At 60.0% G+C, this 69,549-nt stretch overlaps 1 protein-coding gene across 1 annotated transcript; it reads right to left on the reverse strand.

Moving 5' to 3' along the window:
- Positions 1–33,470: 33,470 nt before the first annotated feature.
- On the reverse strand, positions 33,471–37,127 carry Hmx1 (H6 family homeobox 1). Its single transcript, XM_026395353.2, has 2 exons — positions 36,737–37,127; positions 33,471–34,120 (listed from the first exon to the last, which is right to left on the reverse strand). Exons 1-2 carry the CDS (start codon positions 37,125–37,127, stop codon positions 33,471–33,473), a joined length of 1,041 nt encoding a protein of 346 aa, XP_026251138.2.
- Between the last annotated feature and the right edge of the window lie 32,422 nt (positions 37,128–69,549).

Here is a 69,549-nt window from a genome sequence, read left to right on the forward strand (position 1 = left end):
GCTGGAGTGGGAGGTGGGGGCTGGCGTGGGAGGTGGGGGCTGGCGTGGGAGGTGGGGGCTGGAGTGGGAGGTGGGGGCTGGAGTGGGAGGTGGGGGCTGGCGTGGGAGGTGGGGGCTGGCGTGGGAGGTGGGGGCTGGAGTGGGAGGTGGGGGCTGGAGTGGGAGGTGGGGGCTGGCGTGGGAGGTGGGGGCTGGAGTGGGAGGTGGGGGCTGGAGTGGGAGGTGGGGGCTGGAGTGGGAGGTGGAGGCTGGCGTGGGAGGTGAGGGCTGGCTGGGGGAGGTGGAGGCTGGCGTGAGAGGTGGAGGCTGCGTGGGAGGTGAGGGCTGGCGTGGAGGCAGAGGGGCCGCTCACCTGAGGATTGCAGGAAGGAAGAGAGGCTCTGGGCTGTGCAGAGTGAGGCTGAGAAGTCTCTGCAGGCAGGGCCCAGCCCCACGGAAGGACGGATGTCACCTGGGCCACTTGGCCAAACAGACTAAAGTCTGTGTGGGGGGATGCTGGCCAGTGACAGGTCACTGTGACCACCCGTCTGTGCTGCAGCTTCCAGGGGAGCAGAGCCCCCGTGCCAGCCACACAGCGTCATGGTCCTCCTGTCCTTCCACATGGCTCCTCTGGGTTCCTCTTGGCCGTCACCAGGGTGCCCCGCCCCAGGCAGCAGTGACATCCCTCCACAGCTCCCTCTCCCCAGGAGGCTGCGGGGGGCGGAGGCTGGCTTCCCACGCTCTCCTTCCCCCTGAGCCCCAGTCCTCTCTGCTACGAAGTGGGGCCCTAACCTCTGCCCTGCCTCCCCTCCAGGGCCACTGGACCCCGAGTCAGGGTGTGAAAGTGCCTGCTGCCCAGAGCAAAGCCCCCGGACTTCAAGGAGTGATTTCACATGGACCATGTCTGTGACCACCAGGTGACTGACTTAAAAGTCAGCATAAAGAGGTGGCCAGAGCCAGGCACAGGCAGGTTTGGGAGCAGGAGACCCCTACACAACAGAGGTGCTGGTCCACGGTGGGCTCTGGGGACCAGGAGGAGGGCGTCCAGAGCAGCTTCCTGAAAGGGGCTCGCAGGGTGCTCCTAAAAGACGCACGGGTACGAAAGGAGGACACGCACACCCACGTCGTTCGCCATGCCGTGAGTGACGACACGGGCAACGACCCCTCGGAAGGACACAGACGTGTGTTGAGCAGAAAAACAGAAAAACAGAGAAAAAGATGGAATTCCCAGGTGACACCGTGTGCACGCACACGGACGTCAGTGAACCCTGCTGCGGTGTGTGACGACAATACACCCATCAAAGTCTTTGGGAAAATAAAAATGATCAGCAAAAGCAAAATGTCATCCTCTGAGAAAGTAAAAGAAAAAAATTCCCATTAAGACCAAGCGAGAAAACCACTGTGACACAGCGTTAAGAGTGACGAGGGGACCGACAGACAGGAGAGACTTGAGAGTCCGTGAAGGGCACTGTGTCCACTTGGCATTGGTACAGTCCAGGTAGGAGTGTGAGGGACACATTGTGAAGGAGAAATGATCCCTGAATTCGACTCACCATGAAATAGGAGATGCGGACAGCCCACAGCTGACCACAGACCCATCAGAGGGACACACCTTCCCACCAGGCAGCAGAGCCACCACACCCAGGGAGCGCTGGGCACGACCCGCACCCCGTCAAGGAACAGGCAAGCCAGGTCACACGCTCAGCTTCCGGGACCAGGGAAAACCCAGCTCCTTTCTGAGACGAGTAGAACCCGTGTCTACAACTAAGACGGCTCGTGACAAGAAACTGCCATTGTCACTCCATCCCGGGGCTCCAACTCCGCAGTCTGGCAAAGCCACACACCTGGGCAGTGACATAGCTGTGACCCTGAGAGTTCAGTCCCCAGGCTCAGGAGAATCCTGGTCCTAAACAACGGCCGGCACATTGAACGAGGAGAGGAGGAGATACCTGGCTTGGTCATCCTGATAGATAAAGGTTTTTCAATAAAATTCAGCTTTTGATTTTTTAAATTCCTCACCAACTAGGAAAAGGATGAGATCTGCTACTCGGGATCCTTTTAGGTGAGGTCCTGGCGACACTGCTGAACAGAACCCAAGACAGGGTAGCTGGGGACAAGGTGACCCTGCCCCCTGAGCTCACCAGGGACACAGACACCCCGTGTCATGGAGTCCCACACGCCCTTGGATATCCTCCTCCTCCATGGGGCCAGCATGGCCCCACCAACACGGCCACAGAGAGGGAGAGAGGATGCAGGTGCCTGTTAAGACACCTTAGGAGCGTGGTCACCCTGGGCTGCAGGGAAGGCGGACGCGTAGCTCACAGGGGTGGGAAGTGCACAGTGGTTCTGACACTTAAAGGGAAAACTAACGGGGGCGGGGCAGAGTCCATCTGCTGGCTGTGCCGCACCTGATGGGCGTGTCTGTCCAAAACGCAGCCGTGCGTCAGGCTACTCGAAGAACTTACTCACCCACAGTTTCAAAGTATTCCTGCTAAAGTCGGGATGGAGACACAGATGCCCAGCTCACCTCTCGTTCAGCCTCGTCCTGACGGATTCGGACAAGAAAGAAAATTCAAGAGTCAAACGTTGGAGAATACAATGGCAGTTCACGAAGAAACATCCAAGGTGACCCTTGAACCTGGGTAGAGGAGTGTGTGCAGTGGGGTTTTATTGCTGTGACCAAAGACCTGACAGGAACAACTTAAGGAGGAAAATTTTATCTTGGCTCACGGCTTCAAACGTTAGGCCATGGTGGGTCAGTCTCCTTGCCCGGGCCCCAGGGAGGCAGACGGTCCTGGTGGAAGGGCCTGCTGGGGGACACTGCTCCCCTCACGGCCACAGGAGGCAGGGAGAGGGGAGCTGCACCCCGTGCCCCACTCCTGCGGCCAGCCACCTGCCCACGGTGCCCGCCCAGTCAGCCACTGCAGCTCACATGGGCGGCCGGGTGGCAGCTCTCCCAGCCCAGTCCTCCGACCTCTGAACACTCCTGTGTGAACACTGGCGCTCTGGGGGACCCTCGAATCCGACCCGTGACAGTGCAGACCGGCAGGTTCTGTGGAGACGAGGCAATCCAGGGGTCTGTTGAATCTCCTAACGAAACAGAGACAGAAAGATCCCTGGGCATAAACACCCAACCTGCAGTTCTTTAGAACTGTGTCAGGTGTTTACACAGATAGACAGACTCAGGGTCATAACGAGGCAGATTCTTCCTAAGACTGCGGAGTCGCTGGGTTTGATAAAAGACTCTAACACATTTCCCCCGTGGTACTTGAAAGGCTGGTATAAAAGGTTATGAAAACCCAGAAATAATTTCAGAAGAAACATCAAGGTCTACTTCTAGATTCTAGTAATTAGGACACAGTTCAGAGACAGGGAAGTTTTCGGGTATAAAGAGGGACATATGTACTGGTAAAGGGGCCCATTCTTCAAGCACACATCAATTTCTAATGTATCTAGCCACAGAGCACCAAACCAGAGAGGCCCGAACCCACCGAACCCACGGAACCCCCGGAGCGACCGACGGTTCTCCTATCCCAGACAAGACTTTAACACTCCTCTGATGAGTGAGGGAGACCGACAGGACACAGTCACACTCCCCATCACGTCATGGCCGTCTACAGACCGCTTTATCCAGAGGTTCACAGTGGAGCAGGCCTCTGGTCACGCTCAAAGGGACATTTGCCAACATAGGTCACATTCTGGGCCATGCAGTACAATCTGGCAAAGTTAAAGGAGTCGAAATCAGGCCATGACTGTCCTCAGAACACTGTGGAATGAAACCAGAGATCAACAGTACGAGGGAAACTGAGATAGAGCCAAGTACCTCCAAAGTAGATGATGCCTCCTGTCAAAGACGAGGTCTCAGGAGAAATTCAAGGGTGCTTTAAAGAAGATGAAAACAAAACAAAGCTTCTCAAAACGTGTTGGCTGCAGCAGAGGGGTGCTCAGAGGGAGACCCACGGCCGTGGAAGCACCGACAGAGAAGGAATTTAGACTTCCACCCGGGGAAACTGGGGGGAAGAGCAGATCAGTGTAAGCAGAACAGAAGGAACAGTGAGGAGTTAGAGGAGGCACCACTGAAATCGAAAGCAGGGAATCAACAGAGAAAATCAATGAGACCAAAAGCTTGTTCTTTGAAAAGATGACTAAGATTCCTAAGCCTCCATCCAAGCCCAGACGGAGAGGGGACACCGGTGGCCAATATCAGAAATGAAAGAGGGCGTCACTACAGATCTTAAAAGGACAATTAAGAAATGCTGTGGACGACTCTATACTAACTTGATAACCTGAAGTTTTATGAAATTAACCGATTCCTTGAAAGACGGAATCTGACCCAATTCACACAAGAATCGGCAGACAACCTGAGCAGCACCACACTTACCAAACAAGCTGAGTCGATAATTAACAACCTTCAAAACAGAAAGTCCAAATGGGTTTACTGACTGATCCTAGGAAGAAATCATGACAGTGCTCTACAACTTCTTTCAGAATATAGATGCCGAGGGAACATTCTCTTAATTCATTCTCTGAGGCCAAAATCAGACAAAGACATTACAATAAAAGAACATTACAGGGAAATGTCTCTTGTGAACACAGCTTCAAACATCCTCAACAAAATGTGCTCAAGTAGAACTGAAGACCTGTGACAAGGACCTAGAGAGCTATATTCCAGGAGTACAAGGATGGTTCGATATTCAACAACCAATCCACGTCCGCCCCCACACCAGCAGTCTCAAGAGGAAGATCATAACGTCAGATCAACAGGTGCAGAAAAAAAAGTTAAACAGAATTCAAAACCCACACATAATTTTTAAAAAATTCTCAGTAAATAGGAACAGAGGGGAACTTGTTCAACTCAGTAAAGAAAGTCTGCAGTGACCTGAAATCAATGTCATATGTAAAGGTGAGAATTCAGAGCTCTTCCTCTAAGATCAAGGATAGGACAAGACCATCCCCTCGTACCACAGCTAGTCAACTCCAAATTGGGAGTCTCGCTAAAGCAATGAGACCAGAAAAGGAAATAAAAGGTATACGGATTAGACAGAGTCTGTCTTTGTCCAAAAAGACATAATTGTGTATGAAAGAAAATTCAAAAGAATCGGAAAAAATCCTGGCATAAAAAGCAATTAAAGAAAAGTTGCTGGACACATCGTCCTCCTGTGTATCTGCCATCTAAAACCAATGCCATTTAATGAGCACACAGCATCCAGGGGCTGACTTTAACAAAACATGTGTAGAACATGAGGTGGGAAACCCCAAAAGTTCAATTTCAAAAATGACACCAAGGAAAAACTGGATCAGTAGAGTATCAACCAACGGATTCCAAGGTTCATACAGAGAGCGGGAGACGCAGAAGGGCCAGCGCAACACTGTTGGGGACCTGCCGGAGGCTGGACACCCCCGACCTCCAGGCTCACCCTGGAGCCAGGACAGTGGTGACGCACAGCCAGAACAGAGCCTGTAGACACCAGTGTATCCGTGGCCACGGAGGAGGCCCACGGCAAGGCAGCAGAGAGAGCCTCTGATGACCCCGGGACATCATGGGCAAAGTAGAGGGACCCTGGCGCAGACCTCACGCCCCCACAAAGATCATGCCAGGATGGACAACGGCAAAATCATGAAACTCCTAGAGGACAACAGCGGGAAACCTGGATGCCCTTGGCGTGGGCACCTTGGGGTGGGCACGGTCTTCAGACACGACCCAAGGCCACCGTCTGTGAAAGAAAGGCCTGATGAGCTGCAGCTCATTAAAACACGAAGCTTCTGCCCTGTGACCACCGTCCAAAGCATGAAGACGACCCGTGAACCAGGAAGCCGCCGGGCAGACGCGGCTGGTGAAGGCCGTTAGCCGTCCATGCCATACCACGCACCTGGGACTCCGCAGCCAGAGGGCCAGCAGCCCAGCGCCAGGGACCAGAGGGCTGGGCAGACGCACGGGGGGAGGGGCCGAGGAAAAGGGGGTCCCCTAAAAGGGGACCGAGTGACAGCGAGACCCCGCTGTGTGCCTTTAGAACAGCCGGAATCCACACACTGTGTTGTCAGGCGCTGGCCAGGGCGCAGAGCCACGGCCGTGGGGGAGCGCGGCGGGCAGGTGGGGAGAGCCCGGCGGGCAGGTGGGGAGAGCCCGGCGATTCCTACAACCTCAGTGCTTTTGACCATCAGGCCCAGCAAGGGCCCTGTGTTCACCTGGAGAGGGGAACCAAAGGCCACTCAAGGTCCCCGCGTGGACTACCAACGGTGGCTCCCCCGAGCTTGTCAAAAACCCTGAGACCCAGGTGCTCCAGGAGAAGGGACAGCCCCGCTGTGGCACATTCAGACCCAGGGCCACGGGAGACCCCGAGGCACCGCGAGCGGCATCACTGAGAGAGGCCAGCTGGGAAGGCCATGCAGTGTGGCCCAACCTGAGTGTCCGGCAAGGACGGAGAGAGACAGGGGCCTGCGGGAGGGGAGAAGGGGGGCCCAGGGGACACACTCTGGACACATGGCAATGGGGTCCCTGCCGTTCCACAGGGTCCACGCCAGGAGTGCACCACACCAAGCGTGAACCCTGACGTCAACTGGGAACAATGCTGTGTCCACGCGGGTCGGTCCACCGGAGCGACCGCCCTGCTCTGTGGATAAGGGGCAGGCAGTACAGGTGTCAATGTACCTTTCCCTGTGACAAAGGCCAGAGTGAGGCCGGGAGCAGACCCCCTCGTGGTTGGGAGCCACTGTCACCAGGCAGAAAGTGGCAGCTCCAGACAGGGAGGGGAGTGGGCTGCCCTGCCCCAGGCCCCAGACAGGGAGGGGAGTGGGCTGCCCTGCCCGGGGTCTCCAGGTCTCACAATGAGGGAAGTGCCGGAGGGGCCTCATGGGAGCACAACTGAGGGTGACAGAAAGAAGGGAGGTGGCCGGGACGAGGAAGTGAAAAGGCCCAGGTGTTCACAGAGAGCTTGGAGGCCGGGCCCACGGCCACCTGTCCCCTGAGGAGCCCGAGTCCACACCTGCTCAGGAGGGAGGCCATCCCGGGAAGTCCCCCTGTGGAGCTCACTTCAGGTCTCTGCCTCAGTCTTTCCAAAGTGATGGAACCCAGAACAGATGCAGCTGGGTGAAGGGGCCACCAAGGTGACCAGGGACACTTCCCAGGATTTTGTGTGTCGCAGGACGGCCATCGCCATGGGAGTCGGCGCCAGGTCGCACCCAGGCCGTCCGGAAGAAGACTCTAGGTGCTGGCCCGGAGCCCACGCTGGGCAGCCGGGGCCTGAGCGCCCATGGGGAGCCCCGCCTCCTGTCCCCACCGCTGGTTCTGCCGGGGCGAGCTTCCTGGAGTCAAACCAAGTCGCAGTCTGTCTCCGCGAGCTCTGAGGACTAGTGTCCATTAATCACTCTCTGCAGGGGGCTGCTGGGCCGGGCGCGTCTGGCCCAGATGTGGTTCTGCGCCAGGCAGAGCCCTCCCTGGCTGGGGCAGGGAAGCCGAGGCCTGCAGGCGGCACAGGGGACCCTGGGTGCGGGGTCTGAGCTGCGGATGTCTACAGGGCTCTAGGGGCCGGCGTGTCCCGTGGGGGCAGACCAGAGCAGGTGCTGTTCAGCCGGCTTCCCTGGACCCCACCACCAAGAGCATGGAGATCACCTGTGCTCCAGGCACAGCTCCTCCCAAGCCACCATGTCCCCCAGACCACCTTTCCCATGTGCCCTGACCACACCTGTGGCCTACCACCCCGTCCCCCAGGACCACTGAGGGCTCCTCCCTATCACCTGCCCCAGACCTCAGCCCTTCCCCACCCGGGGCAGAAAGCCGCCAGCTCCAGCCTTCATTCCCGCGGGACCATCCTCTGAGCCAGGGGAATCGAGGCCTCTCCAGATGACCACACCCCTGCCCACGGGCCTTGGCCAGGCTGGCCTCCAGGGTCCCTGAGCTGGGGCAGCTTGGCCAGCCTGCTCCACGCCTGGCTCTAGCCCCTGTGGATCTACAAACTTGGATTCGGTCCTTGAGAGGCTGAAGTGGCCCCCCTGGAGGCACTGGGCAGTCACTTTCCCGTCCTGGTGCCCCGTGAGTCACAGTGCGTCCCTCTGGTTGGCCACCGACAGTCCCTGTACCCTGGCTCCCAGGCAGGATGCCCCCCAGCCCAACTCGGCTCTTCCTGGAGAGCAGCCCAGAGGCAGCTGAAGGTGGAGGTCACCCAGAGCCTGGCTTGTCCCAAAGCCCTCCACGGACGCCAGGCCACCATCACCACCAGCAGCATTGGCTTCAACCAGGGAAGCAGCCCCTGCTGGGGGGAGAAGGCCAAGGGCAGTGATCGCCCCCTCCAAGGACACCCCCCCAGGCTGGAGTGGGGGGTCCTTGTGGGGAAGCACCCATCGGCTCCACCCACAACCCAGGTCCCTGGGCCACTGGCCTCCTGTGGGCCTGGCTCCTGTGGTCAGCTCAGCCAGGTGGACAGTGCTGGCACCAGGCTGCTGGCTTTGCAGGTGAGGCCCAGGGCCCTAGACCAGGACAGAGCCCCTTGTCCTGTCTCTGCTGCTCGGCTGTGAGGTGGCTCCACGGTCCCCCTGGCAGGGCTGAGGGGTGCTGGGCACCTCTGCCAGGGTCTTGGAGGCCAGGACGGCCTTGTACACAACAAGAGTGACCCTGAGGCCCACTGCCTGTCACCAGCAGAAGGCTTCCAGGGCCGCGTGTGAGCCTGTCCCCTAAGCCCCAACGGCCAGCCTGAGGCTGCAGCCACAGGTCCCCGGCACCCCGCGTGGGACGTGGCCTGCTCCTTACCCTGCCTCAGCGGCTCCATTAACTGAGCTCACGATTAAGGAAATAGGAGCGAGCGCAGAGGAGCGAGTGTGAAACCAGAGCCCGCAGTCGAGGACGGTCCCGCCCGATTAGCCGGCTCAGCCTGACACCAGCCTGAGCGGAAGAATGCCCGCATTAATCCAGATTGACAATGACCACCATCTTTTCTCCCGTCTGGAGGCTGCGGCAGAATCTCCCGGGGCTCCCTGCCAGGAAGGTATTGTGTTCCGACGAAAATGCTTTTCATTTTTCTACAATTTCCGTTTAAAAAGTTCCAAATGTTCAGCCGTATCATGTGGAACTTTGCTTCAAGAGGATCCTAGGGGGGCTTTGACGGTGGGGAAAAGGTGGGGGTCTGGTCCCTGACCCCCAACCAGCGGAGGATTCAATTTCAAGCCCTGCTTCTTCGAGGCCCTCGGCCGGCCCCACAGAGGCCGAGAGCTGGTCCCGAAGGCTGTTGGGGGTGGGGTCGGAGCCACCAGGACGCTCCCCTTAAAGACCTGTCCCAGCCTGTGGGCGCCCAGAGCCAGGCAGGGCAGGGTGGAAGCTGGAGACCCGTTCCCAGCTCCGTGCCTGGCCCCTGGTTTCCCCGCCCAGTGGCTGATCTTGCTGGTCACCGGAAGCCCCTGGGGGAAGCCCTTGTGCCCACTTGACAGGCAGCTAAACTGAGGCCCAGGGGCTCAGACTCGCCCAGGTCCCAGAGCAAGCAACTGAGGCCTCTGTGGTCTGAATCAGGGGCCTGCAATGTCACTTGGTGGGAGAGGCCACCTGACTCCTCTGCAGTCCCCAGCTGGGACATGAGTGCCCTAGATAAAGGTGCCGGGCACCTCCACCTGAGGAAGAGAAGGTGAGCCACGGGAGAGGGATGGGGGCATCCTGCTCCACCTGAGAGAGAGAAGGTGAGCCACGGGAGAGGGATGGGGGCATCCTGCTCCACCTGGGGAAGAGAAGGTGAGCCACAGGAGAGGGCCCCTCCAGGGCAGTGCAGTCACCTCTACGTGTCCACTTCCTTGGCCAGCACTGGGCACGAGGCATGATCCAGGCACCACAGTAAAATGAGCACTAGGCAGGACCAAGTGTGAGCTCCCCGCGGCAGACTGCAGGGAACAGAGGTGGCCCAGCAGGGAACAGAGGTGGCCCAGCTGCGAGGCTTTCTGAGGACTGAAGCCCAGCCACCCTCAAGGGTGTCACGCTGTCACTGAGTCCACAGAGGTGCCTGCAGGTGGTGGCGAGTTGAGAAGGGACGTCTACCCCGCCAGTGACTCCAAGCCACAGGCTCCACCCACCATGCTGCTGTCTTCCTGCCAGCCCCAGCACCCCGCACCCATGACACCCAGGCTCGGGTGAGCACGCAGGGTGGGTGCAAGGGTCTTATCTCTGTGGACATCTCCCCCCTGGCTTCCTTCTGAGTGCAGTGCAGGTGACGGAGTTGGTGATGACAATGGGCAATATGATGAGACCCTCCGCCTGTGTGGCCTCAGCTTTGGAGCCAGAGCAGCAGCAAGAACCCCCGCTGGGGGTTGGCAACCAAGCTCAGAGAGGTCAAGTGACCTGCCAAAGCCACACAGCCAGTGTGTGGCCCTGATGCTCCCTTGGAGAAGTGGCCTGTTTGAGCGTCTGGCATCCAGGGGGTCACCAACCTACCTCCCCAGGTCAAGTGGGTGAGGCTGAGGTGTCACCCTGACAGGGCAGGTGGCTCAGGGAGGTTTGGGATTGAATAAAGGTGGAGGCAAGACGGGCAGGGTGCCCAGCATGGCGCCCATGGCCCCCCTGGGCTTGCTGTGCTCCTCCTCCAGGGGCCTCCCCCTGCGGGACTCGTGCCTGGGCCCCACAGCATGGGCATCCGCTCGGCTACACTGTTCAGGAGCCCAGGCCCCCAAGAGGCTCCCTTCTCAGGCCAGTCTGTGGCGGCCACGCGGCTCTCCACCAGGGCTCAGCCACCGACATCAGGCAGCCTGGAGCCAGCGCCCCCCCACGGCGCTAATTCAGACCAGGCCCGAGCTGCCGGACTCTAGCGGGGAGCCTCGAGGGTCCTCCACGCAAAGCATCAAATGAGGAGCACATTTCCTCCACTTGGGCCTCACAAAGGGAATTCCAGGCGCTCTGGGGTGGGAGAGATCTCAAAAGGCCTCATCTGCCCCGTCCACCAGCCCATGGCCACACGGTGGGAAACCTGTGTGACACCCGTCGCTTGCACACTTCCAGGACGGGGAGCTCACTACCTCCACTCTGTCCCTCCTGGAATGCAGGTGAGACAGCTGCTTCTCCTTGCTGTCCCCATGCTGCTCAGGGCTCACGTGTCCCCTCTTCCTGAGACAGTGCTCCCAGGTTCTGATGACCCCTCTTCCAGCCCAACTCCTGCAGAGGCCCCACTGAGTGCCCCCAACCCAGCCAGGCACCATCTATTCACTCTCAATTTCTGAACAACTTCAAGTGTCAGTGAACTGCGGCCCAGTGGGGACAACAGGAGGGTCTGCCTCCACCTCGCAGCTGGTGCTGGACCCCAGGGCCTCATGATGAACCCAAGACGAGCACTTCTCCCTTCGGGCAGGTGAGGAAACCCAGCCCCCAGACTCAAGTGACTTGGCACCCAGACCGTGGTGACAGGCCAACCCCCTACACAGAAGAGCAAACAGGATGCGCTGCCACACCCAGCCACTGGACATTCCCAGTCCCCACTGCCACAGCTGCTTTGACACCGCACTGCCAGCAGGCAGGACGGGGGTCACTCTGCCTCGGGACTTTCTCTGGCCAGGTGCAGGGTGGGCAGCAGAAGGGCCAGGAACTCAGGCCCCTGCCTCCAGGAGCGGTCCTCGACCAGCACACAGCCCAGCTCCCACACCCCTGGTTGCCTGGGTCTCCTGCCTGCACAGTCCCCCCTGGCTCCAGGGACAAGCCATGGCTGCCTGTGGCTGGTGACGTGCTACTCACAGGCCTCACTCCCTCCCCGCCTCCTGGTCAGCTCCCTCCGCGTCCCTGGAGCGTCCTCCCAAGTTGGCACCCACCCTTGTCTCAGCTGCCTCTTCAGACCCACCAGGGCCCAGCCTGCTGAGATTTGAAGACCCCTGGGGACCCGTGGGGACCTGTGGGGACCCCCCCCCAGCCTCTACAAGGACCTGTTTGTCGCTCGATGCTTTAGGAAACACCTCGGGGTCTTACTCATGGTCTGAGATGAAAAGAACCTTACAAAGCAGAGCTGGGGTCCAGGGTGGTAAAGGACAGAGGGTCAGACACTCCTCAGGCCCTAAACGACAGTGCAGTGGTCAGACATCCCAGGCTCTGGCGTCCACCACCTGCCTGGCTCCCTCAAAGCCCCGGGCAATGTGCCCAGCGCTGGGTGCTGGTCCCTCTGGAGCGACAGAGAGGCCCGGCCAGGCTCCGCTTCTAGAAGCTCAGGTCAAGTTGGAGCATGGGCCACCAGATCCCCGAGCCCCAGGCCCCCGCCACACACAGGGCTGCAGGGAGGCCAGGTGTGGATCCTGGGCAGGCCGTGCGGCCATCCTGCACCTCGGGTCCTTCTAGGGATACTCGAGGGCTGTGCCGCGGGGCCAAAAATCACCTGGCACCTGGTGCGTGCTGAGCAGACAGCAGTGACCACCAGGAGCAGGGAGGGAAGGTGGCCGGGACTGCAGAGGGGCACTTGGAGAAGACCCAAGATGGCCAGGACAGCAGGAGTGGACCTGGCACTGGGTGTGGACCGCCAGCCTCGGGCCCTGGTGTCTATTGGGGTGGCCTCAGCGCCTACTGTGGGGGCAGCTGGGTCTCGCAGAGGAGGCTGGAGGGGATGGGAAAGGGCCCGAGGCCGAGCCGCGGCTCCGTCCCTGGCTGGCCCACTGGCTTCAGTAAGCACCTACTACACCCCTACCCCGCCGGGCACCCTGGGTTTTCTCAGCTGACACCTCCCGGGGGCATCTGCCGTGAAGGATTAAGGCGGTGCCGCGGGAAACCCTGGCTGAGCCTAGGAATTCTCCCCAGCTGGGAAGGAGAGGCCGAGGGAGGGGGAATGACCAATTATGCACCGTCTGTCCGCAGATGAAAGGCCCTTTTTGTGGTCCTGCTCCGTGTCCTGTCGGGCTGTCAACACAATTTGACCAGGGACTGCTGCTGGGCCTGACCTGTTTTCTCAGGATGGTCCCCTGCGCCCCGCATCCTCCCAGCCCCGGACGGACGGCCAGCAGCACCCTGGGCACAGGCCCCGAGCTGAACTTCACCTTTGCAACCTGGAAGACGGACAGGAGAACGTCAGGAAAGTGGCCACTAATGGTACCCACGTTCAGGAGCGCGGGGTTAGAGTGGCTTTAATCTCATTCTGGACCTGGGTTCAGTGGTGAATGGTCAATTGTTACTAAATTCTAATTGGTTCTGGGTCACTCCCTTTGAAATAGCGGCTGCCTTCTGTTCATTTTTTCAATTAAATCTTAACGATTCACATCTGACAAAACTCAAAAATCTTGTCAAAAATTGTTCAGATTTGTATCGTAAGAATGAGCAAGCAGCCAGGCGGCCCGGCCAGGGAGCGCCTGCACAGAGGGGCAATTTAGGAGCTAATTATGCGAGTGCTGATTGTATTGTTGGGGCTCACCTCCCCCTGCCCTGCAGCCTTTCCCATCCACCCCCTGCACTGGGAGGGACGGGCAGGGTGCAGGACGCCTCCGCCCGCCACGGCTGCTCTCTGGACCTCGGCGCTCCGGCCTCTCCCAGTCCACCCCGAGTTGTGAGAAAGTTTTATTCCCACAGAAAACAGGAGGGGTCTGGTGTGGGAAAGCTCTGTGGCAGGCAGACGGGGTTCAGGGTTCGAGGCTGACCTCTGCCGCGGGGCCGCACAGTGGTGGCTCCCCAAGACACCTCCCGAGCCCTGCATTTCTCATTTGCAAAATGGGCCAGGGGTAGTTCAGGTCCTAAAGGGCTGCTTCCTGCCATGAGGGAGGCGCTCCGTGAGCAGCAGCTGGAGGTGAATCACAGCATCTTTATGGCTTAGACTCTGGTTTTCTTATGAAGAAACTGCAGACCAGAGAGGGGCACTCCTTTTTCAAAGGCACACAGCCAGTTAGTTAGAGAGTCAGAAAGAGAAGCCGTTGTTTTTATGGAAGCTGCTGGTAGCAGGCTCTGGGTACCACTCTATGATGTGCACATGGTCGTCTGGAGCGCATGCCTGGCTTTGTCAAAGTGAGGTCCCAGGACTGGGCGCGTGGCAATCTCTCTGCACTCATTACAAATGCAGCATCTCAGGCCGCAACCAGGTGAGCGAATCAGAATCTGCATTTTGGCAGGACCCTGGCTGGTTCCTGTGCACACGAGAGTAGGCGTGTGGGCGCTGGGACTCCATCAGCTCCGGTGACCCACGGCAGAGTCCAGGCCCGCCCCAAGACGGCCCTCTGTCCCCTTGACCAGCAGTCAGGGCCCAGCCTGGAACATGGAGAGAGAGTGGCCAGGAGGGACGCCTCGAGAAGGCCTTTCCTGTGTGGCACCACCTGGTCATCAGGGAGGGCTCCCCCGTTGCCACCCACCTGGTGGCCCCACAGCTGTCCACGCCCCTTACCCAGGTACTGCCAGGCGCTGCCCCGGCATGACCTCAGCCCTGCAGTCCTCCAGAGTCCCCGTCCGTGTCTAGGCTCTCGCCTGCAGGGAGCCAGGAGGGCGAGCATCCCTCCGGTGGCCCAGCCAGTGGCGGGCGGTGGGTGTGCTGGTCCCTGGCCTCAGGAGCCATGCTGGGAGGAGCAGGGGCTGTGCCCTGGCCCACCAACTCCCCCTGCCCCTCCCACCCCCCTGCCGGTGGGCCCCCAAATCCACGTCTTGCACCCATTCCTTCCGCCTCTGGTTCTGGGGGAGCCCGGCCTGGAGACCCCCTTCCTCTCCCAACAGGGGCCGGTGGCAAGGTAAGTCCTGGTGGTCCCCCAGGAGAGGGACAGGTGACACCACAGGGCCGTGAGGGGCTCTGGCAGGGCGGACCCACGGGAACACGTGGAGTCGGAGGGCGAGGGGTGGACATGGGGAGGATGTAGGCAGGGAGGTGGGGCAGGGCGGCAGAGGGCGCAGTGCCCTGGCCCACGATGCCCAGCCTTCCAGCCCCCTCCTCTGCCAGCCAGCTGCAGGCCAAGAGTCCACTCCCTCCTCCAGGAGCCTCCCCAACCGCTCCACCACACCCTCGGGCCACACTCCTGCTCTGGCCAGTCGACAGAGCCCACCTGGTCCTGCCTGACCTCAGCACAGCCCAAGGTTTCTGCTTTGCTCCCTAAAAGGCAGAAACACTGGCCACCCATGTCCAGAAGGCCTTCCATGGTGCCCCAAGCATCAGCCAGAGGCTCAATCAACCTGGGCACCAGGCACAGCCACCGGAATACGGGCCCCTGTCCCAGGACCCAGGACCCGGGAGCCAGGGTCCCAGAAGGCACCTGGTCCAGGAGTGGACCTGAGATCTGGGACCGCCAGTGGCCAGAGCAGGGGCTCCACAGCAGGGGCTTCAGGGCAGAGGGACACAGGGAGTCTGCTGCCCCCAGCCCTGTGTTGGCACCCGCTGCAGAAAGACGGCTCTGGACACAGACCTACTCTTCACCAGCAGTGACTCATGATGGATCAGAGTCAGACCCACAGGACCCCGGAGGGGACGAGATGGAGGCCCACCGCCCCACGAGCTCACACGGTCTCTGACTCACAGCAAGGGTGCCGTGTGTGCAAGAGCCGGGACGCACTGCTTACTAACATGGAAGACGTGGAAGACGTGGAAGACGGCTGCTCTGCAAGATGAATAAGTGAGCAGAACTCACAGTGGGGGTGAGGCCTGCAAAGGGGCCCGTGGGGAGAGGCCGTGCACCACCCAGTCCAGGTCCTGGCCCACAGCAGGGCAGGGGCTGCATCCCTGAGCCCTCGCCCCGCAGCTTCCACCTCCAGGGGAGCAGCGGTGGGCCTCACAGGAGCCGTCCACCAGCCTGAGCTGAGGGTCGGACCCCCACACTCAGCCACCTGGAGAAGGGGACGCAGAAGGAAGGGCTCCGCACCTGGCTGAGGGGCCTCAGACTCGTTTGCACAGACTGCCCCCTGAGCTGGGGCAAGGGTTCTGGGGAGTGGGAGGGGCGAAGGGAGTGCAGGGCTGTGGGGGTGGCTGTGCCAGGGAGGGACAGCATCCCTGAGCAAGGCCACCTCCCGGTGGCCAGCTGCACTTGCTGATCCACTGAGCTCCTCTGCTGGCCACCAGGCAGTCAGGACCCAGGCCTCCACCCTGACCCCATGGAACTAAGGGATAGGCCACCACTGCCCCTGACCCTCGTCCCGGGCTGCTGCACTCCCTTTCCGGGGGGTTCTCCACAGGTTCTCTGTGCAGCTCCGGCCTCTGCTGATGATCTGTTAGGTAGACGGGCAGCTCTTGCTGAGGGCGAGGGTCCAGCAGTCAGGTTGAAAGAGGGAGTGACCAGGCTCAAAGCTCCAGGTGGACCCAGGGAGGGACTGGGGACCTTCCCACACCATATGAGCAGAACCATGAGGAGAAGGAGGAGGCAGAAGAGGAAGGCTGAGTATCGTGATGACCACAATGACTAAGAACTATGACAGGATGATGGTGGCCATGCAAATGGTGCTGGTGCTGACAGTGGTGATGGTGATGGTGACGATGGTGGAGGTGATGGTGATGATGGTGGTGATGGTGGTGGTGATGGTGGTGATGGTGGTGATAATGATGGTGGTGATGGTAGTGGTGGTGGTGATGGTGGTGGTGATGGTGGTGATGGTGGTGATCATAGTGATTTTGGTGATGGTGATGGTGGTGATGGTGATGGTGTGATGATGGTGGTGATGATGGTGATAGTTGGTGGTGGTGATGATGGTGGTGATGGTGGTGGTGATGGTGATGATGGTGGTGATGGTGGTGGTGATTATGGTGGTGATAGTGGTGATGGTGGTGATCATAGTGATTTTGGTGATGGTGGTGGTGGTGGTGGTGATGGTGATGGTGTGATGATGGTGTGATGATGGTGATAGTTGGTGGTGGTGATGATGGTAGTGATGGTGGTGGTGATGGTGGTGGTGATGGTGGTGATGATGGTGGTGGTGGTGATGGTGGTGATGGTGATGCTGATGCTGATGCTGATAGTGATAATAGTGGTGACATTGGTGATGGTGCTGAAAGTGATGATGACAGCCAGGGACAGTGGTGGTCCTGACTTCGTGGTTGGCACGGGGCTTAAACCAGTCAATACTTAGCACAACTGTGCATGTAGTAGTTATCAATGATATTGATTATCTAAGATTTAAGACTCTCCTCCAAAATTCCCATCAAAATTGGAAGCTTTTTGCTTCAAGGAACACCATCAAGAAAATAGATAACACAAAGAAAGGGGATATATTTGCAACACGTATCTGATGTGAGCCTTGTCTCTGGAATCTCTAAAGACTTCTGATAACTTAATAATAAATGCACAAATAACCCAGTGCAAACATACTAGAAGGACTCAAGCTGACGTCTCGCTCAGTGGTCTGTACAAAGGCAGATAAATGGATCCATGGGAAGACACTCAATCTCAGCCAGAGATCGTCAGGGAAGTGCAAGTCAAAGCCACAGCTAGCTGTCCCTTCACCTCCACCAGATGGCTCTAAACAGACAGGCAACGACAAACGCTGGTGGAGCTCTGGACAGAGGGACTCACAGGAGCCTAAGGTGCTGCTGCCTGCACAGTCCCAGAAAAAGGAGCTGCTGGGCTGCCAGCCGGGCAGACCCCGTCCCCGGAGACCTGGAGGCATCCTCGGCAGCGCCACTCACCAGAGCAGACAAATGGAAATGGCCCCGATGCCCACCACCTGGGACGGCAAGGTGACAGCTCTGCACAGCGGTCATTCAGCCACAGAGAGAGCACTGCTGCCCACCACAAGGGCTGCCTCGGACACGCCAGTGGCAGAGGCCAGGTGTGAAGGCCCATGTTGCAGGAGGCCCAGAAACATCATCCAGAGGCACAGATGCAGACTCAAGGCTGCCCCTGGGGGCGGGAGTGGGGGAACATGGCTGATGACAGTTTTTCTGGCGGGAGGAGACTGTGGAAGGTGGCAATGGCCACCAACCTTATGAGGAGTCTACAGCTGATGTCACTTTCACTCCAAGTTGGAACCACTGAGGGAAGCCTGTCGGTCTGGTCAGGAGCCCAGCACGCAGCAGGCTTGGTTGTGGTCTTCAGCATCACCAAAAACCAAAACCCCGTGCACGTCCCCAGCCACATACGTCCCCAGACCTTTTATTTTTTATTTTGAGATGGAGTCTCACTGAGTCGCACCTTGCACCATTGCTGAGGCTGGTCTTGCACTTGCGATCCTCCTGCCTCAGCCTCCCAAGCTGCTAGAATTGCAGGTGAGGTCACCTCGGCTGGCCAAATGGTACACTTTAAAAGGGTGAATTTTATTATTCCTTGTAGATCAAACCTCCATAGAACTGCTGTTAAAGAATCCCTGGAGTACATGTTAGTGGATTAGCCGAAGGACCCAGCAGCAGTGCCAGCTGGGAGTCCACGTTCACGAGCTCCAGTGGGATTCCAAGGAAGGAGTCCCCAAAGCTCCTGGGGGACCCCACGCATGCCAAGGGCTGTGCAGCCTCCTGGTCTGCGGCCCACACACCCCCGGTTGGCACCCCACCTGCAAAGCTGCCCCGGCCGGGACCTCCCTTCCCACTGGGGCTCAGGGCAGGCTCTCCTCCGACCAGCACCTGCCACCCTCTGGCTGGAAACAGGTGCCCTCCCTGCACTCGCCTCCGAGGGTGGAAGTGCTTCCCTGAGCCTGAGTTTTCATCAGCGGCCACTGCCAGGTGCCCACAGAGGGCAGGGCACCTGCCACGGTGGCATGCCTGCAAAGGTGGCCCAGGGACATGGGTGAATGATTTAGTTCCTCCCCAGAGTGCCAGACCAAGGATGTCACCACGCTCGCAAAAGAGAGATTCCCTGGCCCAGGGGTGTGGTCACTTCAAGGCTCTGAGAAGTCCCACAGTTTAAAAAAAGAAGGAAGCCACGGAGCTTCCCTGGATCAGCGCTTCCCAAGAGTTTCTGACACTAGATCCCCGACTCCAGAACGTGCTGGGGGGCGGCCAGGTGCCCGTCGGAGGACACCCTCCTGCAAAGGGCAGGGCGAGGGTGCCCAGTGAGCGGGGCTATGGCCAACGAGGAACCTGGTTTTGAGTGTGAAGTCCACCCCTCCCTCCACCGGGCAGCTGTTGAGCACGCGAAACAGCTCCCAGGAGGACCTGCTTCCAGTTTGAGTTTCATGATCCCACAAACCAGGTCAGGTATTTGCACTCCGCTCAGCGTCCAAACCGAGGGGAGACCTTCTGCGAGTGAGATCACAGCCTCCCAGAGGCTGGGGAGGGAGCACACCAGCGGCCTCCGTGTTTGATGAGCACATGTGAGAAAGATGAGGGTCTTGAGCCCACTGGATTAAATTATTATTTAATTATCTGCACCTTTCCTTTTAAAATCACATGTGTAGCTACACTATATTTTCTATCAGACCACGTTGTCTTAAAAGCTACATTATAATAAAATGAAACATTTGTGCACTTATTTTTTTTTTTCTATCAGGGATTGAATTCATGGGCACTCAACTACTGAGCGCATCCCTAGCCCTATTTTATATTTTATTTAGAGACGGGTCTCACTGAGTTTCCAGGAATAGCCTTGAACTTGTGACCTTCCTGCCTCAGTCTCCCAAGCCTGGGGATTACAGGTGTGGCCTTGCACCCGGCTTGCTTGTATGTTTGGTTTTTTTTTTAAATGCATGTGGGTGACGTACTTGAAAGAAGCTAGTTCAATGCCTTTGATTTACACATAGGAAGCCTGGGCCCAGAAAAGGCCTGGCTGAGGTCACACAGCATATAGTAAATGAAGCTGGGCCCATACTGGGACTTAGAGGTGCATGGAGACTCCCCCATTGATTACGGGGCCACTGATGGTAAGGAGGACGGATAGACACTGTAGGGGTTGTCTCTGTCATTGGGGCAGAGCACAGCCTGCTGTCTGAGACGGGGCCCAGAGCCTGGCCCCTCGGCCATCTGGCACACAGCCACAGCCCCGTGTTCTGGTGGCACCTTCCAACTGCAAAGACGAGTGCCCCCTAGCTGAGGGGCAGGGCAGGGCAGCTGCCCCAGTGCAGGGAGCCCTCCGACTTGCCCTCAGCAGGGGACATTCCCCTTCCTGATCAAAGAGCAGCAGGGGTTGTGGGTGAGGGCACACGAGAGGGTCCCCTCCTCCTCTGCTGCGGTGACCAGGCTCCCGTTCCCCAGAGCCTCGGCATCCCGCTCCAAGGCACCGCCAGGCAGCCGTCATGAACTGACCGTCCCCAAATGCACAGGCTGAAGTCCCACCTGCACCCTGAATGTGGCCCAATCTGGAAATGGCATCTTCACAGAGGTGCTTAAGGAGAGGGAGGCCCAGGGGCCATGCCATGGGGCCCGAGGCCTCAGAAAAGGGGACATGTGGGCACAGACAGGCACAGCAGGAAGCTGGTGAGGAGATGCAGGAGGCAGCTGGCAGAGCCTGCAGAGGCAGGACACCCTGCCTTGGAGCCCAGGAGGACCTAGGCCTTGGCCGCTGCTGCCCGGGGCATCCACAAGCAGATGCAACCTGTACCTGTGGAGCCCTGATTCCCAGGGCATCCCCCAGCCGCTCTGGCCACCCTGGCCCTCCCCTTTCTGCCTGCCCTCAGGGCTGCAGGGGACAGAACCAGGCAGGGCCTTCCAGGGCCACAGCCATAGCAGCCTCTCCTGGAGGTGGTGCAGGGCCTGCGCACGGCCTGGGCACGGTGGACAGCAGCCCCTCCCCACCCTCACTGGGGTCTCAGGTGAGGTCCTGCCCTTGCCTCCTGCCCCATGGGCCCAATGGGAAGGTGGCAGGCAAGTGACAGAGGGACAGTCCCACCCATGTCCCAGCTCCTGAGCCCACTCTCTGGGCCTCCTTGGTCCTGGCCCCAGAGCCTCCCTACCACCCTGTTCCGAAGTCCCCCCTGGGTCAGGCCTGGCACTAAATGGGCACGTGACTAGATGAGTGTAGTGAGTGTCGGCTGGGTGAGGAGTGGGAAGGACAGGCCACCTGTTTGCAGAGGGAACAGGCCACTCACAGCCCCTGTGCAGGCCCAGCTTAGAATGGCCTCCTGTACTATTAGGGCATGGAGTGTTTCTTCAGTAGAAGCCAAGTCACGGTGGCTTATGTAAGACGGGTCTGATTTGTCCCTCACGTGATTATTCATGCTGGTGACAGTCCAAGGGGTTGGATGGCTCTGCCCTGGGTCTTCAGGGATGCAGTTCCTCCTGTGGGAGGCTCTGCTTGCTCTCAGCAATGTGTCCTCATCTGGCCATTACACCCCACACCCTTTCCATGGCAACCAGGAAGGGGAGGGAAGGCGGGAGGGACACTCCACCTGCTGCTAAAGAAGGTTCTGGAAGTTGCACCCAGAGCTCCTCCTCTCATAATCCCATCCAGTGACCAGCCTGAGCTGCAAAGGCAGTGCCTCTGGCTGAGTCAAAGGGTTCAGCTGGTATGAGGCAGCAGGGGACAGTGGCTCCACTCCCCTGAGGGCAGATAAAACCAGGGCTTGGGAACTTTTTATAAAGCCTCTTGATTCTGCACTTGCATCCCAAGAGCCCCAGAATGTAACTGCATCCTCCTGTCCACTCTGCTGCTGCTGCTTGAACGATGGGAGACCCAGCTCCACCTGGGGGCCCTCTCCCTGGGCTTCCTTCCCTGGGTGTAATGGACACTCCCGCTCCCGGCCCTCGGAGCTCTCCCTCTGAGCAGGAGTGCAGTTTGCTTCTCCAGCCCTGAGCGTGGCCCCCCAGGGCTGGCCCTGCCCCTGGAGGGGCGGGTGCCCAACAGCATGGGACCTGGGAGTCCCAAGCAGGGCCGAGAGCTCAGGGCCCGCAGAGGAGCCCAGATGGGCCTACACGCTGGGTACCATCTGGAAATGCCAGCTCCGGGGCACCCTGTGTGCTCTATTTTGGAGGGAAGATGTCAGAATTCACAAGGAAGCTTCAAGATCAGCGTCACTGTGGCTGGGACGGGTGTCCAAGCATCTAGAGGTCACTGGGAAGGAAGTTTCTAGCTGTGGTGGACAGTGAAATCAGAGGCTTTGAGCAATGCTCGCTCAGCCGCCTCATCTAATTGGTCAAAGGCCTGGTGAGCAAAGTTGGGGGCTCTCCCCAGCAGTCGGACTCCCTGGAGACTGCAAGCCAGAAACCCTCATGGCCCCGGCCTGCTCCCAGGGGGACCCACACCCAGCACCCCTGCACCCACTGCTGCCTGAATCTCCAGCCTGCACATCTGCCCACCAGTTTTGGCCTTGCCACACGGCACAGCCACACGAGCCAGTTTCATAAAATCACTCATGTGCTCTATCATCTCTCTGCCCCTCTCTCCCTGCCCCTCCCTCTCTGGGTCTGTTGTATTCTATTGGTTCTCTTTCTCTGGAAAACCCTAACCAATCCTGAACGATATGGAGAACATGTTTAAAACAGGAGTACAGGGGCTGGGGATACAACTCAGTCGGTAGAGAGCTTGCCTCACATGCACAAGGCCCTGGGTTCAATCCCCAGCACAGTACCACCAAAAAAAAAAAAAAAGGAGGAGTATAAGTTGGGCACAGTGGTCACACCTATGGTCCCAGAGGCTTGGAGGCTCAGGCAGGAGGATCATGATTCAAGGCCAGCCTCAGCAACTTAGTGAGGCCCTATGCAACTCAGCAAGTCTCTGTCTCTAAATAAAAGAATTTAAAAAGGGGTGGGGAAGTAGCTCAGTGGTAAAGCATCTCTGGGTTCAATCCCCAGCACCTAAATAAATAAGTAAAATAAAATAAAAAATAAAAGCAGGGAACATAAAGTAAGCATAATAATTCCAACATGGTCCAGCAACAGTCCAACTGTTTTTGTTTCCATAACAGCAGCGAGCTGCGCGTGTTGGATTTTACATTCTGAGATGACTATACATCCAGAAATGGGAAAAGGTGCCAATAAACACCGATAATCCCAATGCCTGAGACGCACTGGATTTCGCCCTGTGTCTGCCATGCAGGAGGCAGCTGTGCGGCTTCAGGGGTCCCTGTGCAGCGGACCCCCAGGAGGAACCAGAACAGTCCCCTCTGCAGGGGCCTCACCGGCTTCAACGCAGGGAACTTGCCAGAGTCTGGCTTCAGCAGCACTGCTGGGCTCCTCTGGGCTCTGAATTGGACCCCAGCTGATGGCCGTGGGCGCCACGGGGTGGGGACAGCGGGGTGGGGACAGCGTGGGAACTGAGCTCTTCTCCAGTTTACTCAACAACTAGCGGCTTGCTGGGGCGACAGCCTGATTCCTGTCCCCAGGGGCTCCCAGTCTCAAAGGGAAAGAGGCAAGAACCTGCCTTGACTGCAGAGAACCCAAGTGAAGCCACTGCAGGGGACCCTCAGCTGTCTGGGCGGTGGGAGTGGCACCCGCCCCAGGGGCGTGGGCACCACGGAAGGATACCTGGCCACCTGGCCTAGCTAAGAAATGTTGACTTCCCTAGTGTGTGTGGTTGTGCAAAACACACACAGTAGCCTCACAGGGTTACCAGGGAGGTCCGTCCCCGGAGGGTGCTTGGGAATCTTGTTGATGGTCATTTCTCTACTGTTGTAGCAGAGGACATTGTGAATTATGTGCATAAGAAAGTTTGGTAAAACTGAAAAGGGTAGAAGGTGAACTGGGTCTATCTGTGTATTTATTCATCTTTTCGTTTTGGTGCTGGGTCTCGAAACAGGGCCTCCTGAAGGTTCAGCCCTATGCTGCGCCCCACCGCCCTGGTTTCTCCATTTCAATCTTCTAGGCATCCGTGTGGAAATGCCCCCCACCGCCGGCACTGGGGATTGAACCCAGGGCGCCACACAGGCGAGGCACACGGTACACCCCCAGCCCTGGTTGGGAAAAGGCTCGGCAGGGCGGCTGCGCAGGTCCTGCATGGCGCTCCCTGGGTTTGCGCCTTTCTTGGCTGGCAGGGGGACTCCCCTCCCGTTCGTGATGGAGGAGACTTCGTAAGTTTCCTAAGTTTGCCCGGATCGAATTTTGTGCCATCCCAATACACCGCCTTTTAAAAACAAAAGAATAATGCGGACAACACTTCACGAAAACTCTGGCTCTGTGCGGGTAATGAATACGGGGTGCTTGGGGTGCTTCCACCGCCCTGGCTCCTATTTTCTCAATTTTCTCCAACGAACAGCATTTGCTTGGGATCCCGAACGCCGCCCACGCCCTGTCCCGCAGTAGCCTTGAGGCCGGGGCGGGGTGGAGCGTAGCCCTGGGAGGAACGGCCACCTGGGCCTTGACCCCTCTCGCAGGCCCAGGCGGAGATCTCTTTGCCAACCGCCTCCTCCCCGAGAAAGGGTGGGAGCGGTAGGGAGGGTGGGAAGCTGTCTCTGGCTCTCCTTCCCCCAGGCTCCCGCGCGCTCTTGAGCCGGTCCTGGCCTCGGCCTCCCGAGGACCGCACGGCAGCAGAGCGCCAGGCCCGCTTCCCGCCGCCGACCGGTCCTCGGCGCTGCCCGGGCTGCGTCTTCGGAAGTCCCTACTTGGATCGTGTCTAAGCTGTGCCCGTTTTGAGGCAGGGACCGCCCAAGGTCGCCGAGGGTCCAGCCCTGCCTGGTCCGGGGAGAGCGCACCTCTACTGCGCCTACGCCCAGTTCCAGGGGCCGCGCCTCCCTAAAGCGCCGGGCTTGGGGCGCCCTAGGGAGGAGGCGGAGGAGGGCGAGGGCCGAGGGGTGGCTTTTAACGAAAAAGAAGATGAGCCAGCCGTCAGCTAAACCGTCAGGGCTAATGCGATGGGCTGTGCGGCCGGGATCGATGCCGCCCGGGCCGGCGGGGCCGCGCTCCGCCAGGTTCCCGCCCGTTGGGGGGAAATGGATTTTCGCGATTTCAGAAACAAATTCAAACCGAAGCGAGCGAGGCCCGGATGTGCTGACGCTGCGGTTCCGCGCGGAGCTGGAGCCTCGAGAGCCGCTCCGGGGAAGGAAGGGAGGGAAGGAGGAAAGGGGGTCCCCGCCCGAGATTGGGAGGCCACGTGAGCCGGGGGAGTGCGGGGACGCGCCCAGCGAAGAAGCAGAGGAGAGCGGCTTTCAGGGAACTTGCCCCAGAAGGCCACCGCCGCGCCGCCCGCCTGCGCTCCTGGCCTGGCAGCGGGGCCCCAGACCCTCACTGGCCTCTGGCCCGGAGGAGCCCAGGGAGGCTGAGGTCTGCGCGGAGAGGCCCGGCCCCTGCCTGGCAGCTCTCTGAGCAGCCGCTGCGGCGGGAGCCCTCCAGGCACAGGCCGGGCTGTGGCGCCCCGCTCCCAACCAAGCCCGAGAAGGCACCCCTGGGACGCACACTCTCCAGTCAGAACACTGAGCCTCAGCAAACAAGGAGTTAAAATCTTGGGGTCCTTAGCTCAGAACATCACTCCACCAGGGTCTGGGAGCGTCCTGAAGCAGAAGGGGACAGGAGGAAGGTGGCAAGGGTTCCTCTTTTGAGTAGCCATCTCTCCCTTCTTGGGGCCATATTGGGCTTTCCTGTAAGAAGGACGCATAAGTAAAGGCTGGGCTTGGCACAGATCTCTTTCAGGGGACTGGGGGTTTACTGGAGAGGCAAGAGGCTCAGAGGCCAGCATCCCCCATGCCCACCTCTAGTCAGGCTATCCCTAGAATGCAAGGAGACTCAGGCAAAAACTTTTGAAGATGTCTGTCTACATAGACAATTCCAGTCACCCCTAACCAGCACATCAGCATCATTGGGTTGGCACCAACTCCCCAGATTGTGCATCCCAGCAGCTGCTCTCCTGGAACATGGCCACCCAGTCTTAGGGGATTGGGACTTCCAGTTCAAACTCTGTGAGGCCCTGGGTGAGAGCCTTCCACTGTAGGGGGACTTTGAAAACTCCCAGGAGGGCACTACGGGGCAGAGAACACCACCCCACCTGCCCTTCCCCAAGCCAAAGGATGCCTCAGGGACTGAGCTCTGCACTCTTTAGAAAGACACCCCAACTCAGCCTGTCCTTCCACAGTGCAGACCAACTAGGATGGAATCCTCACATATAAAAGGGGACACCATTCCCTCCCTGTTACTGTGGGGACTTAGTGAGACAATGCCCAGCCAAAGAAAGCATCTCTGTTAGGTGTGAGGGCTGCTCACCACCCAGTGAAGCCTGTGTCCGAGGCCAGCTGGGTGGTGGGGAGAGAAGGCAATCTCCAGTGGTAGAAGCAGGGAGCACAGGCCTAGGGACTGGGTCCCCAACGGGGGCAGGCAAGAGCAGTAGATTTATGTGCAGGAAGGATGGGGGCTTGGGTCCTGGAAGGAGAGAAGAAGGTGCCAGTGGTGGCTTCGGTAGGCGGACCTGCTGTATTGAAGAACCTTGCCACACTTGAGCTGGCCTGCAGGGACTAGGTGGTGCCTGGGGGCCCCCAGGTGCATCCAGTCCAGCGTGGCTGTCCTGGTGCCCCAGTGACAGCAGGCTGCTCAGGGCCCATGGGGCTCTCTGAGGGGTACCAAGAAAACCAGACCTGCTAGGCAGCAAGGTCTTGGGTATAAGCTGAAGGGACGGAGCCTGTGAGCTGAGTGCCTCGCTGGTGCAGGGGTGGTGGTGGGTATTGGGTGGAGCCTGAGAGGCTGTCACCCCACAGCAAGCCTGGAGCCCACTCTCTAGTTAGATGGCACCGCTTTCACCACTGTGGCCTACCGTCTCCGCAGATGGGCAAGCCGGGCTTGCAGAGGCGGGGTGACTTCCGAAGACATACAGAGGGCCGGTGCGGGCCAGGCACATTCAGGGATCTTAACGCCGCACCAATCTTTGAGGTGGTGGACCGAGACTGCGCCACCCCTCCCCCTCCCGCCAAAGGTCAAGACTAGAGGCTGCCTCCGCCTCCACCTGCCTGCCACCAGCTGGGCTCCTCCAGCCTCCTCCGGGCTGGGCAGACGCCTCCCTCCCGGCCCCAGCTCCTGCCCAGACTCCAGCTCCGCGCCCAGCTCGGGGGGGTAGCGCGGATCCGGACGCCGCAGCCGCCCAGAGCCCGAAGCGCGAAGGGCCTGGCAGGAGAGGGGGAGCGGGAAGGGGCGAGGTGAGAAGCGAGGGGCGGGGCCCGAAGGCTGAGCCAGACTCGGAGACGCCGGAGGGACGCCAGGTGAGCCGGGCGGGGGGCAGGGAGGGGGCCGGGGCGCCGGCTGGGAGGGAGGGGGCAGGGCCGGAAGGACAGTGCGGTGGGGCGGGGCACCCGGAGGGCCGCGAGCCTCGAAGGTCCCGGGAGTCCTGGGCCTGGCGCGCCGACGCCCGCGGCCCGCGCGGTGGGGGTGGGGAGCCGCTCCGCGCCCGCGGGTCGGAGTCGCGGCCGAGCAGGCGCCGCTGGAGCCGGCGCCGAGCGGGAGTTTCTGCTCGGTCTAGCTCCGCAGCCCGGGGAGTCCTCGCCTTCATCTACCTGCTGGCAAAGCAGGCCCCGAGAGGATGCGCCCGACTGGAGGACCCCGGCAGGGCAGGTGCCGGGCGGTAGGAGAAGCTGCGGCCGCGATTCTCGCAGCCCAGTCGGGCGACGTGGGGCCTGGGCCGACCGGGAACAGAGCGGGCCCCGCCTGGAGCCCGCTCTTCCAGCGGCTTAAGCCAAGGAGCGTCTTGGTAAAGAAATATATAGGCTCTGACCTCCTCTGGGACCGTCCGAAGCGGGAAGAATCAGGTCCAAGAGAGGGATCAATGGGACAAAAGGGACCGTGGTCAGCGGGGACAGACGTAACGCGGCCGGAATCCTGCCACCGAGAAGAGGGAAGAGATCGGAGAGAATTCAGAGAAAAAAAGTCTGGGAAGTGGAGGCCGACTAAAGCCGAAAGTCAGAGCCAGCCGCGGAGCCCGTCAGACAGAGCCGGGACACCCGGGCACCGCCAGGATCGTGCGCACCACCAGCCTTTGCCTGGCGCCCTTCTACCTGGCTGAAGAGGCCTGGGGAGACCGCAGTTCTGGACTGGAGCGTGTCATTGTAGAGTGCACCTTGTCGCCCCGGCTGACTTCTCCTGGAGTCTCACACCTGGACCCTGACACCCCAGGACCTGGGGCTTTTCCAGGTGGTCTGTCCTGGATGGAAACCCTTCTCCATTTGCCCTTCAGGCGCTTCGCATGCCAGCCCTGGGCGACCTAGCCTCACCCAGCCCCGCTCAGCCCCTCTCCTTCTCCTCTCAGGTGCTGCCAACCCAAGTTCTCGAAAGGTGCATCAAGGAAATGCCAAGAAACCAAACCCACAAACCCGGAACCAGAGAGGCCACCGCTTGGCTCAGTATCCCAAAACGCGCCTCCATCAGGATCCCACTCTGGCTGTTCAGGGACTTTAGCGGTGTAGGAGGCAGAGGAGGTGCTGGCCGACCTTTCCTGGTTATAAACCCCTTATCCATCACAGTCGATCTCAGAAGCCTGTCCCCCGAAGGTGATGCATGGCGCCTGCAACCGGGTGGGGAATCCCTGGGGAGCATCAGGACCAGTGGGGGAAGGGTGGGGACCAGCAAAGCCAAGTGGAAAAAGAGGAATGTTTGAGACTGAGATAGTTTTACAGACACTGAATTAAGGGGTTTTGATGTACATTCTCTGGCTAAGAAAAAAAGCCGGGTGCAACAACCCCATGAAACCCTGGTGGGGTGAAAATAAACCTGGAGTACAACAGCGCCTTTGGCGGGATGAACACGCCAGGTGCGCAGGGCCCTTGTGATTCCAGAGTTGTTTTAAAAAACATTTTATTATGGAAGTTTTCAAATATAAAACAAAAGTAGAGGGAGTGCTATAATGAACCCCTGTGCCCAGCCCCATTCAGCAGTGATTTGCCTCTGGCCAAATTCTATTCTTTTTATTTTTCCTATTTATTTTCGTTGCCATGTCTTAAAGCAAATGCAGACATCACTTCATTTCACCAGTAAATACATAAATCATAAATGCATTTTTAACTCCTAAAAATAGCAATTTGGCTATAAATCACAACTCCCAATACATCCACAGCCTGGTCTAACACTCAGAAGCTGGGACTTTGATGGTGGAATTACAACTCTTTTCTGTTTGACTTTACTGCAATCCAGATAGTAACAAGCAGTGACTTTTATACTTTACACACACACACACACACACACACACACACACACAAATGAACAAACACGGAGGCCAAGGGCTGCAGAAGCCAGCAGAGGCAGGGCAGCAGCTGCTGCCAGGCTGTGCGTGAGAGGTGCAAGCTGAACCACCCTGCAGGTCTCCCTCTTCCCTCTGCCCCTTGGTCCCATTGCCAGTTGGAGTTGGGAGCTCAGCACTGTGAGCACAGGGTAGCCAGCTCTGCAGTCTCACCACAACACTGACCTAGGGACCTATAGGACCCAGGCACCCAGCAGTACTCCTGGCTCAGACTGAGCAGGGAGGACCTCAGTTTCCAGCAGGCACACAGCTTGGTGGATGTCTGCTCTGGCCACCAAAGGGATGGTGTGGCAGGGGGAATCATCCAGAAGACTGGAAAAAGCAGGAAAGGACAGCAGGATTTGGCAGAATAGGAGAAGTTTCAGGGAGTGGAGGGGAGCCCAGAGAGGGTCAAGGCTTTGGCCAGGCAGCTGGCCTCCATGGCGGCATTCCTGCCCAGAATCCATGCTTCTCAAACCTGTTTCTTTCGGGAGTTGTGAGGTGGAAGCCACAGGGCTTGGTAGCAAACACCTGTAATCCCAGTGACGTGGGAGACTGAGGCAGGAAGATCACAGGTTCCAGGCCAATTTAGCTTAGTGAGACCCTGTGTCAAAATAAAAAATATAAAGGCTGGGGATGTAGTTCAGAAATAAAGTGCCCCTGGGTTCAATCCCCAGCACCAAAAGCGGGGGGGGGGGGGGGGGGTTAGAAAGCTGGGTGAAGTTAGAAAGCCAAGAAGGACACTTGGGAGCCACCCACAGCACAAACAGCGAGGGAACCCGGGCCACTCTCTTCCCTCTCAGAGCTCACCTGGCCAGTGCCCAGCTCTTTGGCCTCGACCCAGCCGAGGAGCTCTCTGAGTGGGCTCTGAGCCAAGGCCCTGGCAGACATCCCCAGCAGCCCTGCGGGGCACCTCCACCTGAAGGAGAGGGCCTCAGGTTTAAGAGCACCAGGAAGGCCATCAAGGCCCTCCCAGCAACAGAGCTGGGGGCCTGTGCACACCAAGGCCACTGTGGGGAGGGAGGTGGGGTCACCAGTTAGAAGGCAGACAGTTCCCTGGTGCCACTCAGGTGCTCTCTGTGGCTGTGAATGAGGCAGGAAGGAGTGAGCCCTGGGTGCTGTGTGCTCTCAGTACGTACAGGGCCCGGGGAGGCCAGGGGTGAAGTGGTCAGGGGTGATGACCACCTGGGGAACTGGGCAGGCCTAAGTCTGCCACCCTCCCCCCTCCTGGAGGCTGAACTGGGCTTGGAATTTTTCCAGCTCTAACTCCATATATGCCCTGCCTGAGAACAGGGTGCGGTGCTCAGGCAACCCAGTTTCCAAGTGCACACGGTCTTAGCCGTCCTTCCTGGCTCTCCTGGTAAATAACCCACCTGCAGATGTCTGAGTGCCTGCTCTGGGAGGGGAACATATTTCCCCCCATTCTCTCAGGCCGTTGTTGTCAGCTCCTGTGTACCTAAGGACAGAGCCCTCCCCCCCAGAGGGTGGATCCTGCCACCAATCCCATCAATAGTGGGGGTCCTGGAGCTGGAGGGGGCAGTCTGCATGGTGCTGGTGTGAGGGACCGTTTGTCTCCCTCTCCAATCACCATAAATGTGATGGGGAAACGGGCCTGGAGAGGATCAGGGGTTGCCAGTAGGACCGGTTCTGGCAAAAGCCAGGGCAGGAGTGGAGCAAATCCTGTTTGCCCCAAATGGGTTCAGAGGCTCTGCACCAGAGCCCTGGGCATCCCCGGGGGGCGGGGGGGGCTGCAGTTTGGCCTCACTTACAGAGAGGGTGAGGCTGATGGGTGGAACCCACTGGGGAGGGTGGGGCGTGCGGTGGAGACGGATCGAAGCCATTCATCTTCTGCCAGCCGCGGAGCCATCGCGGCGAGGTGCGCCCGCGATCGATGGCACTGGAACTCAGGGCTCCGAGGGGCCAGGCGCACCCCAGGCTGGTCCCGCGCCCCCCAGGGCTTCGTGGGCTTCGTGTTGAGCCGTCAGGTCTCTGGTTTGTGCCATCCCTGGTGCGATGCCTCGTGCATGACGACAAGGCACATCTAGTGGCTGGCCCAGCTTCGGATCCGTTCGCTCCATCGCGGCGTTTCGCTCGAGCCCGGCGACACCGGCCCTCTCCTTCCCGTGAGGGGTCGAAGTCTTTCCTTGGGCCTCCTGGCTCCTCCAGCCCAGGAACTGCTCTACAGACAGACTTACTAACTCTGCGGGAAAACGCCGCTCCTGATTTAGAGTCCATAGTGCGTTGAGCGAGGACGCAGGCCCTGCCTGCGCCTCCTCCTTAGTTCCCAGCGGCTACCGCCTGCCTGCAGAGCCCTCACCTTCCTGCGCCCCGTGGCCCCTGCCTCAAGAGGCTGCCCCTACGTCCTTAAGCCTGGCTGTGTGGGGTGTTACAGAAGAGATCTGCCCCAGGACATGCCATCAACGACCCCCCCCCATACTCAGGAGCTCCCTGAGGTCACCGTGGGACCTCAGGACCTCACACCCGAGAGACAGTGAATGAAATGGCTGCAAGGCAGCGATATCCCTTCATCTGGCTTTAGATGTCCCATTCTAAAAGGCACAGGAGATGTCTCAGTGGTCTGAGATTCCCAGAGACCTTGGCTGGAGAACAGCACGGATCCACAACAGGCTGCTGGCCCCGGTGCTTGGAGGGTAAGGGGCAGAGACATGCATTGGCCATGGCCTGCTGCTAGGGAACTGCTAGACTCAGGGCATGGCTGCCAGCAGCTGCGCAGGTCCATGGAGGACTGGCAAAGATGTGCCCATGACTGGATGAGACCAGAACAAGAGAGTCCAAAGCCAGGGACACCAAGCCTAAAGAGGGCACAGCGGGGAAGGGGGAGGGAGGAGAGATGGGTCTAACGTTTGCTTGTGGATATCCCTCTACCCTCTATGGCCATGGACCAGGATTAAGGCCTTTGAAAGTAAAATCATTTCACTGAAGTGTACCACAAATCTTCCGCCCCACCAAAGCCCAGTGAAAACAGATTTTTGTTTCGTTTTCTTTTTCCCATTTTGTGGCACTGAAGATTGGACCCAGGGCCCCAGCGTTTAATGCTAGGCAAGCAGGTGCTCCCCACGGTTCAGGGCAGTTCCCACACTGGGAGGGTTCCCAGACTCCAGGCCTGGAGGGACTGAGAAGTGTGTGTGGGGGGCTGAAGGTGTGGGTGCAAGGCCAGGGTCCCCGCAGCACCAGCTCCCAAGGCTCCTGGGCCTCCGAGCTTTGTGGACTAGGCTGGGGCAGGGACACATGCACATAGATGGACTGTGCCCTTCCTGTGGCTCCTTCTCTTAGGCCTTCTGGTGCCACCTCCAGCACCCCAGACCCAGAGTATGGCCCCCAGTTGCTGCGCACCTCAGCTATGAAGGGGCTGCTCCAAAGTGAGGCAGAGAGGGACACCAGTTTTCTAGGGGGCCCTGTTCAGCAAAGAAGTGACCCTCTCAAGCCCTGAGAGACTTGCTGCTTTGGGCTCAATCACATAGAATGAAGGGTCCCTTGTCCATACATGGCAGAGCCCCCACCTTCACCCAAAAGCAAGCTGCCTTGGGTTGATGGAGATGGGCAACCCCAGCAACACAGACCATCAGAACAGCTTTAGTTAAGAGCCCCTGTGCTGGAGGCTGCAGAGAAGGAGACTCCAGCAGGAGTGGGGGCGCTCACCTCACCCTCGGGGAGTGCGAATGTTTTGTTTGGGCCCAAAGAAAAATTCAACAGGACTCAGAACCCCAAGTGCCTGGAGGAGGAAAGCGGAGGCTGCAAGCCTCCTTCCTGCCTCCCCTGCCTCCTCTGCCTCCTGGGAACCACACTGCTTTCCCTGCTCCCCCTTCCTGGGCCACCAAGGCTATCACCCCCGAGGCAGAGCTGGGAATTAGGGAACAAACCCCACTGCCACCATCTCCTGCCCACTTCACCAGGCCCAGGCTCCCAGTTCCCTGGTCAGTGTGGGAAAGTAGGGAGAGAGGGCCTCCACAGAGCCTGCTACCCGAGGAGGGCCCTGCCCGGGGTCACAAAGCAGTGAAACCATCCAGAAAACGTCCCTTTTTATTCCATACGCAATAAGTAAATTGATTTAAAAAAAAAAATCTTCACCAGGAAAACAGAGGCTGCAGCCCAGGAGAGAAGACCCAGCCGGCCTGTCTTCTAGGAGAGGAGGGTCAGTTCCTGCAAGGGGAGTCCTTGCTGCCCGGGGACTGCCCTCTGGGTCCTGCTTTGTCCCAGGAAAGCACATTTTGCATTGGGGCAGTGTGCCTGGGGACAGTCACCTCGAAGCCCCTGGGACAGCCTGCTGGAAGTTTCCTGTTGCTGCTGCTGCTGCGGGCCCTAAAGGCAGGAGCCCCGCTTGGCAGAGACAGGCCTGGCCCCAGCCTGCGGCTTACTGTCTTCCTATGGCCCCTCTCGGCGGGGTCCAGCCTTGCAGCTGTTTGGGGAGCGGCCCTGGTACATTCTGGAGGGGCTCCGAACAGCGGCTGGGGCACTGAGGTACAGAGGCGGCCCTAGGAGGCCACCCGCCCCGATCGAACCGCTCGAACCACGCCCTGCACCCACCGCCACCTTCACTGCCGGTCCACAGGGGTCTGCAGCAACCTGGGGAGGATGCTGGCCAGCGGCGGGCTCACAGAGGCTCACACCAGGCCCGGCATCTGCGCCCGCAGAAAGGGCACGGAGGCAGCGGTGGGGAAGGCGGCCAGCGGGTAGGCCAGGGCCCCGGAGAAGCCGAGCAGCGGCGGGGGCGGCGCGGGCGCCGGGGGAGCCAGCGGGAAGGGCAGCGCAGCCGGGGGCCCGGCGCCGGCCGAGGCCGAGGGGCTTTCGTGGTAGAGCACCGGCACGCGGACCAGGCGCTGCGCGCCGGGCGGGGACAGGCTGGCGGCCTCCAGCTCGGCGGCCAGCTGCCGCTTCCACTTGTTGCGACGGTTCTGGAACCAGATCTTGACCTGGGTCTCGGTGAGCTGCAGCGAGGCGGCGAGGCCGGCGCGCTCCGCGCTGCTCAGGTAGCGCTTCAGGTCGAAGGTGGACTCCAGCTGGAAGACCTGGCTGCGCGAGAAGACCGTGCGCGTCTTCTTCTTGCGACCCCCGACACCGCCGCGCGCCTCCGCGGCCGCCGAGGGGGCCGGAGCCTCTGCCAGCTCTGCGGCCTCCTCCCCGCCAGCCACCGGGCCCTGTGCCGCCAGCTCCACTGCCTCCCGCGGCACCGCTCCCGGCCCGGGGCCCCGCGGCCAGGCGCCCTCCGCGCGCCCCATCTCCTCGCCGGTCTCCGGTGAGTCCCGGTCACTGGCTGCAGGGGAGAGAGGTGCATAATGTTGTGTTCCAGGCGGCCTCCACCTTGAGGTCATCTACCCCTCAAGATGGAAAACATGGCACATTAGGGCCCAGGCATCCAGAACTGGAGGTTCGGGGTGGGAATAAGGAGGGAGGCAGAAAAGGAGGAGGTGGACCTGAAAAGCCAAGATCTGTGGCAAGCCAACACCGGCGGTGACATTCTCACTCAGAAATGCACACCCACGCCCAGAGGACAGAGAAAGAAGGGAAGGGAGAGAAAAGAAAATGCAAAGGCACAAAAGGCAGGTGAGCCCTCTGGCTACTCCCCCTGGCTGCACTGCCTGCCCTGGGGAAAGGCACAAAAGACCCAAAGGAACCCCTGGGACCAGAGGAAGTACATCCTTCCCAGAAAGAGGAAAACAAGCACAGAGCCACCCTTGCACACCCGCCCGGCCCCCGCAGAGCCTCCCAGCACAGGAATAAAGGCCTGCAGTGACCCTCGAAGTGCACTCAGGAGCAGATGCACAACGCTGTCTGCCTGTCTGCGTGCATGGAAACATCCGCCAGAAGAAGGCAGCCAATCCTCAAAAGTAAAATGCAGCTAAGTGACATGGGCATCCCCCCCAATACTTTGGACCCGTGACCCAGATGCCCACAGAAGCATGCCTTATCCAGCCACAATCCCGCTCAAAGGGAGCACCAGGAAACCAGCAGTCCCACCCAGAACCAAACACCTTCTGTGCTGGAGGTTCAGCCTGCAGGTTTGGGGTACGGTACAAAGCCCACAGGGACTGCTCAGTCTATGCTCTCAAGAGGGCAGCACCGCACACTGCAGGGACCAGCCTGCCCCTCACTGAAGCCTCCACACCAAAGGGCAGGTCCTGGTTGACAGATCGGAGGTTAAGGTGGAGTTTGGCTAGCCCTTGAAACCAAGGACTCAGATGGACAAGGGGTGTGCCCCAGTGTGAGCTCTCGGCATGCCTGTGTGAACAGTGCAGACCTCAGTGGGCTGGTGTGATGGCTTGGCATGGTGTTCTTCCAGCCCTGCGGATCTCACTTCTGCCCCTACCCAACCCCCACAACATGTTTCATCTTGGTGCCCACGGAGAAATCAGGTTGCAGTTGTTCCGATCACTAGATCTGGGCAATCCCTACCTCCCCACAACACCCAGCCCTCCAGATGAACAGAGGTACACACATTTCCCCAGGCATCAAGCAGGCTTGCCTGTTCTGGGGTGAAACTGGGACCCTAACCCGCATTGCACGAAATAAGGAGCTATCAGAAGAAGCCGCCTCTGTGGGGACTGCTGCTTGGGCTGCAGGTGAGGATGGGCCCAGGGCAGGGGGAGGACAAATATTACCCTGCAAGATCCTTTTCAGAATCCCCCCCCAGAGGGGCACTAAATTGAATCACCAGATTTCAAGCAAACCACCGAAGCACTGCTCAAATTTACATTAAGAGGGTGGGTATTTTGGGCTCTGAAATGTGGGTCTTTTTGCCAGGGGGTCACTCCCAAACCAAGAAGGGGATTATTCAAACAGGGAGAGGGGCTGCTTACTCCCCGAGAACACACAGGCATGCACACAGATACCAAATGGATTCCAGAGCCCTGAGCCTGGAAAAGAGTTTGGAAGAGGGGCTGGCAAAGTGGGGCTGGGAGTTAAAACGGCTTTCTTGATCCTTCTTCCAGGGCTCTCCCTCCAAAGGGTAGGTTCATAGGGGTGGCAGCAACCCTGGCAGAGGGGGCAGAATGCCCAGGCAGTGAGTTCTGGTGCTGAGAAACCCCTGCCCCGTCTCTGAGGTCTCACCAGGAAACAAAGGCTGGCGAGGGAGGCAGAGAGGATGCAAGGGGGTTGGACTAGGGGCTTCAGAGCAGCTCCCCCCACCCCCGTTTGCCTGGCACAGCTCTGGGACCCAGGAGGGCCCTGGTAGAGGACTAGGCCCTACCCCCGTCTCCATTTAAAGCTGGCATTAAGGAAACGGGACTCTGGGAGACACTGCTACTGTGGAAGAAGCTCCCTCCATTCAGCCCATCCCACAGAGTGGAGGAAAAGAGGAATGTGGGGCAAAAGAGGGGGAGAGGCCCTGGCACCTTCTGCTCAGCGCCCCTGTTATTTTTTCAGGGGATCCAACTTTGCTGGCCCTCCCTCTGTCCTCCCTACATCAGCTCACTTTCCTCTCACGGGTGGACACATATACAATATACACACACATGTGTCCATGCTATAGATTTTGGCGGTCTCCCATTTTCCTCTTACCACATTCCTCCTTCTTCCTCCTTCCATTTTCTTTTCTCCCACCCCTCTCTCCCTTCTCCTATCTTTCCCTGTGTGATTTCATTCTCTCTCTCCTCCAGCAGTCTGTAGTTCCGGATAGGGGACCCCTCTCGTCAGCTCCCTGCCTCCTTAGACCAGGCCATGGCTGCAGCTCCATCTCTGACCCCTGCTCAGGAAGAGAGCTTCCAAACTCGCCCAGCAAGGGGCTCCGTGGGACCCCACACCACCCAGACCTTATTACAAATAAGGGAGTGGGGAGCACAAAGGGCGGCAACCGGCCCGAAGTCTCCAAACGAATGCGGAGGGGAAGCCAAGCCCCACCGCCTGGTCCACCCCTCTGGGCGCCCTCACTCACTGTCGGGACTGAGGCCGCCTCCGTAGCCGTGCGCCCGTGGGTACCAGCGCGTCGCACCTCCGCAACCGAGAGTGAAGGGCGGCCCGGGCCCCGGGGGCGGCCGGGGACCAAGGCCCAGCGCACCCGGCCCAAGCAGCGCCCGGGCGCGCGCCTCCCCGCCAGGCCCGGTGCCCGCTCGCAGCTGTCGCCGCCTCTGCAGCCGTCGCCGCCGCGCCTGCTCGGCGTCCTCATCCTCCGCGTCGTCGTCGTCCTCTTCCTCCTCCTCGCGGCTGCCGTCGCCCTGGGCAGCGCGTCCCGCGCCCTTGGCCTCGGCAGCCAGTAGGTTTTCAATTAGAAAGGAGGAGGTGCGGGCTGGCGTGGCGCGCCCGGGCTCCGTCAGCTCGTCCGGCATCACGGCCACGGGCCCGTCGGGTTCTGCTGGACTCCTTGGGGTCCCCGGTGCCCGGGGCGCGGCCAGTCCCCGCTGGGGATGGTGGCACGCGGCTCCCAGGCGCACGCGCGGGCCGGGCCTGGAGCCGCTGCCCGGAGCGCTGGCGTCGGGCCCCGCGGGGCAGGCGGCGGCCTCGGCGCTGGGCTGGGCTGGGCTGGGCTGGGCGGGAGCGGGTGCGCGCCGACAGCCGCCGGGGAGGCCGCCTCGCTCGCCTTTCACGTCGCCGCTCTGGTCGCCGCCGGGGCCGGCCTAACCGGGGGCGGGGAGGGGGGAGGGGCCGGGGGCGGGGCGGCGCGCGCCGGGCGGGCGGCCAACTCAGCCCCAAGGACGCCGCGGCGGCCCCGAGCGTGGCCACTGGCGTAGACGCCGCTCCGACCCTGAGCGCAGGCGGCGGCTTGGCTAAGGCGAGCGGCCCGGGGCACGGGTGGGGGTCGCGCCTGTCCGGCCCAGTGTGACGCATTCCAGCGGTCCGCGCCACCCCCCCCGAGGGCGTGGCCTCGGATGGACCACTGCCCATTGGATGCAAGGCCCCGATGAAGACAGATTGACCAATCACCGTCCGGCAAGATCCGTAATTACCCCGCCGCGGGAGAGCAGTGGACCCAGCGTATCCTTGTGTGTGCGCGGGTGTGCGCGCGCGCGTGTATATCATGTGTGCATGTGTGCATCTGTATGTGAGCGTGTGCGGGGCAGTGTGAAGACACCAAGTCTTCTAAGAAACCACAAGAAGATGGGCTGCAATCTTTATTTTTTAAGACCCTGCAAATCATTTAAACAAGGGAGCTTTGCCAAAGCAGGGCTGCAAAAATGCATCAATTTTAATATTTACATTTTATGAAATAGCTTTCTTTGCGAATTGTAGTACGCTAGAACTCTCCATTCCGGGCTCCGTCTCAGTGTGTAAGGAAATGCAACCGTACAGGGCACTTCCCGCGATCCTCCGCGGGGGAGCGGGTCCCCACTGCACTGGCCTGCACTCCCCAGGCCTTGGCCTTGGAAGGGGTGGGATCTTCCGGCCCAGTCACGTCCCCACCCCTCGCCAGAGGTCTTAGCTGCAAGTCCCTTTTTGAACCTCCGTTTCTCGGCCTGTAAGAGTTGGGAAGCCCCCTTCCATTTCAGGAGCTAGGCGACAGAAGAGCTGGTCACCTTCTGATACACTTCATCTGCTAGCAGGTGACTGCCAAGTCACCGATCACAAAATGGGCGCGCTCAGTTGCAGCAGAGAGATGCATCCAGCCGCCTGCTGGTGACTGCCCGCAACCTGTATCCAAAACAGGAACGTGCCCCCTCGCTTAATTTTCCAAACCATCGTGAAGTGAGCATCACCCCATTTTCCGGAGGGAAATACTGACGCAAGAAGAGACTCCCCCAGTTGACTCTCCAGGCCTAGAGCTCGCCCTGCATGGATGTCCAGTCCAGCCTGGCAGCAGAGCAGCAGGATAGGATGCTGGGCGGGTCCAGAGGCCCAGACAGTGGGATCCTGAGGGCTGGGCCTGCAGTGGCGGTAGACAAAGCACAGTTCTCCTGGGTGCACCTCTTGGGCGCGCCTTCTGGAGGCAGTGGTAAAGGACTTCTGGTGCCCAGTGGCTGCACAACCTAGGGCGGGAGGTGGACTTCTCTGCAGCAGATGTTCAAACTATCTTCTTCCCCAAGTGGGGCAAAAAGAATCAAATCAGGGACTGGGTGGGTTGACACAGCCACATTGATGGGTTTCTACCCCCATTTCATAGTTGAGAACCAAAGTTGGGTGTTTAGCAAAGAGCTGAGGTCTCCTAAGTCCTGATCCCTGGGGTGTCCAGGGTCAGAGACACGAAGGACTGCAGGTGCCCCAACCAGAGGGGCTGAGCCCAGGGAATAAAGGGTCACCCAAATTCGTTTGGAGGAGGAGGAGAACACAAGCTCTGGGCAAACGTCGTCTACTTTGAGGAGTTTGGACAAACGGGGCGACTGAAGCCAGAGAGTGTCCCTGAGTAACAGGGCCACCGCTGCAGGAAGGGCGCGATTTGGATAATCACCGATACGTGCAGGTTGCCAGGTCCACCTCCAGCGGCGCCTTCTCACATTTCCTCTCAGTCCAACCTCAAACCTGCAAGGACTGAGCCCTGGTTTCCCCTTCTTGGAGCACCTTCAGGATGCAGGCGTGTCCTCCTCAATCCCCCTCTGAGGGGGCTTCCTCAGAGCCTGGATTCAAAGTCCCTCTTCTCTGGGACTTGTGGCCCTAGATCAGGAACCTGAAAACCTGCATCCAGCGCCGCCGGCATTGCGAGGCGTGGGAGTGGAGGCTGCCAGGCGCCAGGCAGCCACCACTGTCCTACCGCTTCTGCGGGGCGCGCGTGAGAGCGGCGCCTGCAGGGCGGTCGTGCGGGGCTGCGGTGCCAGGCGATACGCGCGGTGAGCCTGGAGAGTGCTGCTGGCCACTGGCGTCGGTCCTTGGTGACTGGTGGCGAAAGTGCAACCTGACCCCTACGGGGGACACCCGGCGGCAGCTGACGCACCCCAGCTCTAGACTATCCACTCTGGCAGCCTTCGTTAAGACGGTTAAGGCGAAGCCTAGGACACAGCGCTGGAACTGGAGAGTGGGCGGGAGGCAGTTAGGGTCGCGTGAGCTGGCCCAACCGGTGCTGGTGCCGGGTGCTGGTCCTGGGCTCCTGGGGCCGAGTGGGCACTCCTACGTCCGGGTGAGCAGAGGGTTCGGGGTTGGACTGTAGGCAGAGGCGGTGAACCGACATCGCTGCCTTCCGGGCTTCATGCGTTTGGATGTGGCAGGTCAGGGTGTCCAGTGGTTCTCAGCTCGGTGACAGTCGGGACCAGCTTCCAGAGACACTCTGTGAAGTTGCTTCTCTCAGCTGGGACCTCTGGCTTCCCCAGGGCCAGGACCCAAGGTTCCCTTGCCCAGTAGGTACTAGACAGAATTCTGAATTGGGGAACTGCCCCAGCTCCAAAACCCGGCCACTTCCTGTATGTCCATCTGTGAGAGGTCGCCCCCCACTCCCCCCAGGCCACAACCATCCTTCCTCACGGACAGTGGCCGCCATGTCTGTGGCTTCTCAGTCCTCTTCTGCCCTTCCTGGCATCTCTGCTGTGCTGTCCCTTGGGAGCGCCTTAGGCTTTCCAGCAGACCCTGCAGGGAGCCCAGAGTCCTCTCTGTCGGAGAGCTCTGCCTTTAGCAGGGTCCTCCTCACCATTGTGACCCAGTGCCCAGCTCAGGGGCTCCTAGCCAAGATGCCCCATAAATCTGAGTAATGGGTGGTGGGAATGATCCCAAGCACACAGATCCGAATCCCAAACTACAGGCGGCCAAACTTGTTTTTTTTTTTTCTTTCTTTTTAATAAACTTTTTTTTCGGAACAATTTTACAATTTAGATTTTATTTTTGTTTCTTTCATCCCTCATCCCAATCTTGTTTCTCTTTACCTCATTCCCTGCTGTCCCAAGTGCCTGCTTTTATATATTAATTTATAAAAACAATACAACATTATATTCTTCTACTTCTCATTATAAGATCTAGTTGACCCCCTAGTGGGGATTCCAGGACCCCGCTTCCTGTATCATACCAAACTGTGAGGATTCTCAAGTCCCTGATATACAGTGGAGCTGTATTTGTATCAGACCTATGCAAATCTCTGTGTAGTTTAAGTCATAGCTAAAGCCTTGTGATACCAGATACAATGTAAAAAGCTGTTGTACTTTATTTGGGAATCATGACAAGAAGACAGTCTACCTGTTCAGTGCAGGTTTTCATATATATGTGTGTGTGTGTGTGAATATATTTTGCAGTGTTGGGAATCAAGCCCATCTTTTGAATATTTTCTGATCTGTGATTGGTGGAATCTGAGGGTGCCGAACCTGCTGTGTATGTGTGCGATGTACCTATGTTGATAGATCTATGTTGATCCTTGCAAGAACACCCTGCCCCCAGGTGCTAGGGATGGAACCCAGGGACTCAGGAATGCTGGGCAAGTGCTTTGCTACTGAACTGCATCCCCAACCCTTTCTATTTATTTATTTATTGACAGCTTCACTAAGTTGCCCAGGCTAGCCTTGAACTTGTGATCCTTGCTCCAGCCTCAGAGTAGTGGGTTACGGCACTGTCTCCTCTGTTCCTTTTTGTAACTGCTATGTACTAATCCAGAATTCACATGCTGTTGTTCCGTTAGTACAGCTGCGTACACAATCCCCCAAACGGCAAAACAGCCGTTTGTGAGAGTGCTGGGGGGGCCCCTCTGGATCACGATGGCTCTTCTCCAGTTCATGAAGTCTGGGCCCCAGTTGGGAATCTTGAAGTGTGTGGTAGCACATGGGGCTCATCTACAGCACATCTGCTTGTTTATCTGGGGCTGGTGCTGCTGTGAGAGAGCCCTACAGGGGCCTCTCCATGGGACTGGGTTCCTGGGAAAAGAGGGGACCGAGACAGGGGAGCGGGCAGAATCTAGCCTGGGAATTCGTTACTCCACCACACTCTATTGATTAGAGCCGTCACAGCTTCCATCCACGTGCAAGGGGAGGGGACAGAGACGCCCTGCTCCAGTAGGAAGAAGGCTGAAGTCACCTTTGTCCGACCATATGAGAAATACTTTGTGGTCCCTCAGGAAAACATACCTGCTGAGTCCATGCTGCTTCCCTCTGGGGGAGCCCAGGTTGTTTCTGCACCACTCTTGCGGACACTCTGGAATGAGCAGACCGGTCCATCTTCTTGATGGGCTGAGAGACTTTCTGGAGGTGATGCGGAGGGTGGAGATCCTAGGTGCCGGTCTAGGCAGAGGCAACCTCCCAGAGCACTTCAGAATTGTTCTTCAGAATTTTTCTTCACAATAGCTGTGCCTGTTTCCATTTCCTCCCATGTTCCCCAGCATCGGCTCTTCTGACTGTCACACGTGTGACACGGTGATGCAGAAAAAGGGAATCCTGGGTGTTTGAAGTGATTCTCTGCTCGCTGACGGGGTGAAGGAGCTGCAGGGCCGAGGGCAATTGAGGAGTTGGTAAGCTGAGGATCAGGTTCCTGTGGGACCAGGAGCCTTGGTAAAGAGTAGGTTCTGAATCTGCAGGGCAGGGGGAGCCACTGAAGCTTGTGAAGCTAGGGAAGTGACAAGATGAAAGCTGGGTTTTCGGCAGAGTCACAGAATCTGCAGGGTGGATAGGAAGCCAGGACATCCAAAATGAGGTGCTTAGCTCTGGTCCAGAGTTAGCCGTCCAGCCAGCACAGAGCCACAGCCGGATCTGGAAACAGCAGGCTGGTGCACTGGCTGCACAGGGAGAAGGCTGAGGCACCACCGTGGCCCTGCGGCCATCCCAGGCAGCCTCCCCCACTGCCCTGGCGCAGGCCCTGGCGCAGCCAGTGGGTGGCTCTTGTGGACTCGCCACAGCCTCTCCCTTAGGTCACAACCAGCACAAACTGCCCTTGGCAGAGCCTGGCCACCAGGGCTCCTGTCCTCCCTGGGGCCCAGGAAACCTCAGTGTCCTCAGCTGTGCAGTGGGAAGGAGACTGAGGGGACACCATGACACCATGCTGTGGACAGGTCTTTGGTATATATTAAAAGCATCTGCCTTGAAAAAGACCAATATTTGAAAATTAGTTTGGCTGCCTTTTGAGGGTCTAACCACTTCCCTCCTTGTGAAAGTCTCCCTTAAAACTGGAAAAAGGAGATCATTTTCATAATGTGTTAAGTGGGCTTCCCGGAGTTCACTGGGCCGCCTGGAGGCTGTCGGGAGGAGGGGAGGGAGGAGGAGCGAGGGGGAGGGAGGAGGAGCGAGGGGGAGGGAGGAGAAGGGGGTTGGGCTAGAAGAGGGGAAGAGGAGGGACGCGAGGGGGGAGAAGGGAGGGAAAGGCCGGGAGGAGATGGGGGAGGGACCCGGGAGCCGGTGACTGGGGGAGGAGGGGCAGGACCGGGGCGTGGGGAAGGGACCGAGAGCCACGCGCCCTGGTCCTCGCGTGCCCGGCCCCGAAGCTCTCTGGACCCGGCGGCCCGGCCCTCCCGCCCCAGCTCCTCGAGGTCCGAGCCAAGCGGCGCGTCCTCGAGGCCCTCGGGCGCAGCTGCGTGTGCGCATCCCGCGACCCGGTCCCGCAGGCCCGGACTCTTCCCTGCCAGCGCGGGGGAAGGAAGGGCCTCCCCACCTACCCAAAAGAGGACGCACGAAGCCGCCTCGGGAGCGGACGCGGGGACCTCGGGCTGCGCCACCGCCGCCCCCCCCCCAACTGGGGCCCTCCCCAAAGCCCTGCGCTCCGCTGAGAGGCGACAGGCTGGGCTCTCTGTGCTCGCCTGCCCCAGGCTCGGTGGCTGTTTCCAGGTCCCTGCTTGGGACAGGCGCTCACCTGATCGGTGAACGTTGCTCAGCAAACGTGGACCTTACCAGGGACGGTCTGCAGGTCGGTCTCTCCCAACAGTTTATTTTGAAAACTTTAAAACTTAAAAAGTACCCTCCGGGTACTGGAGGGATCTTAAAAAAGAGTGGGGATGCGGCTGGGGTGGAGCGCCCCTGGATTCAACCCCTCACACCACAGAAAGTAAGTAAGTAACAAAAAGTTGAAAGAATGCGCCCGGGAACAGCCACACTCCCTACCTGGATCCTCCCTCCATCAGCAAGTTGCTGCCCTGGCTTAGGGCACCTGCCTGCCCACTGTCCAGTGTTTGGGTTTCCTCTCCTCCACACAGTTGACAGTCCCGGGCAGGCTCAGGAGAGGCTGCTAGATGTGACTTTGAAGACACCCTTCTCAGGGGCCAATTCTGTTGGAAACCTGGCTGTCCCGCTGGTTTGGCAGTTTTTCTTGGAGAAGAGATGTTGTCATTAAAAAGGTAGAAATGAGTAAATTTGGGTCCCAGCCCTGTCAACAGCCAGAGTGAGACTCCAAACATGACTTCCTTCTCTGGAAATGGACATAGGAAGGCTTGTTGGGCTGGTGGCTGTGGAGCTGGAGAGACTCCTCCTGTTCTGAGGAAAGCATTCCTTGAACCAACAGATGCTCTTTTGACAATTTTAAAGTGTGCTACAAAGCCTGGCTCTTGGCTTCCTCCTGGAACCTCTGGCTCTGCCTTCCAAGCCCAGGGGCCCTGATCCGGTGTTCCACCCGCCCCCATGAAGATTTTCACAGTTTCGGTCACTTTAAGACTGGGTGCGGGACGTATGGTTTTAATGTGAAGAGCACCTCGAGGTGGGAGCGGGTTCGCATTCCACAATGGAGCACAGATTTGTTTTCCGAACCACTGGGGACCTTCAGACCAGCTCAGGCTGCCTGTGACCCTGATTGGAAGTGACGTGGGGTTGGAGAAAAGAGACCGGAACAAAGGGCTGGTGACCATGCTGCAGGGAGCCTTTCCTGAGGTCCAGAGGAAGATTCTAGAAACTGAAGCTGGCCAGCCCAGGAGCCCCGCTAGCCTGGATAGCTCTCCCAGCCCCCTTGGTCTTGCAGTGCATGAAGGGCATGTTGGTGGGGCTCCTGCTCAGGTCCCCAAAGCCTGCTGGGCACAGGTGTCTGACGTTAGGTCTGGGGAATTCTCTAGGCTTAGTTGCCCTTTGGGTGGGCTGGGAGGGGCTGGCCAGGGCCAGGTGGGGGTGGGAACAAGAGACGAAAGAGTAGATCTCTCCCCTTCCATGGAATTAGCAGCCACTTCCAGCCCTGGCTGTAGGCAGCCTTGTACCGGGGGCTTCTGGTGAATGCTCACACAACCCCCAAGGATCCAGAGCACCTGGTGACCATTGGGCACCCGCTGTGGCAGGGTCTGTAATTCTGAAAACTGAAACACCCTGCAAGCAAACAAGGAGGAAGGGGGCTGGACACATATGGAGTGATCCATCTCCATGTGGTCACAACCTGGACCCAGGATGCAGAATGCAGAGCCCTTGATACGGGGCTGCCCCAAGGACTGAGGATCTGTTTGAAAGCAGGCACCAAGGGCCAGGACTGAGTTACGGGGTCATTGTAAACAGGCATATCCATGCATGTAGGTGCACATCTAGATGAACTCTTAACGGTTGTTGGTGTGTATGTCTCTTGTGGGTGTAATCCCCTGCTCAGATGCACATTTCCAAGTCCTAACCCCAGTGCCTCTGAATGCTGCCTTATTTGGAGGTTGGTTTCTTGCTGATGTAACTAGTAAAGGTGAGACCACACTGAGCAGGGTGTCCCCTAGAAAAACTAGACACAGACGCATAGAGAGGGAGAAGTCCTGGGGAGGTTGTCCCCAGAGAGCTTGTGTGGTAGGCAACATAGCAGTGTTCAAAGGTGAGAAGGTTGGCTCATGAATGCTGGAACCTCATCAGTGGATTGATCCATTGGATGGATTAATAATCTGAATGCATTACTGGTGGCAACTGTAGACAGGTGGGGTGTGGCTAGAGGAAGTAGGTCACTGGGGACGTGCCCTGGGGATTGCAGCTGGTCCTTGGTTCCCTTTCTTCCTCTCGCTGGCTGCCATGAGCCCAGCTGCTGTCCTCCGCCAGACCTTTAAGCCATGATGTTCTGCCTCATCTTGGGCCCAGAGCAGTGGACTCTGCTAAACGTGGACCGAACCTCTACTTCTGAAACCATGCATCTAAAATAAGCATTTCCTTCTCCAAGTTATTTTGGTCAGGCATGTGGGTCACAGCAACAAAAAACTGCTATACGGCACAGGCCAAGGAAGCCCCAGGCTGGAGAGTGCCCTGGAGCAGGCCTTCCCTGAGACCTGCTGGCGCCCAGCCAGGCCACTCTTTGATCTGGGGCTCTTGACCTCCAGAAGAGTGGGAGAAAGCTGGCTTCTGTCCTGAAGCCTCCTCAGGAGTAGCACGGTGTCACAGCAGCCCCAGACACTAGCACAGTGTGGTGGATGTGGGTGACCCTCCAGGAGCTGACTGGGTGCCAGGGCCCAGGGTGGGAGGATCTGCCACCGTCTACTGGGCCTGGGCTTGTGGACTTCAAGTTTTGTACCAGGTGCAAGAAAAAATGAAATGGAAAATTTCAAAGTCACCAAAGCAATTCCTGGGAGATCACTGAAGGAGTCTGGTCCTTAAGAGAACCAGAGGGCACACTGAGGCCATCTCTCTGTGCTCATAGAGTGGTGGGGTAGGGGGACCAAGGGTTATCCTGGGCTTAAGTGTGCACAGGAGGGAGGGTTGGGCAGCTGGCCAGTGCTGAGGGGTGGGCAGGCCAGGAGCCACCCAAGAAGTCAGAACCCCAGCAGACGCCCAGATGTAGGACCAACCAAGTGACTATATTGGCTTGTGTACCCCCCCCCCCAGGCCACCATGAGCTGACCTCTCACCTCCTGGAGGTGGCAATCAGGCCTTTCCTGGGCAGCAGCCAGCTCACCCTTGGCAGTTGCCATTTGACCATACCAAGCCTCAGTTCCCACATTCAACAGAAGAATTCATGGATGCCCAGATCAGCCAGGACCATGGTGCCATCAGAGGGTGCCTGCCAACCAAGCCCTGGCCGTGCTGACCACTTGGAAATGCATCTGAATACATATTACACACATATATATAAGATATAAATTGCACCCACTCAACATGAGAGGAGACCAGTGCATGTGGATTCAGAGCCAGGTTAGTGCTGGCCATCTGGAACCTGCCACTTGGGCCCCCACCTGAGACCCCTTGACATTCTGGGATGGTCCCTCCCTGGCCTCTCAGCAGACACTGCCTGGGCACCCACGTGCCCCCATGCCCCCATGTCCCCGCACTCCTACACACAGAGACCCTGCCACAGCCTTACACCATGTGCCCACCCACACTGGCACCACAGCCCCATGGGTGCACAAATACCTACACACCTACCCACCCCTTCCCACCCACCCCACCCCAGACACTGTCCACACCTGCTCAGGCCCATGACACCCGCCTAGACTCACTCCCCTCACATGACGTACCACCCCACATCCACATGGCCTCCCCACAGAGGGACTCTGCCCACCCTACCCACAAGTCCCCAGGGGGGTCATGTGCCTCTTGTCATCTGCCCATCAGAACCCTGCTATCGTGTGCCCTCAGAGCCCCACGCCGCCAACCCGGGCATCTCCACACGCTGCCCTTTCCCACGCTCATCTGATCCTGCGCAGACTTGCCCAGACCCAAGCACGGCAGGCTGTGCCCACGGCCTCACCCACAGGGCCACAGGAGCTCTGCTCTCCGGCTCAGCCCCAGACCCCTCGGTGGATGCGTCCATTTGTGGGGAAAGGATGCGCCACATGTTTCCATTTTTGTGCATGAACAAGGAAGCTCATCACTGTTTGCTGAAGAGCTGGTACTTGTGTTCTATGGAGACGGCCTGTGCTGTGCGGGGCTGCTGGGGGGGCGGAGGGCTACGGGAGCCTGCCAGGGTCAAGCCTACTGCTGCTGCTTCCCCCCCCCCTTCTCCTCCCCGCCCCTGCCTTGACCTCCTCTTCCTCTTCTCTTTTGCTTCATTGTGCTTCTCCCAACAGCCCACTGTCTGCCTCAGCCACTGCAGGCCCACAAGGCTGTCACCATGGAGCACAGCTGTGCCTTGGCCCCCAGTCTGGCTCCAGGGATGCTCCCTCCTGCCTCCCAGCTTGACTCCACCTCCACCTCCACCTCCGTGTGGCCGTCCTTGCTCCACTTAGGAGTACACCATGGTTGCACTAAGGGCCACCAGGATATCTCAAACTCCTTGACAACCACACTGCACCTTTTTCTGTATAAAGTGACCAGGACCTGGTATCTCTGGGGCCACTGCCATGGTTACAATGTTTGTCTCTCTAAAACCCCCATTGAAACAGTCATCCCCAATGCAACAGTAAGAAGAGGTGGGGCCTCTAGATGACCCAGGGCTCAGCTGGCAGGGATGGGATTAGTGCCCTATAACAGGGCTCTGGGGGGCATTTCTGGCCCCTCTGGCCCTTCTTCCAGGTGAGGGTGCAGCAACAGGGCACCATCTTGGAAGCAGACCAGCCCTTACCAGACACAGAACCTGCCAGCACCGGACTCCCAGCCTCCAGACTATGAGAAGTAAATTTCTACCACTTAGAACCACCCAGTCTAAGGTGTATCCTGGACAAACAGACAAGCTCAGCTCCAGGTGCTGGCCGGCCTCCCGCAGTGTCGGGGCCCAGGGCCTGCACTCTGGTGGAGCCACCAGCCGTTTTCTCTGTGGGCCGGGGCAGACCACCCCAGTGACTGTAGGAAGCAGGATTCTGAGCCACAACTAGAATGCTAGCTTTCCTGGCAAAATTAGTTCAAACGGAGGGTCCAGAATAATGGCCCCGTGCAGAGCCCTCCTGCACGTCGCCCTTCGGGGAAGCACTGCCTCATGGCCACTGCCAGGGAGCCCTGGCACAGCTGGACTTCTCCCACAAGCCCCACAGGAGGCTCAGGGGAGGGGAGGACTGAACTTCAGTCCAGTATTCCTGTAGCCTGGGGACCTGCTCTCAGCCCTATTGGGGGATCCAGGGCATGGGAAGGGGGACACATGGTCCTTTCTTCCGCCCACTTCTCAGGCTGCCCAGAGATTCCCTGGAGCTCAGCTGCAGGCCCTGGCAGGGAGAGGAGAGGAGGGACCCTTAGCAGCTGGATAGCTGAACACACTGGTACCATCAACCCACCACCCTCACACCTGACTCCACAGAAAACCCCAAACCTGCAACACTAGAGAGGGCAGGCACTCCTTTCTGAATGCTGTGTCTGAGCAGGGGGGCGGTCTTGCTCTCAAGGCCCTGTTCTGCCTGCACAGCTCGGGCAGAGGCCTCTCTGCATATAGAGCCCTGTACACAGGCATAACTCTAAGGCCACCAGCCCAGAGACCTGCACTGACCAACAGCTGGTCTCTGACTGCACTCAGCGCCAGGGCCTGTGGGGATCGTGTATTAGGATGCGTGTGGAATGAGCAGGTTTCATTTCACAGCTTGGCCTACTCTGAGCACCCCAAAGTGGGTGACGAGGCCAGGGTTGGCCAGGAGCGGCAACCTGCTGTCTCTTCTGGAAATGAAGGTGAGCACACAGGATGCAGTTTGCAAGGGGGGTCTGATTCTCAGTGCAGTGCTGGAGGGACACCCAGTATGGAGACTGAGATGGAGACAGATGCAGCTTTGAAATAACTCTTGAGCCAGGTGCAGTGGCACACACTTATAATCCCAGCAGCTCGGGAGGCTGAGGCAGGAGGATTGAGAGTTCAAAGCCAGCCTCAGCAACTCGAGGCACTAAGGAACTCATTGAGACCCTGTCCCTAAATAAAATACAAAATAGGGCTGGGGAAGTAGCTCAGTGGTTGAATGTCCCTGAGTTCAATCCCTGGTACCATAGAATAAAATAACACTTGAGCCTGGCATGGTGGCACACACCTATAATCCCAGTTACTTAAGAGGCTGAGGCAGGATGATCGCAAGTTCAAGGCCAGCTTGGGAAACTTATTAAGACCTTGTTTTGAAATAAAAATTTAAGAAGGGCTGGGGCTATAGCTCAGTAGCAGAGTCCTTGCCTAGCATGCATGAGGCCCCAGGTTCAACTCCCAGCACAAAAAAACAAAACAAAAGCCTTTGAATAAATGGGTCCACAAACAGGATCCAAATCACCCTGCCTTACCTTGTTGGAGCCAAGAGAGGACATGCTAACACAAAACAGCTTCTTGAACCTTGACCGGCTGGGCCTGAACTGTCCTGGCCAACTGTCTGCTGATGCTCCAGCTTTCTGGAACCCTCTGGCTGCCTTGGCACAGTGGAAGCACGCAGCTCAGACAAATGTACTCAGAGGTCTTTAAAAACCAAAGCCAGAGGGGGGCTGAAGGAGCGGCCTGACCCAAGGGCGCCACCTTCAGGAAGTTAGTGGAACGGACTTGATAACTGGATCGAGCCTGGGTCCCGCACAGACTTGGAAATGCCCTCTTCAACTTCAGACTGCTCTGCACCGCTAGCCCCACCCCTTCCAGGACACACAGGAATGGAAAAACAGAGTCTCTGGGGCCTTCCATGGGGCAGAACTGAAATGAGGCTCAGAAATGTCTCCTCCTCCTTCCCAGGTGCTCATGAGACTGTCTCCTGGGGAATTCCATACAGGTACAGGAGCCCTGGATCCCGGAACAGGGAACCTGAGCCTTCTGGTGGGCAGCGAGGCAGGCCAGTGTCTGCCAGCACCGTCCCTGGCCGTCTGCACCCTGCCCCACCTGGGCTTCCATCCCCACCGACGCGGGGCCTGGTGTACCCCCATCCTCAGCTCAGGCCTGGAGAGGCACATTCGCTTCATTCAGTCACTCAATCAGGGGAGGCCTTGTCCTGGACCCAGGAGAGCCCAGGAGTCCAGAAGACAGGATGGGAGGTGTTCAGTCTTCATAATCCAACTGCAAAGAAATGGTGGCTCCAGGGAGAAGCAGGAGGGGAGGGGACCTGACCCGGTGTCTCCTGGGGGCTCATGCTTCCTGATGCTGCACCGGGCGGAAGAGGCCTCCCGATCTCCAGGAGCCGGGGTAGACCCATCAGAGGATGCTACCATGGCTGCCTGGGGCTGGCACTCAAGTCCAGGGGCCACAAGAATCCCTCAGCCAGGAGGCTTGACTTGCCCCATTTCTTGACCAGCAATTAGTACCAAATGCCAGCAGGAGGCAAACCTGATCACCTTGTGGTGACATGTTAGCCAGAAATTAGCTCAGTTTTCCATTTAATCCTTTTCTTGACACAAGAAACCAGCAGAGGTTAGCTGACTAACCCAATTCACCAGGAACACCAGCCTCCGGAACCCAGAGTCTGCGTCTGGGTAGGGGTGCTACCTGGTTGCAAGGGCAGTTGGCCAGGCTGAGCTAGAGGAGTGCAGGGATCGCTCAGACTTCAGCCCCACAGCGTCCCTCTACTGCCAGAGGGAGACACTGTGGTCAGGGAGGGGGAAGGGAAGGTGGCCAGCGCCCGATGGGCAGCCAGGGATGAAGAACTCCTGCTTGGAACAACCCCTCCAGGGTCCACAGAGACAGTGGTGCTGTGAGAGTGTCAGATTGGGGACCTGCAGCACTGCCCCCAGCCTGATGCCCTGATGCCTGATTCCTGCTCCATTCCAGTGGGGCAGGCATCCCCAGGGTCAGTCCTTCAGGAGTGTGCCAGGAGAGCCCTTCCTGCTTCACAATCATCCCATGCAGGGCCACTGCCACGCCCGCCCCAAGCCATCATGTCCCCAACTGAGGGTCTCTGAAAGCAACATGGCCCTGCCTCCTGCCTGCACGTGGGTCTGTCCTTAAAAACAGACAGATGCTTCAGGTCTACCAACAGCCACCTGCTGCAGGTGGATCCTGCTCCAGGGTCCCTGGTCTTCCAACGCCACACCCAAGCTCTGGAAGCCTGTGGCTTATTAACCCCTTAGTTTTCTCAATGAAAAAAAAAAGAGAACATAATAACAGGGACCAGGGTGATGCCCAGGGCATGCCAGTCCTTGGCAGAGGTGGGGTGCCAGCCGGGGTTTGGATCCACCACACCCCCAGCACAGCACGCTGGGGTCTGACCCCCTGCCGGGGACCTCCACTCCTGCTGCTCATCCCAACTGGAGGCTCCAGGTGTGGGAGGCCGGCTGCTCCTTCAGAATCCCAGAGGGAGGGAGGGATGACAGCTGGGGACTCTGAATGCTACCCACACAGGAGAGGCACCTGGCCTCCACCAGTCCCAGGAACCCAAAGCGCCAGGCCAGGTGCACTGCAGGACAGCCAGCACCCCTGCCCCCTGCCATCATGCCAGGACCCCTTCCTACGCCATGTCCTGGCCAGGCTGACACTGAATACTCAAAGCCAGACGCCGTTGCCAGCAAACAGAGGGGACTGAGTCAGGAGTGGGGACAGTCAGCTCCCATATTCCCAGCACAGGTCCTTTTGCCCCACGCAGCGGAGCCTCAGGTACTGACAGCCTACGCATGGCACAGCCCAGAGAGCAGGTGGGGCCTCCCAGGCTGCAAACTGGCCTCTCCTGCTGTGCAGTGGGATCTGCGCCTTGAGGAGGGGTCCTGGCAGGTTCCAGAGTGGAGCTCGGGTACTGCCCTTCCTTGCCGGGGTTTTCATTCCCCAGTGCAGGAGAGGCGTGCAGCAGACGGGTGGGGAAAGGAAGGAAGGAACCAACACTCCAAGCCAGCAGGGACTTCGTCCCACTCCCTGAGGCTAGCAGCACCTCTCCCCAGCGCCCACACTCCATCCCACCCTGGTGGGACTACCCGCATTCCTCAGGCTTCTACGAATCTTCCTGCTTCTGCCTTCCCAGTATCTCGGGACCCCTTCCACTGTGTTCAGCCTGTTTTGCTGATCTATGCCTTAGTCTCCTCGTCTGAAGAATGGGCACGATAATGATCCCTCCCACTCAGGACCAACTTACCCTGCCCACACCAACCTCACTGAGCCTGTGGTCAACTGCAGGGCATGAACATGCCCAGGTGCAGGCTCAGACTTGCTGGCATCTCAGAAACCTTCCAAGCAGGTGGGGAGTGTGGGGGGAGCAGCCTTAGGAGGACCCCCACTCTGCTGGAGGGCTTGCACTCCCTGAGCCAGGCCAGGTCTGGGTTCATCTCCTGACCCCTGGCACCCACAAGGACCTGCTCTTTCCCACTGCTGGGGTGGCAGTGCCCACTGTCTGCTCATCCCAGCAGTGCTGTCTTTCTAACCCCATGTCCTCTGGGCACTGTCTACGCTCACATCAGAACTGACTGATGCCCATTCTCTCCAAGTCGCAGTGTCACTCGGATCCAATTCAAGCATGGCCTCTTCTGAGATCCCTCTGCAAACACAGATCGCTGACGTGTTTATTGCCTGCCTCACTCCACATCTGAACATCCCAGGTGACTCACTGGGGCCTGAAACGCCCACAGCACTTAGCAGATGCTCACTAAAGGTTGGCTGACTGAAGGGAGGTATCCAGGCTGGCAAACGCACTTTGTAAGGCAGAGCCGACCTTGACGGGTGTGTGGCCAAAACTGGCTCAAAGGCCGGACTGGGGGAGCCAAGCAATCCCTGCCCTGCTTTGCAAGAGAAAAGACGGAGAGGTGGGTGGAGGAAGGGTGGTGGGAGGGGACCTTCAACACCCTGGAGCTCTGTCCTGCCCTCTTCTCTCCGCTCAGGGTCCTTCTCCCAGCTCCCCATTTGGGCGCAGTGGGCGGCTTCCTCCCATTGTAGCTGTTCCCGCAGCGCTGGCCTGCGGGGGGGGGGGTGAGCTAACAAAAGACCTGTCGCAAAGCTGCCAGTTGGGGTGTTTGTTTTGGTCTGGGACTTCGACAGGCTCCAAGGGCACCTACACTGTGGGCCACTTGCCGCTCAGGTGGCCCTCTTAGACCCTTTTACCCGGGGGGAGACTGAGGCTCTGAGGATGTGCCAGAGGCTCGGGTACACAGCAAGGGTCGCCTACGGAAGGCGGGCCGGTGCTGAAGGGCCAGGGAGGACAACGGTGCAGCTCTTCCAGGGGAGTCGTCGCATCCTCACCAGCGGGACTGCGTACCCAGCCCTCCCCAGCCGCGGAGGGCGGGGGCGGGGAGAGCTCCAGGCCCCGAGTGCGCGCAGCGCCCAGAGGTAAACGGAGCAGGCCTGCCCGCTCCCGCCGCGGAGTCTCGACGACCGCGGAGGGGAACGCGCCGACCTCTGCACGCGCAGAGCTTTCCCGGCGGAAACCCCTCGCCTCTTCCTCTGCCCGTCCGTCGGTCCCGCCCGGCTCACAGCGCTGCCTTCCCGGGTTTTATTTTGTTTTGTTGGTTTCTTGGAGCTTGGGTTTGTTCTCCCCAGCAGAGGACACTTAGGGCCGCGCCTACCCACCCCGGCCCGCGCCCTCCCTCCCCTTCCTGGAATAGGTGAGCCGCTGGGCTCCAGGAAACGCCTCCCTCGGATCCCTGTAGCAGAGCGCTAGCTAGTGGCGCCGGGCGACTGCTGACCCCGCGCACCTGCGAGGACACAGGCACCCACAGCGGGAGAGGTGCGGGCACGAGCCACGACAGGAAGCGTCTGAGCGCCCAGCGCTTGGGTCGGAGCCACCCGCTCAGGAATTAGAGCCTGTGGGCAGGAAACCCGCTCTCCATCCCACCCCGCGGGTGGTCCCAGACCAGAAAGAGCAGGCGCCAGCGGGAGCCAGCAGACTGGGCACAGAGTCCAGGGCTCTAATGGGGATCAGGAGTTTAGAAGGGCACCGCATGGGGAGTCTCGCAAACCCAGCAGCTCTCCGCCTGTCCCCTGGCCCAAGCGCCCGTGCTCCCTTCTTGTCGCAGTTTTGTCCAGAGGCCACCCGCCGTGGGCCCCGCTTCCCTCCAGTTCCTGACCCCGGTTCTTAAGAACCAGTCACTGGAGTGACTCGTCCGGTAACCACGGGGCTGGGTACGGCCTTTGAGGCCCTTCCTGAGCAAGAACCTGAAACTTCCTGTCCCTAGAATGAGTGTCCCCTTTCCTGGGCGCCTTTCCTGGGCTCCCCTCCAGTCCTCCGCCCCCACCCCCCCCAGCCCCTGCCCGGGACCTCCCTGAGTTTCCTGCATCAGAGCATGAGCCGCTCAGTGACCAGGGCTTCTTCGCGTGCAGGCCAGTGCTCCCGCCTGTCTCTCGGGACTCAGGCAGACTACCGTCCTTAAAATGGCCCTTCCTGCCCATAACAACCTAGAACCCCTGAGTGACAAAGGCGACCCAGCCTTGGGCGCAGATCTACCCAGACACATGGCCTCCACGCCACCTCGCTGAGCCTGCGCTCCCCTGGGACATGGCCGTGGAGGGCACCGTGCCTGTTGTTTAGCCAAAGGGTACGGGGCGCAGCCTTGACCCTGGGCGCTGGGTCAGCCCGTGGGCCAGGGCTGCTGCTCCTCCCCACCCGTTTGAGTTCCCTAAGCCAAGCTGCCAGCTGCCCCGCGGCTGAGCGGATGCCGGGGTCCGCATGGGACTGTGGGCCTTCGCTCCCCTTGCCTCCCGGGCTCTGCTCTGCGTCGGCCGCCAACGCCCGTCTTACCGCGGCCTGCCCAGGCCCTGCGCTCCTGCTTCCCCATGCTTCTCGGGTCCTCCTCATCGCTGGGCCTCGCCACCGGGAAGCCCATCCGAGCCTCCCGACGGCGCTTCTGCTGGGGAGGATTATCTCCCCTCCCCCGCCAGGTCCGGCGGGGGCACCGGCTCACCCCAAAGCCCGAGGCCCCGCCCCTCCAGCGCGACTGCTTGCTTAACCTTCTCGCCAGGCGGTGACCCTGAGCCCTGCAGGCGCTGTCAAGGGGTCGGATGCAGCCAAGGGGCGACTCAGGGGTCAGGTGACTGCAGGAGACCCTCCTCCCTGTTCCCCACCCTGTGCAGCTTGGGCCTGGTTAAACCTGGGGGGATGAGTGACCTTCAGCAGTGTCCTTGACTCTGTGGGCTTTGACATCTGGAGACTGAGCCCCCCACCCCTGTCCTCCCACCCTGCCCCTCTTCCCTGGGCTGCCTAGCTCCTGGCCCTTCCTAGACATGATCTGTGTGGCCCACTGCAGAATGAAAATGGGGTCCTTTGCTCAAAAGAACAGTTAAGAAGTACTGTGACTTCAGGGCAAAAGGGCGGGGTCCCCACTCACCCACCAGAGTCCCACCTGGGCCCCTGCTCAGGCCACTCTTCTCTGGGATTCCCAGTCCTGGGGCTCTGTACAAGGCAGCCCTTTGGTAAAGGCCGGGACTTCCCCAGGGCCCCTGGAGGAGCTGAATGGCTCCACCCAGCAGGGCTCTCCATTCTCAGGGGCTGCAGGTGGGGAGATTGGGGTCAGCGGGAGGGGCCTGGCCCCATGGCTGTGCTCTGTGTCTGGGTGGTTTTCAGGAGCCGGAGTGCTGTCCTCCAGGCCTCCTGGTGTGCAGTGGGGTGAGGGCTGGGAACCAGGCAGCGGTCCCCAGGGCACAGCTGCTCCTGCCTGCAGGGTCTCCCCACCTTCCCTCCATGGTGCTGGAGGCAGGGATGATGCCAGCCCTGGGAAGATGAGGGGTGGAGGGGTGGTGGCCAGAGCACCAGCGCCCAGCTCCCTGCCTGTGAGGGGGGATCGCCGAGGCCCTTCTCAACCCTGGTCAGGGCAGGCGGTGGAGCCACGAGCTGAGGCTGGCCCAGAGGGATCTGAGCCCCTCCTAGGAAGGGTGCCAGGTGGCCTCCCTGAGAACCCACACCCCACGCCTGTGCCCTCCCACTGACCGGGCACTGCAAGTGTGTGGGTACTGAAAGGCGCAGGCTCCAGCAGATGCCCTGGCACCTCTGATGGCTCTTGCCAGAGCTGACGGGTGGCCAGGTCCTAGACTCCACCTGTCCTGGCCACCAGCAGCCTCCCTGCTGGCCACCATCCAGGCCCAAGTTCACCCCAAGTCTGGCTTCAGGGGTCAGTGGGCAGGAGATGCTGGTTGTGGGCAGGAGCCTGGGCCCTGGACAAGACGGTACACATGGCCCCCACCCCAGGGACATGTGCCTGGTGAATTCAAGGGATGGAGTGTCCTGAGGGACCTCCAGGCAGTGTCCTGGACATACGTCCTGCCCCAACTCGGCACTCAGAGGTGGAGCAGGGTGGGCTGCCCAGAAGAGATGTTGTTGGGATTAAGTTTGTGCTTCCCAGTGACTGAATTCTCCTAAGTCCTGGTGCAGCAGCAGGCCAACCTCTGTTCAGGGAAGAGGCCACCGATCCAGAGAGGTTGGGGAACTCACTGTGGCCACACAGCAGCAGGAAGAGGTGGAATTTGAATTCAAGACACCAAGTATCCTCTGCCACCCAGCCTCTGCACCCACAAGAGTGCGCATACACACACACACACACACACACACACACACACACACACACTGGCACAGTGATTAAACACAGAGCCTTTTAAAGAAACGCCTATCTCAGAAAATGTGAATGCAAATCCATTTTCGTCAAGCTTTGATTGATTTCTCTTCAAGAACTCTTGCATTATGCAGGGGTGGGCTCCGAAGGTCAGCAGGTTTAAATAGAAAGAAGTCCGGGAAAAACACATCAACACCAACCGGCTTCAATCTCAGGAAAAGCACATCAAAAGCTGTGAGTCACTTGGAGGGACCAAGGATGGGAACAGTGTGGGAGCAGCATCTCAGAGCTGGGAGCCCAGCCCAGGCCGGAAACACTCCGTCCCACGTGGAAAGGGACGTGCCCTGGGACCTCCAGGGGTGGCCCTCTCAGGAGTCCAGCTTTCACGGGGCGTGTTTGGGGATAGTTCACCTAAAAGTGTGGCCGGGGCTTTGGAGGCTCAGGCAGTGACTTCCCAGAGGATGTATGTTTTCTGCAAAAAGCAGCTGAGCACCCTCCGCCCTTCTCCGCCCTCCTTCCTCTCGCCCTCCCTCCTCCTCTCCTCCCCTCTGTGACCCTTGATGGGGAGGCTGTGGTTGGCCAGTTCTCAGGCTGTTTTCTGAGAATCTGGCAGTGGGCAAGGGGCTAGGACCCTTCCTGAGTGGCACTGTGTCACTCGCTCATGGGGCAGCCAACTTGGCTGAGCCCCAGAGAGGTGCAGTGCTTTGCTGCAGCCGCCCCACAAACATGCAGGTTCCTTAATCTGGCACCAACCCCTCCCTCTCTCTGTTCCTACTCCTGCCCACTGTGTCCCTGCAGGTCTGTCGCTGGGCCACCTGACTCGCACCTCCAAGCCTTTGCCCCAGTGTTCCCATCTCTTGCAGGGGATGTCAACCCCTCTCCACCCTCTCCAGCACCCCAGAGAGCTCACACATCTGTGAGGAGAGTCTCCGGCCTCCTTGGGCCCAATCAGCTGACCCTGCTCTGTCCCACCATGGCCGTTGGCAGGAGTGCCCTGCTCCTCTGCCACCAGCCAGAGGCCAGAGCAGGCTCAGATGGCCATGCTGACTGACCCTGTGCCCTGAAGACCTCTGAGCAGGGAGGCGGGTAGGGATGACGAGGGCCCATCCTGTGGAGGGCTGGGCAAGGCTGCCGGAGAAGGTCACTTGGGAAGTTGGCTGGGGACTCTGAGGCCAGCAGGTTGACGTCTGGGGAAGGAAGCCAAGGCCTCGGGGGGCCAAAGACAGTTTAACTCACGGAACCCCCACCCAATCCCTCCAGCCCTGGAGCTTGCAGCACCCTTAGGAGCTCTCTGGTTTGCATCTGCTGATCTGACGTGGGAGGAGACCCAGAAAAATAACATCCAGATTGTTGTCAGAGCAGGTTTGGCTCCACGTTCAGGGCCAGCATATTTTCTCCAGCAAACACCCATAAATTCCTGCCGTCTGGAAACGTGATAATGGTGCTAAGAGAAAGTACCTCTGGGTGGAGGGACCCGCTCCCCGTGGAAAGGCGCCGTCGGCCAACACATTCGCTGCCTGGATTCTGCTGAGGAGCGGAAGGAGACCTCTGAGTTCTGTGCACCATCATTTAAAAATACTTTAAAATGCGTTCTTCACACCCCGGGCTGTGAACCGTGGGACCCCGGAGAGAAGGCACCTCCAGACTGTAGGCTTTCTGCCCCCCACCCCCCGAGCCCTGTGCTCGGGCAGGGTCCTGTGCCCTGTCTGCACAGTGAGGAGCCGCTCAGCCCACTGCAGTCTCCGAGGCAGAGTGACTGTGGACCCAGGGTCGGGTCTGCTCCCCTCAGACCCTTTCTCAAAGGTCCTGAGCATTTTCCGCCTTCGCTGGAATGGGGCCCAACTCTTCTGGGCTGCTGTCCATGCCCGAGTGGACCAAGCCACACTGGCTCCAGAGCAGGTGTTCCGTCTCAGTGAGACCACCAGCCAGGGGGTCCGGGGCTGGGCTGCCGTGGCCACACTGCACATCCCGGTGGGTGGAGAAGCTGTTAGCTTTTGCTGAAAGCATTTTCTCTGGAAAATCTCACCTGTCTCTTTCCTCCAGAGAAGAGGGCACAGGGAGGCCAGTCTGACGTAAGAGCTGGTCCTTCCCCCTTGACTTCAGAGGAGTCCTGGGCTGGCAGCCGCAGCCCAGGTCCCTTCCCGTGGCTGCATCTCTCCTGGACACGGCTCCGGCTGGTGCTGAGCCTCAGCCCCACAGTGGTCAGGCCGAGCTTCATGGTGACCAAGGGCCTAACAAAATTCTGTGGTGAAGCTGAGCCCACACCTGTCCAGTGACAGGCCCTGCAGGGTCCCCCCGTGCCAGGGACAGGGGTTCCTCCTTGCTGGGTGCCGTGACAGCACTGTGAACTGCTTCTCCAGGCTGCAGCTTCCAGGGGCCTTACCACTGGAGCAGGAAGTGCCCAAAGGACTCAGGGGTGGCCCTCAGCACCGACCTAAACCCTCACTTCAAGGCCCTCCACAGCCTGGGTCCCCAGGTGTCGGTCAGCATCAGTCCTGCTGCTCACGGCAGGCAGCGGGATGCCCCACGGGGGGATCACCCCATACCTGGGGAGCGCCCCATACCTGGGGAGCGGTGCCGCCTGCAGTGAGGCCCACCCGGCCCTTCCTGACCTCAGGCCCCCAGAGGCCCTCTCCTCACTGCTGTGTCGAGGCAGGTCCACTCAGGGGAGCCTCCCCCCGCCCAGCGCCCAGCGTGTTAGCAGAGAGCTCCACCTGAAGGCCGGCACGGCTGGACGATGGGGAAGGCAAAGGGGCCCCGAGACACCACAGAAGTCGCCTCCTCTGGGGCTGGAGAGCCAAGGGAGGAGAGGGGAACAGTCCAAACTCCAGGGAGGGGCCTGGGCCAGGCCCGGACCTTAGGGGGCCCCGGGGTTCACTATTGCCAGGCACAGGTGTGGCAGACCCACCTGCACCTTCTCATTTAGCTGCTCTGTGGCTCCAGGACTGCCAGGCAGGGCAGGTCCTTGGGGACAGGTCCCACCCGGGGGGCCCACTGGGCAGCTCGGCCAGGGCCAGCGTGGGCTGGTGTGACTTCAACTCTGGCCCTCAGAGTGGAGGCTGCCCCAGAGATGGCAAATTAAAGCGACTGAGGACTCAGAGAGACCCAGGTCCCTGTCTGCCGGCTGGGAGCTCAAGCACTGAAGAGGCGTTGGTGGCCGAGCGGAGCTCAGCGTCCACCCCAGCAGCAGTGGCACGTGGGTGGGGTTGTTCTGAGAAGCACCGCCGCAGGGGGCCCGATGTTACAGTAGATACGCTTTTAAATGCACGGCCAAATTCCTGTCCAAGTTGTGCGGCCTCACACTGTCCCTCGGCCCAGCCCAGCCGTGCCGGAATCCACCCAGACGCTCCAGTTCCCCAGCAGAGGGCTCATCACGGGCTCGGAGCTGGCGTCCAGCTTTGGGAGAGCTTCCCCTCTTTGGCAGGAAAATCAGGATGGACCCCGTGTAGACTCTCCCTGCACCTGGCTGTGTGGCTCACGGCTGTGATGTGTCCCTTCACTGGTGACACGGGCTCTGGTTATGGGATCAGGTGGCATCTGCATTGTAAAGTCCCCCTTCTTCCTCTCTGTGAGTACAAGCGTGTCGTGGGGCAGCACACCACAGCTGTGCCACCCCGCACGCGCCTAGACTGCCCCAGGCACCGGGGTGTAACGCAGCGGCCCCGCCGGGGTGTCAATGGGTTGTAATCCCCCCTCTGGGCAGGGGCGCCCCTGAGTCCATGTGACCCTCCCTGGTGACTGTTCCCATGGTCTGCCCTGTCCCAGAGCTGAAGAGGGAAGAGTCCTGGTTCCTCTGACGGAGAGCAGTGAGCAGGAGCCAAGGTCAAGGCTGAAGGTGCCTGGGCTCCCTAATGGGCGCAGCCAGAGACACTCACATGCACTGACTTGCACATGCACACACGCACATGGCACACACATGAACAGGCACACGCACACACATGCACATACACACACGCACACACATATACACGCACATGCACACCCGCACACACAGGCACACACAGGCACACACAGGCACACATGCACAGACTCCTGTAACCCCCCTGGGACCTCCCCCTTTATAGCAGACAAGGACAAGCAGCCAAGCTCAAAGGGACAGCAGCCCGCCCAAGACCTCTCGAGCCTGAGCTTCGAGTTTGGCAGCTGACCACAGGGCCCATGTGCCCACAGGGTAGCTGCCAAGGGGCGCACTGAGGGGACAGGTGGAGTTTCGTTAGCAGCCCCCCGGGTCGGGACCCCATCTTGAAGCCATGGGTCCTGGTCATCTTGCGGTGATGATCCCGTCCTCCTTGTGGAGAGGCCTCAGAGTTTGAAAAGCCACTGGCTTCCCTCATCCCCCAGAACCCACCTCGTGGGACCTGTGGGGCTGGCACACCCTTCTGAGGCAGCTGTGCAGGGTTGGCCACAGGGTGGGCCACTGTCCCCAAACCTGGGGCCACAGTGGTCAAGGAAGCCAGGCTGGGCACAGTCTAGGGCCAGGTCCTCCTTGTAGGGCTGAGGCCCCGCCAGGCACCTCTTCCTCTGGGTCTCCTGCTGGCCCCTCCCGAGGCCCTGGAGGGCCAGCTGCTCCTGTGGGGAGGGGCTCTGGCACCACCGCCCCTCACAGGGGCCATCTTGCGCCCACATGTGCCTGGCCGCCAGCAGACGCCCCTGCGTTTGAAGACCTCTATCTTCGGGTGGGGTCGAGGCCCAGGCTGGTGCTCTCTGAAGCCCGGGAGGGTCTGCAGTGTGTCTCGGTGGGCTGCGTTTGTTCTCTGTCTGATGCTGAAAGGCGTCTGGGGTGAGCCCCCCGGGCAGCCGGTCTCGTGCTGGCCACCTGAGGGGCCGAGGGCTAATGGTTCCCACATCCCTGGGATCCAAGTGGGAGAGAGCGGCCCACAGTGGCTTGGGAAGAACCTGCCGGAGTAGGAGGTCTACACTCGGGAGCAGCGCCTGCTGTGTGACCACGGCCCCGAGCCTGGTCCCCAGTCACAGTCACCTCCCCAACGTGCCATCCACCTGCTTTCCCCTCCCTCCATCCCTCCTGTCTCCCTTCCCCTGCCTCCCCCAGCCCTGTTTGCTTTGAACAGCCTGCGGCGTCCCCAGGAGGAGCCTTGTGCTCGGTCCACATTGGCGTTAAAGCTCAAGGAGGAGCAGGACACTGGCCCTGATGCCCCTGGGCCCCTGGCTCGGGTGGGTGGCTTGAATGTTGCCCCCTTGACCCCCCTGGTCCCCCTGCATGTCCCCTGCTCCTGATGCAGCTTCAAGTGGAACCACATTTGGTTAGTGTCCACTGCCCTCCTAGACGTGAACCCTTAAGGGGACAGGACTGGTCCCACTTGTGATCGGCACTGCCTGACCCGAGGGGGCCCGGTAAATGTGTCCAAGGATGCAGGCCAAGCACGGCCTCACCACTGTCCCCACTGCTGGCACCGTCTGCCCCACAGGTGACTTGCCTCTGCCTCCAGGCACGTGGCTGAGGCTCTCTCTCAGGTATCACCACACCGTGGCTTTGGTCCGATGCAAAGCCCCTTGCTCCCTGGGCACGGGCTCTCGGGGATGCACCGGGGCTCTTGGAGCTGTGGAACACAAGCAGGTACACCCTGGTTGTAGGCCCTTGGGCATGCGAGATGACCAGGGCCAGGTCCCAAACAGAAGGGCGGACTCAGGGCAGTGGGTCGATCTGACTTGGTCACAGATGGACGTAGTTGAAAACCGCGAAGGACTGTGCTTCATAGAGAGGGACAGGAAGAGGCTCAGGGGCAGGATCCTGTGCCACCGGCTTCACTCGACACTTTGACTGTGTCCCCTGATCTTCTTTTCCCTAAACTTCTCCCCCTGATCACCTTCTCCCTCTGGATCACCTCTAGGAAGCGCCCTGTCCTGAGGACAGCAGATCTCGCCTAGGGACAGGCGTCCCTCTCTTTTGTTAACAAAGCAATAAGCCTTCTTTTTCCTTTTTCTCAAGACCGTGTCCTCGTTACTGGATCGGCATCGGGGACAAGGACCGAGGTTTCGGCAACACCTGGAGAGCAGGGACAGAGTAAGCTGGGGTAGGGAGGGGCAGGGTCCTGGGCAGGGCCTCCCCTGGCACAGGTCTCCACCTGCAGCAGCTGACTCAGGTGACCGTACCAGATCTCCAGCTGCTGGGTCTCCCTGGGTGGGTGGCCGCTCCAGCCCTTGGGCCACGATGGTGGGGCTGCGACCAGCCCTGCCCTGCCCACCTCTGTGTCCAGGGGTGACCAGTGTCGGGTGAGTGAGGCCACCGGGCGGGCCAATCCCTGAGCCTTGGCCAGGTACCAGGGCAGAGCTGCGGCAGCATCTTGAGCCATCACGGGTGAGGAAGGGCACGCAGCGGGTGCTGCCAGCCGAGGACACAGCAGCTGCACACGGCACTCAGCTCGGGCTGGACGGGAGGCTGCACCTCCTACCAGAACGCGAGGGACCGAGGGACCCACGGGTTTCCATGATCTGAGCAGGGACTGTAGGACTCAAGCAGTGGCCTCCAGCTGTGGCCAACCCCACACTGCGACGCCTGCCCTGGAGCCACAGGCTGGTAACGTCACGTCAGACCAGAGGACAGAGAGGTTGAGTAACCGGCCTGGGTGGCCCAGCTGCCATTTCTCCCAGGACCTGGGGGCCTTGCCCACACCCCTCCAGCAGCTCAGATGCAACTTGCTGGGCCCTGTGTCCAGGAGGCAGGATGCCCAGGCAGCCCTGGCTCTCCTGCTGCTCTCCAGGTGAGGGCATGCGAGGGGAGGCTCTGGCCCTTTCCTGGCCTGGGCAGACCCCATACCCTGGGTGGGACATGCGGGGTGACAGTGGTGACTTCCTGCTGCTGCCAGGCAGGAGGTCTGCGTCCCGTTAGTAGGACTGTCTGATGTGCCTGGGGAGCACCGTGGGAGCAGGAGGGGCACAGCCGCCCTCTGGGCAGCACCTGGGGTCAGGATCAGGCCAGGTGGTTGGGGAAGGAGAGGACCAGGGTGTCCCAGGTGGGACGAGGTGATGGCGCAGGTGCCTGCATCCACGGGGGCTCCCCTTCCTGCCACCAGTGCTGCCCGGGCCCCAGTGCACGGTGGGCCAGGGGCTGCTGGGGAGCAGAGGCCAGGCCACAGTGGGAGGTCTGCTGGTTGCAGTGCCCCTGAGACCTGGGCACTCACCCATGACAGGCCAAGGGCTCCGTGGTGAATGCTCGAGTGCCCGGGAGACGCAAGGAACCCCGGGGTGCGGACGGCTCAGACTGTGGCCTCCAAGGCAGAGTGGGGGTGACAGGAGGCTCCTGGCTAGTGGGTGACACAGGGGCCTTGTGGTCACTTCAAGGTCATCCCCCAATGCTGCGGAGGGACCTGGATGACGTGGCCAGCATGTGGTGGACAGGGGAGGGACGGGGACCTGGCCACCGTGGGAGGGGCTGCCGTGCAGGGCAGCCAGGGACAGGGCAAGGGGAGTGGGAGGGCTGGCTTGCAGCCGGGGGGGCCCTGCTAGTGTGCAGGGAGCCGCAGGCCAAGCCGTGGACTTCCTTCTGCGGGGCTGTGGTGGGCGTGAGGCTGGGGAAGAGCAAAATCACAACAAAATCACACAAAAAAGCAGCCAAACCGACAACAACCAGGAGCACGTTTGAACCAGACGCATCGAGGGAAGCGCAGGTGTCCTTCTGGCCTGCGTGGAAACCCTCGAGCCCCCAAAGAGCAGCCACGGGCAGATGGGCAGGAGGGGCAGTCACGGAGACGGGCAGGAGGAGCAGCCACGGGCAGACGGGCAGGAGGGGCAGCAGGGCACAGGCCGCGGCCTGCTAGGCGCTGGTGGGAACCGCATGCTCTCTCCCGGGCACTGTGGGTGTCAGGCCCGAAGGCCGTGAGCCTGGGTCCCTCCCACTCGTAAGTAGACACTCACCTTGGTCCTCAAGTTGGCCCCGTCCTGTGGTCTCCTTACAGGGCCTCCACCTCCGCCTGGTGGGTGGTGGGCTGAGCGGAGGCCCCTCGGGGAGGCCCGAGGCCGGGGCTGGGGGTGGACATCTTTTGCCATCAATCAGTGCTGTTCTCTTCTCCCTGGTGGACGGGCCGTCCCAGGGTGACAGGATCTGTGCCTGCCTGTCCCTGGGCTGTGACCCCATGGCCTGACCTCCAGGGTCCCACTGCCTCCTGTCCTGCCTGTCCTTGTCTGCCCCCTGCCCCCTCTCGGGCTCAGAGAAAGGAGAGGACCCTCGGGAGCCACATGGTCGGTGTCATGGTCCTTCCTGGACACAGAATGGGCGGTCTCCCTGCAGGGGCACAGGGGCTAGGTGACGAGTGTCAGAACCTGCCCCTGCAGGTGGGCAGTGCACACCAGGCTCCGCTCACACCCCACCCTCCCAGGGTTGCTAAGGACCTGCTGCAGACACCAGGGACCCGCCCTGGGGGACAGCCGCCCTTGTCACCTGGGAAGTGGCCCCTCACAGCGGCCCATACCCTAACCCTGGGGCAGGCCAGTGTCACCGGGTTTGGAAGAAGTCTTGTGGACAAGATGTGGTCCTGGATGGCTCAGAGGGGCCCCAAGCCGTGCCAGGAGGGAGGCCGCATGCACACCAGACTGGAGCTACATGGCCTTCGACCGAGGACCCCTGGAGTCCCCAGGAGCTGGCGGAGGTGGGAGGCATCCTTTGACTTCCGCCCAGCGTGCTGCCCTCGACTCTGGCCTGGAGTCAGGCTGTGGGGAACACCTCTGTTGTGCTTTTGCAGCACCCACTTGTGAGGGCCCAGAGGAGGGAGCAAACTGCTGAGCCGGCCCCCAGGTGCATCAGGAATCTCCTGCCACGGGACCTTTGCACGGGCTCTTTCCTGTGCCCAAGACTCCTGGCTCAGATCCCCGTCCCCTTAGGTCCTGGTCTAGACGTTCCTTTACCTTGATTGCCCGATTAAAGTGTCAGCTTCCCCCTCCCCACACCCCCATGACCCCCCATTTTTTCTCTTTTCCTCAGTCTCTGTGCCACGCAGCTGTGTGCTTGCCAGGTGCTCAGCAGTTGGTGGTGCCATGGGCCTCGCCAGGGAGAGCCCTGGAGGTCATTGCTGCAGAATGGGGGTGTCATCGCAGGGAAGTGCTGGGGGGCAGCTGTTCCTGGCCTACACACCAGGCAGGGTTGGGGCTTTCCCTCCTGGGGGGGGAGGCCTGGGCCATGGGGGTGGGGGGGCGCACCTGGGCCACTGGAGGGCCTGGCGAGTGGCAGTCCTGTCTCGCTGAGGGACGCAGTTCACCTGCTGGTTCCCGGGAGCCTGTCCAGCGCCCAGCGCTTGCGAGCAGCTGCAGCTGGCGGCCGCGTTCTTTGGGGCCCCACTCGGGTCCTGCAGTGCATCTGTTCCCCATTACTTTTGGGGAGCTGACAGGACATAAGGAGGCAGCCCATGATCTCACCGCGGGGGGGAGGGAGCCCAGACCCCATGTCCACACCAAGGGGAGGAGCTGGAAGGGGCCAGCAGGAGGCAGCGCTGGGGCTGGGCTGAAGCCGTTGTCATTCCTGGCACTCCTCGCAGGCCACTGGGGCCAGTGCTGGATTCCCACCAGGACCCTCTGCCTGGGAAGGGAAGGTGGAGCGGATGGGGTGCCGGGCTCCCCGAGTCTCAGAAACCCAGGTCTCTTCAGAACACGGAGACCTTCTGGTGGAGAGCGAGGTGGAGGAGGCGGCTGTGCCCCCGGGGCCATCCCGGGGCCTGCTTCCCAAGGCCCTCCTCCAACTCGGTGCCACCAGGCTTGGCAGGGGGCTCCCAGGTGACGGCTGAGGGGGCCACCACCCGCTCTCAGGGCAGCGCCCTCCCTCCTGGGTCTCCCTGCACAGCCACAGCCCTCACCTGGACGTCCACGCACCGGTCCCAGGAGGGTCCTGAGGTTGGACCCCTCCGGGGCATGTGACTGCCAACGCTCCTCCCCCCGGCCTTCCCTCTCCCCTCAGGGACAGGGCTTGGTGGCCTCTTCTCTGTCCCCTCCCTCTGGCTTTGCTAGAAAATCAAACACCCCGCACCTTCCAGAGGGCCCAGGGCTGCGGCCCTGCCAAGGGAGCTGTCCAGGGGGCCAGCACCGAGGCCTGGGGCCCTGGGCATCCACCCTGGGGTCAGTGTCATGCATTCAGGTGGCACGGGGGTCCCACCTGGTGGCAGGAGTAATCCTCGGCCTGACACTGCCACGGGAAGACCCCAGTCCAAGGCGCTCCCTGGGGCACGTTTTCCCAGCCAAGTAGGTCGGCCTGAGCAGGAAATGCCACAAGAAGCATCTTTCTGTTTCTGAGCTTGTCAGCTTAATGGGACTTCTAAGTGGTTTCCTGAACTGCACCGCGTGGAGGAGGGCAGGACAGGACCCAGAGAGCCGTGGCCGCTCTGCTGCACCCGCCTCTCGGCGGAGCACCCACGGCTCCTCCACCCAGTGCTCACCCACCGTCCCTGCCACCCCTTGTCCCCTGACGTCGGGTGCACTCCAGGCTGCATCCCTGCCACCGGCAGAGGTTGCCACCAGGTGAAAGTGCTCTCAGGGGTCGGGGGGGAGGGCCTGTCTGTGCGGCTGAACCGCCCCCCAGAGTCTCAGGGCAAGTCCTAGACCCAGGCCTGAGGGTGCCCTTATTTGACAATAAGGTCACTGAGGCTCTCACTAGTTCAGGTTAGGCCACGCTGGAGCAGGGTGGTCTAAGCCACCTGACCAGGTCCTCAAACCAGGGGGCACTGACCTCCCGAGGAGAGGAGGTCAGTGCCGCTGTCCAGGGAGGCTGGCCCTGCTCACACGGGGGTCTTGGGCTTCCGGCCTCCAGGACAGCAGGGGCACCCATGTCTGTCGTCTGGGCCCATCTCAGAAACATGGAGGGCACATCCCACCCCTTAAAAAGAGCAGCACTTTAGGCGGGGGACTGCGGGGACAGCACCTGGAGCCCTGGGAGACCATCTTGCTGGAGCTCTCACCTAGCCACGGAACAGGAAGATGGAGTGGCAGCCCCCAGGGCTAGTGCCAGTCCCCAGGACCAGTGGTCAGATCCCAGCTGGGCTTTTGTGGACAGCCCTGGACACCCGTGGGATGCTCTGGGCCCCGATTTCCTCACATGTGAGAGGAGGACAGTGGGGTCTCACCAGGCTGTAGGATTTGGCAGGAAAATACAAAGGGCAGAGTTTGGAGCAAGACCTGGTGCAGCCAGACACCCCGGCGGGGACTGTGGCCTCGCGTGCTGTGCTTACAGGCCTTGGCCCTGGTGGCTTCCAGGACACAAGGACGAAAGGCCACAGGAGGGAGCCCAAGTGCTGGGGGCGGGGCAGGAGCCAGTGTGGTTGGGGGCAGGTCCCTTCCCAGAACCTCAGGGCCTGGCTCTGGCAAGAGACCCACACAACCCCTCCCACCTGGGATGAGCAGGTGTGGGGCTGGGGCTGTGGCTGGTCCCTGGGGGACCCCGGGTGCTGTGGCTGGGACCTCACAGCAGTGAGGGAGGCAGACCTGGGCAGGAGCCCAGCGGGAGGCAGGGGAAGCCCACACAGCATGAGGCTGATGGAGGAAGCAGCCGGGCTTTGTGGCTCTCTGACGAGTGGATTTGGACCTGCAGGACAGGAAGAGCATCGTCGGGACAGGAGGAATGGGAAGGGGCATCGGGCAGACTGGGTGCACAAGGCACCTGCGTATGGAGCCCTGGCTTGTGCACAATGGTCCCTACACACCCAGTGGCTGCACCCCAAGACCTTCAAAGGGCCAGGCAGGGTGACGCTGTAGAGCAGCTCAGGACAGCCGGTGCCACCTCTCTTCTCTCCTGGCTGCCCCAGTGTTTCTGCTCAGGCCAGGTCAGGGCCAGGCAGGTCAGGTCCAAGGCCTGCTCTGGTGGCCTGCAGAGTCACAGCCTTTGAGGGGTCTCGGCAGGTCTCAGGGACCCAGAGCTCTGCAGGGGTGTGAGGGCAGGGAGCTGTAGGTCCTCCTGCAGGAGAGAGGGGCACCCTGACCCTGTCACTGTCTACCCACAGAGGTGGTCTCCTGGCCAGGGGCGGGCACCTGGTCTGGGTGGTGGAAGCTGGCCTGTGCCCTGCCTTCCCAGCCAAGCTTTCTGAAGCCTTGTCCTGTGCCCCCGGCCCTGGGCGCAGCCCTCCCTGCCCCCAGCCCTGCTCAGGGGAACTCTGTGCAGCTTCCCAGGGAAGATGAGGACATGCCAGCCAGCCGCCTGGCTGGAGGGACGTGACTCAAAGCCTCTGGTCGGACACTCCATTAAGGAAACGGTGGTCGATGCAGCGGGTTGTGTGGGGACGTAAGGTCACAGTGGCTCCAGCCGGGCAGGCTGGTGAGAGGGTGTCCAGGCCCCCTGTGGACCCCAGTCTTCCAAGGCCTCCGGGTCAGGCGAGGCAGGAGGGCCTCGTACGTGGGAGCAGGGATGAGAAGTGACTTTGGGGGTGTCTCTGAGGGAGCCTTTGGGGCTGGGGTGCCAGGGTCGTGTATAGAGAGAAGGCCAGGGGAGACCCTGGAGGCGCCTGGGACACCCTGTGGAAGGCTCTCAGGCACAGTGCCCCGTGGTGTCGTGAGCCTGGGACAGCTCATCCCTGCAGCCGGCGGAGGCCAACGGAGCCCCCGTGCTGCCTGGGGACCTGCCTCTGTCGCAGGACCAAGCAGCCTCTCCTCAGGGCTTCTCCGATTAAGGCTGTGGGGACATGGCCACACTTAGGCCTGTGCCCACACTGAGCACCGCAGGTGACGCCCTTCCTTCACCCTCTGCTCCCGCCGGCTCAGGCCTTGCTGGAGGCTTGGCTTCCACGGGGCTCCGTCTGCTGAA

This window comes from Urocitellus parryii, chromosome 10 (assembly GCF_045843805.1).
Source record: "Urocitellus parryii isolate mUroPar1 chromosome 10, mUroPar1.hap1, whole genome shotgun sequence".
Lineage (NCBI taxonomy): Eukaryota > Metazoa > Chordata > Mammalia > Rodentia > Sciuridae > Urocitellus > Urocitellus parryii.

Bases quoted from the DNA above. Each gene is read 5' to 3' on its own strand.
- Hmx1 (XM_026395353.2), bottom strand. From the start codon at position 37,127: ATGCCGGACGAGCTGACGGAGCCCGGGCGCGCCACGCCAGCCCGCACC. The intron at 34,121-36,736 runs GTGAGTGAGGGC...TCTCCCCTGCAG, and splicing joins AGGCGGCCTCAGTCCCGACA to CCAGTGACCGGGACTCACCG.